Genomic DNA, 72,089 nt, shown 5'->3' with positions numbered 1-72,089 from the left:
CTGTTGCTATTGGTGCTGGGTCTTCCACTTGTTTAGATAATAGGCATCTGCTAAGCGCGTCTATGTGGCTTATGCTTGTGCCTGGGCAGTATATGAGCTTATATTGATAGGCTTCTAGGAATTCTGTCCACCGAATCATGTGTGGGGACAGGACTTGTGGTGTCTGACAGTCTCCTGCGAGGAGGCACAATAGTGGTTTGTGGCCTGTTATTAGTTCGAATTTTCACTCATAAACATGCTCATGGAATCTTTTTATCCCTGTGACAGCAGTTAACACCTCATCAAGCTGACTGTAATTCCTCTCTGCCCCGGATAGTGTTCTTGAAAAAAGTGTGACAGGTGCCTCTTTTCCATCTGGGAATTTGTGGCTCAGGACAGCTCCATATGGTGAGACATCACATGTCAGTGTTAACGGTATGGTCTCGTTGTACTAGACCAGTACACTATCTGAGGTGATTAAGTTTTTGAGTTGTTTGAAAGCCATTGCTTCCTTCTGACCTATGGTGTTTTCTTGTCCAGTAGCTTGTGTAATGGTTCTGTGATGGATGCTTTTTGTTTGAGTTTACAAGCCCCAGAAAAGCTTGGAGCTCCATTCTATTCATGGGCGTTGGGGCTGCTTTAATTGCCTGAGTCTTCTCCTTGTTAGGGTGTAGACTGGCTGCATCGATGAGGTATCCAAGGAATTCTACCTGGTCCATGGCTACCAGGCACTTTTCCTTTTTGACCTTGAGCCCTGCCTGTTGGAACTTCTTGAGTACTGCCCACAATTATTCATATAGTTCTGGTTTGTTTGCTGCTGAAATCAGGACATCATCGAAATACAGGATGACTCCCAGGATTCCATGCAGCATCCTCTCCATCAGACTCTAGAAAAGTCTGGGGGCAACACTCACCCCAAACTGCAGCTGTTTGCACTGGAAGGCTCCCCTGTGTGTGACAATCATCTGGGCCTCAGCTCTCTCATCATCCATGGGGAGTTGCTGGTAGGCCTGGGCGAGGTCAAGTTTTGCAAAGATTTTGCCACCTTCAATGAGTGTAGTAGGTGTTGTACCACCGGGACGGGGTACACGCTCTGTTGTAGTGCCTTATTTATTGTGCACTTGTAATCTGCACAAATTTGTATTGACCCGTTGGGTTTCACGGGCATGACAATTGGGGTCTCCCACTGAGAGTGATCAACGGTTCTAGGACCCCTTGCTGGACTAACTTGTCCAGTTGTTCATCAATCTTGGGCACCTGTCTAGGTTTCAGTCTGATGGGTGCCACTCATAGGTGTAGGCGGAAGGATATTGTTTGCCTTTGTATTCCCCCAATGCATCTGGGAACTCTTTACTCAAGTCCTTGGCCCTTTCTGTAATTGTTGCTTGGATACCCATGACTCCCAGCCCCAAGGATGCAAACTAGTCCAGTCCTAAGAGGCTAGGCAAGGATCCCTTGGTTATGTCTAATGGTAGGTTTACTGCAAACTGTCCATACTTTATGAATAATTGGCCATTTCCTGGGATGGGAATGTTGTTTCCCTGGTAGTACCGGAGCCTCACAAGGCTGAGCTTGAGCTTCTGCTGCTTCTTCTTGTCCATGATCTCCTCTAGTGTGGCTTGTGATATGATGGTTGTGGCTGACCCCATGCCTACCTCCATTCTGCATGGCGCCCCCTTGTTGTTAATGGTCATATGTATTTTCTTGTGTAGGAGGCTCCCGGATTGGTGGCTAACTATTTCCACGGGTTGCGGGTCTGTGCGAATGGTGAAACAGCCCTCTTCCTTGGTTTTCCATTTTGTTTGGCTCCACTTCCTGCTGTGTGGATGGCCCAAGCTGCCTTTTTCTGTGTAAGTGGGTGTGGCTTCGGGAAAGGCTGTACAGCAGACATGTGCTAGGTGTCCTTTTTCCCTGCACCACCTGCAGACTGTGCTTTTATGTCAGCACACTGCCCTCGGGTGGTTTCCCCCACACCCCATGCATTGGACTGCCTTAGGTTCTACTTCTCTGTCATGCCTTGGGGGGGGGGTTGCCACTCTCATTATGTACATGTCTTCTTCTGATGGTTGGTATGATCAGCGATCAGCTCTCCAAATCAGCAGGCTCTCCTGCCTCTCTCTCTATCAGTGAGCTCTCTTCCATCTCCTCATTGATTGGCGGCTGCTTCTGCGGTTCTGGTGCAGCTCCGAACATTTGCTTTCAGGTGCTGCAATCTGTAGCGATCCGAGGCTGGCTCTGTCCAGTGATTGCACCTTCGTCGCCAGTTGTTGAATTGCCGGAATGACAAGCGAGAGTCAGGGATCCGCAACAAAGCTTAATGGTTACTTTTGGAACACCAACAAAACAATAATGGTAACGGCTGGTGGGCAACCTTATATAGGGTTTACCTGCCATGCCGTTACCCAATCAGCTTATCATGTTTACCCGCGTTAGTCACAGTGGGCAATTACGTGTCTGCGTCTGTGCAGACACAACATAATCATATTATACTGATTTTGAATACCCATATATATGTGTGTGTGTGTGCACACCTTCAAGTCAGTCTTGATTTCTGGCAAATGCCTTCATCGGACCCTGCAGATTTCTTGACAAGATGTTCGGAAGTAGTTTGCCCCTTGCTTTTGTCTTATGAAGGGTAAAAAACAGTGGTGGGATTCTACCAGTTCGGCCTGGTTTGGGCAAACCGGTAGTAAAAAATGCTACGGTTCAGCCGAACTGATAGTTAAAAAAAAACAGCTACCGGTTCGGCTGAACTGGTATTTCTTTCTTTCGTTCCTCCTCCAATCAGCTGTTCTGATGATCAGCTGTACTGGGATCCCCCTCACTGTCTTACTGCTTCACCCAGGAGGCTTCCCTGAGGCCCAGGAGGCAAAAAGAAGCACGTGGAGAGGTCCCTGCGCTCCATTTTTTGCCTTTCTGGGCCTCAGGGGAGCCTTCTGGGAGCAAAAATGCGCCCCCCCCCCAGTGACTTTCCTAAAGCCCAGGAGGCAAAAAAAAATGGAGCACGTGTGTGTGTGTGTATGCTGTACCAAAAAGAAAGAAAGAAAAGAAGCCACACCCACCCAGTCACATGGCCATGCCCACCTAGCCATCCCGCCTAAACCAGTAGTAAAAATATTTGCATTCCACCCCTGGTAAGAAAATATGACCAGCCCAAAGTCACCGAGGTAGCTTCCATACTTGATGTGGGACTGGGAGTTTCCTGCTCTTGTTCTGGTCACATTGATTACACAAATAAAAAAAAAAGATCTGAACTATTTAAAGGTTTTACCACTCAAGATGATTTTACTATGTAGAATAGATTTCTGTTATGGTGTAAGTACAGTACTGCTATGTATGACAGGTCATTAAGAATTTGAGAATGGTTTTTAATGATCAAAGTATTATGGTATTACTCTGTGCAGTAGACTTCCCCGTTACAGCTCCATGGAGTCATCGTATTTCTTTCCGTTCACACATGCTCTGAGACGGTTCACGTGCAGAATGGCATGCTTTGTCGGCATGCAGGGCAAGAGGAAAGGAGAAGCACCAGTTGGGGTGCTGGTACCTCCACCCCAGGAGCCGTCTGTCTACATGGCTGCCGACATACCACAAAAGGAATAGTGCTAGCTGAAGTGACACGCTCCCACGTCTCCAACCAGTGTCAACTCCTGTGTTTAGCATTGTTCATTGTTTGGGTGGGGTAGAGAAATCCAAAAAGCAAAAGGAGGAGACTTCTCCTGCTTCAATGGGTCCTGTACCCAGATGTTTTATCTATGAGGATGAGGTGGCATTGCAGGTGCTTCATGGGTGGTAGGGTTTCTGAATAAAAACGGGTGGCAGAAAGCCTCACCTTTCTCCAGATGAGGTTTGGGTATGCTACGTGTGCAAGGAGACCAAAGCAAGGATTGCCTCAAGATTAATGGATGAGAATAGTGCATGCTTTTTTAAAATATTTTGACATTCTTTGTATCTAAAAAGGCCCCCAAGATGGCTTCTGAATGACTTCTAAGTCATTCTTTGCACAGGTAGTCCTTGGGTTGCAACCATAGTTAGGATTGTAGTCTCTAAGAGATGCAGTTGTAAAACACACTGTCACATGAATGTATGGCTTAGTGTTGTGGTTCGCCAGTAGCAGGTGCGGACGGCTGAGGTCTCTGAGAGCAAGGACTCAGATGAGGGGCCTGTGTGTATGATGCACGGATGGGGCCAGGATTATCAGAGAGTGGGGTGCTGCCTTCGGAGCTTGTGGAGTCTGGCAGCAATGATGCAGATGACCCCGAGGAGCCTGTGCCCAGTGCGAGTGCGTGCAGGGCTGCTCGAAGGAAAGAGCAGCTTCAGCTCGGGAGTAAGGCTGCAAGGTGATGGCCCCTCCCATAAGGGATAAAAGCCAGCCCTCAGGGGTTGGGTTCTTTGCAGGAAGCAAAGAAGTTCTTTCAACTCCAAGTTCTTGTGGAAGTCCTGTCTATTCTGGTTTGTTTGCAATTAATCTTGTGTTCTTCGTAGCCTTTCACAACCTTGAAAGGTCTTGCTCTGGGACAATTAGTTTTAATGACTCTTTGCTGTGAATGAACAGAATTCACAGAGACGCATTAAAAGGGTTGCTTTTATATATATTTTGTATTTATTTCATTTGAATGAGGCTTTGGTCAGAACACTTAGCGATGGCAATCCAGGGATTCCTTATTGTTACTGTAAACCCAAAATGCACAGGTTATTACGTAATCAGGAGTCTTGAGTAAGGAAAACATGGATACCACAGGGGGTGGAAGGGGAGACTCTGGGAGGCCCAATGCAGAGTGGGGTGCTGCAGTGTGCTACGAGTCCAGGGAGGCTGAGGAAAGGAGAGTGCTTAGGAATAGCAGTGATTGCAGCAATTATTCACATTGAAAAAATGGTGGAGCTTTTAGAAATGGTATTACCAGCATTCCTATGGCTTTTAGCGGCGCAGCTCTTAGAAATGGTATTATCAGCCCGTTACTTACTCATTCCATTTAATGCAGGGGTGTAAAAATCAGAAGCAACCAGGAAGCACCCTTTCCAACCAATAACTCTTTCTAATTTTTGGCTATTACAGATGAAAAAGGCAATATATTGTATACAGGGGTGAGCAGATTTGCAAAGTCAAGGATTTGTCCATTGAGTGGTGGGACAATTAACTGCATTTCATAATTAAAATAATTTACCTTTCAGACCGGGTATGTAGTCCTTTTCGTTTTCTTTCAATTTAAAAAGAACAGTTTTAATCTGTCTCCAGAAACAATAGAAGAAATGTGATGGAATGTAGCAAGGAGATGGATCCCTGGCAGGGGGCTGGCCAGGCATTCCAGAGGAATAAGATGCAACTCGGGTAGGATATTATATGTGAGAGAAAGGGGTGAAGACAGCCTTTCCCTAATTGTTCAGAGTAAATTGTAGATGCAGATAGTAGAGTCTTCAGTATGGAAAGATATTCCTCTTCCTCCTCCTCCCCCTCTTCTTCTTCCTCCTTTTCCTCCTTTTCCTCCTCCTCCTCCTCCTCCTCCTCCTCCTCCTCCTCCTCCTCCTCCTCCTCCTCCTCCTCCTCTTCTTCTTCTTCCTCCTTTTCCTCCTCCTCCTCCTCTTCTTCCTCTTCCTCCTCCTCTTCCTCCTCCTTCTCTCCTCCTCCTCTTCCTCCTTCCTCTCGTCTCCTTCCCCCTCCCCCTTCTCCTTCCTCCTCCTCCTCCTAGCGTATTCCCACAGGTGCAGGGTCTGCTTTTCAGATCATTGAATGCCACTTTGCATGGTCAGCTGCATCTCTAGGACACAGGCCCGCGGCTTGCATATCTTTGTTGATAGTGTCTTACAATCTCTGTTTTGGGTGGCTGCAAGGTCGCTGGCCATTGACTCCTAGTTGGTAGGCAGTCTTGGCCATGGCAGAAGTGCTGCTTTCTGGACGTGTCCATACCAGTGGAGTCAGCCTTCTTTCATCTTCTTTGTAATTGGTGTCACCCCAAAATGTTGTTGAATGGCGTCATTTATGATGTGGTCAAGAAGCTGCCCGATATCCAATGGATCATTCGCATTTCCATGGCATGGAGATAGCTTTTACCAGTGGTATTTTAACCATTAAGTAGACCAGGGGTCTGCAACCTGCGGCTCTGGAGCCACGTGTGACTCTTTTGGCCCTTTGCTGTCACTCCCTGTCAGCTGATCCCACCACTGGCTGGCCCCTCTCCTCCCCATCACTCCTTGTCTGGCCTGAGAAGGTAAGGATGATGGCGGGGGATGGAGACTCACTCCATATTTCAGAGCAGGAGGTGACTGAGTGGGAATGAGTGACATCAAGTTGGCCCTACTCACCCAGTCACACTGATTGTTAAATTATTGTCTCCCTGTGTTTTCTTTTCTGTGGGAAATGGGTCTAAATGGCTCTTTGAGTGTTTAAGGTTGCAGACCCCTGAAGTAGACTAAGCACATGCTTAGGGCACTAGGCCCAAAGGGGGCATCACAGAAACTTTTATGTAGCCTAAGCTTGGCTTCATTTGTACAGTATTGTACAGGAGGGGAGCACCAAGATTTGTCTGTGCTTAGGGCACCAGTGAGCCTTAATCCACCACTGGCTTTTGGTCCTTGTTGTTGCTGCCCAGCATTCAGTGCCATACAGTCAGGGTCAGCTGATTCGCTGCCCAGTGCTAGGTGGGTATGGCCATGTTGGGCGTGATCTACTGGAACTTCTGGGAGGGCCATTTTTCACTTTCCCAAGGGTCCAAAAGCTTCCCTTGGGCCTCTGGGAGGGTGAAAACATCCTCCCCTGGGCTCCAGAGGCCCTCCGGAAGCTGGAATCGGGCTTATCTCTGGACTTCCGGAAGGCCTGCTTTTCCCCCTCCCAGAGCCTCCACGTGGACCCTGCACTTACCTGCATTAAAAATGGGCCATGTGAAGACTCCTGGGAGGGGTGGGGTAGGGTGGGCGCGGCCAGCCGGTCAGTTCAAATCCTGGTTCCGTGAACCAGATGCAAATTTAACATCTGATTCACTTGTCCAGTAGAATCCCACCCCTCAACAATCCCAGATGGAAAGATTTTATCTAAAGTTGTGAAACTAAAGAACCCAGTTTGGAAGATTTATCATGTGTTTGGGACTTGACAGTAATGGAACAAAAAAAAAATCGATGAATGCCCTGCACTTCCACCGCTAAAATGATAGTCACCTCTCTTTATTTACATCAGCCTTCTTATTCACTGGCATTTCTCAATACCTTATTCACTGTCAGGATAGAAGGAATACCAAACCGTGGAGCCATGTGGTTAAGAGATGGTGAAGAATCCAGAGAGAGAAGAGTTAAGCTTTCAGGAGAAAATCTGGCTTTAATTTTGTAGAAAGTCAAATGTAAAAAATGAAGTGTGGCTGTGACCCTGATTGAAGGTCAGGCCTCAAGTAAATTTTTGAAAGGCAGCTGCAGCTATTTATTTTGTACCCATCCTTCAGAAAGTGGTGTTGGGGAAATTAAGTAAGGAAAAGCAAAACTGTCTACTGACTTAAAGCAAGCACAGCATGAATCATCCATACAATTGTTACCATTCAAAAGCCTGTCTCTTTTTAGCCCAAAGAAAGTGATTGCTTGTAAATTAGACCAGTTCAGGGAATTGGCATTGAAGAAGGAACATTAAAAGAAATGTGTGGGAAATCAGAGGTCTCACAGGAAGATTTGAGGTTAAGCTTACAACGCACAGAATAAGGACAGGTAGATTTTTTTTTAAAAGGGGGAACAGAACATCCTCAGGTAGAGTGCAAACTTGACCATGAATCTTTATATTTATGCTTCTAACACTGGTGGGATTCAAATATTTTTACTACCGGTTCGGTGGGTGTGGCTTGGTGGGCCCACTTGCACACACTTCGCATGCGTGCATGCCCCAAACACACACTTTGCGCAGTTCGCACCTATTCGCTAGAACCGGTTGTTAACATTCTAAGCAGTTCAGAGAACCGGTTGTTAGAAGAAATAACTGGCCTAATCCTGTAAGGAAGGCAGGAAGGAAACATTCTGGTGTTGCTTACAGAAACTGCCTCTCCGTTAACCCTTATTACGTTCTTGGCAGGACTAGATTTCCTGTCTCAGGAACATCTCTAGAGTTTTTTTCTCCTCCTTTGCTGGTACTTTGCTTGTGTGGAGTGACCATTCAAAGTTAGAATGGCACTGAAAAAAGCGACTTATGACCATTTTTCACATTTACAACTGTTGCAGCATCCCCAGTCATGAGAGACCAGGTGAGGAGATACGTGCCTCAATGTGAGTGATGTTGAGTTGGCCATGCCCAGCCAGTCACATGACCACCAAGCCATGCCTACTGTGTGTGTGTGTGTGTGTGTGTGTGTGTGTGTGCAGTTATGCGTGTCACATGACTGCCAAGCCATGCCCACAACTAAGCCATGACCACAGAACCGGTTGTTAAAAAAAATGAATACCACCCCTGCCTAAGGCCCCATCCACGCATAACAGGTACATCAATCTGGGATTACTATCATTTCCCTATGATGTTATGAGGCTTCTGGAGGGTTTCCCAAGCTGAGGCGGTCAACGTTGCTGCTGCTCCAATGGAAATATTTAAGAGATCCTGAAACGTTTTGACTCGGCAGCAATATCTACAGTTATAGAACTACAAATGACAGACTCCATAATTCCTCTGTAAAACTGTATCAATAGCTCCTGGGCGGTCTGAACTTCCAGAGTTGACCCAGGAAGGACATTCTTTGTTGTGCCTTTTATTTTAATGGTTCTAGGTTGAAGCTGTTGTTGCATGGATGAGGAGGGACAAAGCCAATTTCTGTCTGGAGATATCCTTCACCTTAAAAATCAGGATAATTGATGGAAGCTGAATGTGTGGCTGTTTGGGGCTAATAATGGGGAATGCTTTTGTATATAACATGAAAATCCACAAAATTGTCTTCGTCTGGCTATGGTTTCATGCCACGCTGGACTACAAAACCAACTGCTTCAATGCAGTCAGATAATACATGTGGTTAGGTGACAGCCCAATGTGCCTTGCAAACTCAGAAAATTGAGTTCATTGAGAAAACCATGGGCAAATTTGTGATGTGACATCACTTTTTACTAAAAAAAGATACAAAATAGCTATTATCCTCCCCCCCCCCCCAATCGCTTTTGGGTTCTTTGCAAAAATGGATCCTTTAGAGAAGAGGAGGAACGCCCACTTCCGTAAGGCGCTTGATTGTAATCCTTTGGCCAATTTTATTCTCAGTTTGAATCTGTTTTTGGAAGAAGACAAAATACTCAGATTTGTAAAGCACAGTGAGATAAAGTTGGAGAGGAAATTAGTTTTGGTCTTGCCACTGCACATCCTAGCAAGTTTAGAATTTTTCTCCCACTTCTATTTTGTGGGTGATTTCACCAATTGCTCTAAGGTCATGTTTTTCAAACTTGACAACAGTTAAGTTTTATTGACTTCAATTCCCAGAATTTGTATGGCCAGGTTTTGTGTTTTGTAACCCAAAGTTGACAGCTTAATATGGGGTAGGACTCACAATTTGTGGCAATCACAGTGTAAACTATTATAGTGTATTTAATAAACCATGGTTTAATAAACTATGGTTTATTAAATACATGGTTATGTAAACCATGGCTTTGCAAACAATGTAAAACCAGTGGGATTTGAATGGGTCACATGAATCTTCAAGATATACACAGTTCAGAGGTGATATTCAGCAGGTTCTGACCAGTTCTGGAGAATCAGTAGCAGAAATTTTGAATAGTTCAGAGAACCAGTGAATACCACCTCTGACTGGCCCCATCTATTCTCTACCTCCCAAGTCCCAGCTGATCAGCTAGGTCTTCTTTTGTTGCCCTGCACAGAACAGAGCTGGAAAGCTGGTTAGTGGGATGGGGAGAGAATGGGGATTTTACAATATCCTTCCCCTGGAGTGGGGTGGGAATGGGGATTTTATGGTATTCTTCCCCTGCCACACCCATCAAGCTATGCCCACCAAGCCACACCCACAGAACCGGTTGTAAAATTTTTTGAATCCCACCACTGACACAGTTGGCACACATCATCATGTTTGTTTAGAAATGCTGTTTGATTATAAACACATGTGAACAGAGAATGAACATAAGAATATTACCATCCAAGAGCTAAACCTAATTATCTCATGTGCCATTTATAAGCTCTTTTAATGGGATAACTCACAGAGGTCACCCAAACCATGCATCACACAAACACAAATAGTGAAATGTGATGCAGAGCAATCTTTGCTATGCCACAAGGGTCTGTATTTCTGTCAGCTAAGACAAGAGACTCATCTGCTTCCAGATTCCTTCAGCTTTCTATCTACCGACTCCAGTAGTGGAGTGTTAATCTTTAATTGCTTCTTGCCCAGTAGGTGTGTTCCCTTACATTTTGGTCTGCCTTATCTTTTAATAGACTACCATATAATATTCATGTAGGTTCAGCATTACATGAGAAGATTAAACCCCGGGAAAATATTAAAGAGAATGGAGGCACCAGTATCTTTTTTTACTCATAACCTCCAGCCTATTAATCAGTGTTGGAAGTTCTTCTGAAAACTAAGGTGGTGACAGTTTTGAATGTGTACAAACCTGCGCTTGACATAGATGTTATCTCTTGCTTTTGCAAGTCCAAAATGGAGGCTATCCACATGCCTTTTGGCTTAGCATGTTATGTGCATACAAGTTAAAGATTGCTTGGAACAAATGTAGTTATAAATGTAATTCTCGGGAATGGCTGAGAATGGTAGATCAACATTTCTGGAGGAGACTAGAATGGAAGAAAATACAGGTAATCCACAATTGAACCCAACATTTCTGCTGCTAAATGAGACATTTGTTAAGTAAATTTTGCCCCATTTTACAACCTTTCTTGCTTCTTGTCCAGTAGGTGTAAGTGAATTAGTTGTTAAGTTAGCAACACGGTTGTTGGATTCCCCATTGACTTTTATCAGAAGGTCACAAAAGATGCCCACATGACCCTAGGGCACTGCAACCATCATAAATATGAGTCAGTTGCCAAGCGGCTTAATTTTGATCATGTGACCATGGAGATATTGCAATAGTCGCAAGTGTGAAAAATGGATTTAAGTTTTTTCAGTGCTTCGAATGGTCGCTATACAAAGTTGTAAGTCAAAGACTATCTGTATTGTGTTGACACTTAGTGAGCACATAGCTAGCTTTTCTCCATGCAATCTCTCCCTAACTTGGTTTCACATGTCTTCTAACAACAATAAAAACTCTGTTCCATATTTTAACATCGGTAAGTTAATTGAACAATATCCTAGGGACTAATTACAATCACTAAAAACATGAAACTCCAATACTATGATATAGGTTTGATTTTTTCCTGGCTCTTCTGTTTTTCAGAGAAGGAATTCCTATGATTCTGTTTCCTTCCTTCAGATCCTTGCCTGTAAGCCAGTAAGATCTGGACTGCAGCAACCATCAGAGAAATTTAGTTTGATATATGAGAGGGGGAAAAGAAACAGTAGACTTCAGCAGTGCTGAGCATTGGAGTCTATGACCTGCCCTCACACGTGTCAGCTTTGAGGAGAAAGGCTTGGGATTTCATAATGAACTTGCCTTTCTGTTGATTCTGAGGCAGCAGTACAGTATACAAAATGCTGGAGGTATAACTAAGCATTCATTCATTTCATTGGGAAAATGTTAAGGTCATGTGTCTCTTTAATGTCTCCTTTATCTCTTCTTTCATTTTTGCCTAACAAGTCATTAGTATTGAATAGTCACTACTCTCACCCTAAATCAATATTGCTTGTTAAGTGTATCCCATAGTGTTAAAAATAGGAGGAGGATGGACTATTGTGTTTGTCTCTTTTGAGTTATTTATAAAAATAATAAAAGCAGAATATAAGTAAATAAACAGGGTGTTGAGGTTCAACATGGCTGGAATGGGCTGGTCCTGAACATTTTCAATGACTAAGATAGATGTATGCAGGGCATCAGTGCCACAGATGTTCCATTTTTATAAATCAATATTCTAACATAGATCTCAAGATTGCAACTGCTATAATTCCCAACCAATGTTATGCAATCATTAGCTGGCACTTTTCATCTCCAGAGGCTGACTGCGCTACGCTGGGACATCCCAGCTGCCAGATTCAGAATTTTCTTGATTGGAGCATCTTGCCTTCTGATCCTGCTATATATCTTCCTAGTCTCACTGCTTCCTTCTCCAGTTGAGGAAAAGATACACTGAAAGAACAACTTTGTCCTCTCCCTATATAGGCTATAGGGCCTGGATACATGTCCCATTAACATCGGAGAGCAAAGCAGGAGGTAGCCAAAGGCCTAGCATGCTGGCTGGGGAATTCTGGAAGTTGAAGTCCACACATCCAAAATTGCCAAGTTTGAAAAGCATTGCCTAGAAGATGCAAAGCCTTTTGGCTTTTTAAAAATAAGGGTCTCAATATCTAGTGATTTCAGGAAAATGGATAGGGGCTGGTTGGAATCTAAAGCAAAATATTTTATTACTGCCTTTTTTTGATAACTTCCCCATGTGGCTAAAATCGAGGGATTTCCTGATGGCGTCCTATCCAAGTACTAACCAATTTTTGTTTTTGGAAGATCAGCAAAGAACTGCCCTAACATACCTACATTTCATCATGACAGTTCTCTCCCACTGGGAATAAATTTAGGAGCTTCCATCTCTTCCTCTGCCAGGAGTATGTATTTGGTAAACACGTTTTCACTCTAAACAGGATTGCACCCACTTGATCTTTTTCTGTTTCATAACATAGACACAAACATTGAAACAATGTGGGGATATTAAAATCTGTACGACTGGGATTATTCATCCACAAAAATTCTTAATGATTCTGGATTTTTTCAGAAAATAGTTATTAGACAGAAAGATCATTTATTATCTTTCTGTTGGATACTCATTATTCAAGTTAACATCTGCTTCATGTTTCAAGGTCTTATACATTTCAGTACATTGTACTTCCCTGTTACATTTTCTTTTCATATCCTAACAAATTTTATAATGCAGAGGTTGAGGCTAGCATTTTTTTAAAAAGGCCTCTTTGAAGTTCCATAATCCACCACGTTAGTCCTGCATATGAGGAAGCAAAAAACAGAGCCTATTAATTCCTGAGCAAGAAAACTTTAGAAAAATTAATATATGGTAGTTGGGAAAATGTGATAACTTTAAAAGAATAGAGCCAATTTGTATCTTTCAAAAGATATCATATTAAAGTAGATTTTTATTTAAAAAAAATCACATGCTATGTGGAAATTTGCAGGAAAAACATATAAAACTTTAAGAACTACTTGGTTTTCTGGATATGAAAAATCGTGAAGCAATTAGATGCAACAATATATGGACATATAAGCAAATATGCAGAATTGTTTCCAGTGATCAGTGTGTATCCTAAAAGAACCTACTTTTGTAGAAAAAGCTTTTCTGCAAATACACCAAGATCTGCCTGGGAGGAAAGAGACTTATCCTGTATTATTCACCAGGTACCAGGAATGTACCAGGTCTGCATAAAACGTGGCGTTTTTGTAATCTGTGGGACTATGAAAGTACCTCTCTTTGGAGTATTAAAATACCTGCATCTTTTGCAGGATAAGCTACAGTAGCTATTTCCAAAGCTGATTCCAGCTGTCACTTACCATAATTGGGTTTTTTAAATTTTAAATTATTTATGCCAATGTTGTTTTAATTCTAAATTGCAATCTGTTCTTTTCACCACAAAGTGCACATAAATTTGTTCCAAACAAATTGTATGTACTTTCTTATGTACAAAGAAAAAGAGTGTGAAAGAAAAAATATTTACAATCCATGACTGCAATATAATCCCTTCCAATCTCAAAGTAGACACCATGAATACTATGTGGACATCACCCCAAGCAGTGAATAGCAGAACTGCCAATCATGTCTGCTGAAATGATCTTTCTTTTTTTGAATCTAGTATCTCTATTACCAATTAAACATATACAGACCAAAACATTTGAAAAGAGCTATGATGGGACATAGGCATTTATAACCTATTCTTTTCAAGAAGTGAGAAAACTGGAGTTGTATGCATTTTTCTCTCCAGATGTTCTAGGGATGTTTAACATCTGCCATAATAAAATGCAGCAACTTCTGCATAACCTTGTTTTGTTAATAAAATTGTTAACCCAATTTTTCAAAGTTCCAGGAGAGAATAACCAGAATACAGGTGAAACTCGAAAAATTAGAATATCATGCAAAAGTTCATTTATTTCAGTAATGAAACTTAAAAGGTAAAACTAATATATGAGATAGACTCATTACATACAAAGCAAGATAGTTCAAGCCGTGATTTGTCATAATTGAGATGATTATGCCTTACAGCTCATGAAAACCCCAAATCCACAATCTCAGAAAATTAGAATATTACATGCAATCAATAAAACAAGGATTGTACATAGAACAATATCGGACCTCTGAAAGTATAAGCATGTATATGTACTCAGTACTTGGTTTGGGCCCCTTTTGCATCAATTACTGCCTCAATGCAGTGTGGCATGGAAGCTATCAGCCTGTGGCACTGCTGAGGTGTTATGGAAGACCAGGATGCTTCAATAGCAGCCTTCAGCTCTTCTGCATTGTTCGGTCTCATGTGTCTCATCTTTCTCTTGGCAATGCCCCATAGATTCTCTATGGGGTTCAGGTCAGGCGAGTTTGCTGGCCAATCAAGCACAGTAATCCCACGGTCATTGAACCAGGTTTTGGTGCTTTGGGCAGTGTGGGCAGGTGCCAATGAAGGAAAATGAAGTCAGCATCCCCATAAAGCTTGTCTGCAGAAGGAAGCATGAAGTGCTCCAAAATCTCCTGGTAGACAGCTGCATTGACCCTGGACTTAATGAAGCATAGTGGACCAACACCAGCAGATGACATGGCTCCCCAAATCAACACAGACTGTGGAAACTTCACACTGGACTTCAAGCATCTTGCAGCATTCTTCCTCCAGACTCTGGGTCCTTGGTTTCCAAATGAGATGCAAAAGTTGCTCTCATCAGAAAAGAGGACTTTGGACCACTGAGCAACAGACCAGTTCTGTTTTTCTTTAGCCCAGGTAAGACGCTTCTGACATTGTTTGTTGTTCAGGAGCTGCTTGACAAGAGGAATACGACATTTGAAGCCCATGTCCAGGATCCGTCTGTGTGTGGTGGCTCTTGATGCACTGACTCCAGCCTCAGTCCACTCCTTGTGAAACTCCCCAACACTTTCTGGCCTTTACCTGACAATACTCTCAGGCTGCGGTCATCCCTGCTGCTTGTGCACCTTTTCTTCCACTTTTCCCTTCCACACTAACTTTCTATTAATGTGCTTTGATACAGCACTTTGGGAACATCCAATTTCTTTTGCAATTACCTTTTGAGGCTGTCCCTCTTTATGGAGGTGTCCATGATATTTTACTGCAAAACTGTCAGGCCAGCAGTCTTTCCCATGATTGTGCTTCCTACTGAACCAGACTGAGAGACCATTTAAAGGCTCAGGAACCCTTTGCAGGTGTTATAAAGCAATTAGCTGATTAGAGTGGGACACTTTGAGCCTAGAATATTGAACCTTTTCACAATATTCTAATTTTCTGACATTGTGGATTTGGGGTTTTCATGAGCTGTAAGGCATAATCATCTCAATTATGACACATCATGGCTTGAACTATCTTGCTTTGCATGTAATGACTATCTCATATATTAGTTTCATCTTTTAAGTTGCATTACTGAAATAAATGAACTTTTGCACAATATTCTAATTTTTTGAGTTTCACCTGTACTTACGAATAAGGACATTTTATTCCTACTCTTATTTATATAAACTGCGTATTCTGAGATTGTGTTTAGACAGCGAATAAATGACCAAATTTTTGTACCTTTTTTCAAATATCAGTGATTATCACATTAGTTTTATAAAACACAATGAGTGAAACTGACAAATTAAAACCTAAAGATTCAGTGCTTTCATTTTACCCTAAAAGCCAGTTCAACCAAGCATTTTCAGATTGGCATCTGGGGTTTTTCACTTATGTTACTAGCATTTTGTTAGCAGTTTTAGAAATTGAAAATAAAATAAAGTTATCCAATTGGTTCATTTTATCTACTGTATATAGCAAGTTGATGTTTTGAGAGCAAAAAGGTTGGTCTGGTGTGGGAGATCAAGATACTGAATTAGAAACAGTGATTTAGAGTTTTAGTCCTCCAGTAGACACAAAAGCAGGCTGAATAGGCCTTGCATAAAATAAAGATGAGATATACATGTAATGAATACTTTATTAAACTGTTGCACATCCAGGCATTGGCTATATTCCCATGTTACAGTAAACCGTTAACCATGGCTTACAAATTTTAATGTCACAGCTACTTTCGCAATCCTCTCACTTTGCTAAGCCTTCTTTAGCAAGCTAGTCAGCATTTGGGCATATCCTTCTTCACAGAACAAAAAGTCATCAGTGATCCACCACTTTACATTCTCAATTTACACCTCTGCATATTTACTGGGAACAGGGGTGTAAGTCTTAAAGGAAAATTAAGGAGTTAGTTAAATGCCTTGCCTCTTCTAGAGGAATAAGAGGAAAAATTCTGGCAGTGATATCCCTCAAAACCAATTCTACAAACATTCCTACATTACATGTTGCTTTCCCTTCCAAAACCTGGGTTGTTGCTTTCCCCTCCAAAACCTATTGCTGACTACAGTAATAAATTCCCCCCAAACTGCTTTTCTTTAATGAAGTAATCCATAGCATTATCATCTGAATTACATCTTATTTTAACATCTCATTTGAGCAAAACATTTGGTCCCCACCTTTTTATGTGACAAATAATTCTAGAACTTAGGCTTGAGTGATTTTTCATTTTCAGTAGTTCGTCAACTAGTTTTCAGATGCTTTATTTCTACTTATTTGAGAACTACTTTTCTTACCCATTAATAAGATCACTTAATAAAGTGAATAGAAAAACAAAAAATGTGGCATTTCTTAAACAATCCATTTGCCAGTGTTAACATTGGTTTAGTTTGAGTCTGATTCACAGTATTGCTTTTTCCATTCTATCATTTTGTCTACATTCTCAATTTCTGCTTTCAAAACATTTAGTAGCATTTTAGAACTCTCCAAAATCTTGTCATAGGTGAACTGTCCATCAACAAGAATGGCATCAAGCTCCTTTTGTACAGCCTTTTTCCAAGCTAAACTTTCACATATATTTTCCAGTTGTTGGGTTAACATCTCAATTTCATTCTGAACCTTAGCCTTGCTTTTTATTAACTTTTCAATTTGCTCGTCTACTTCACTTTTCTGAATGCACAACTCTATCATATAATCCACAAGTTCATTATTAGAGGACTGGAGATTTGCGCCCTGTTGAATCATCCTGCTGACTTTATCGACAGACAAGGGTCCTTTCTTCTACTGGCTATATCACCAATTTCCTAAATTCATTTAAGGAAGAAAGAAAAATGGCTATTTTAGTAATCCTACATTGTACACATGTGGTTTAATGTGAAGACAAACTGAATTAAAAGGTGATGGATGAAACCAGTTTTAGAAATTTCCAGGTATCCCATTTCTACTTTAAATATGACATCCAAGGTGTTTCCACATTAATTTAGCAATTCATATTGTCTGCAATCTGAATAGTTACTAAGTTTTTGCATGAGTGTAGAATTAAGTGCTTGTTGACATATAGTCAAAGCAATGAGAAGAAACATTTCTCCCCTTACTTGGCCTCCAGCCTCATAAAGCAGATGTTTTATGGAATCACCCATCTTTGCAAATTTATAAGAGTCACCAAGCTGTTCTGTAGCTTTATACTGGCTATTATATCCTCAAATCTCTGGAAAACAGATATTGTTTGAAACCTGTGTATGTGGTATGTATGTGTATCTGAGACTAGACCATGGATAGTCCTTGGGGGCTGGGGGATAAAATATCACATACTAGTAGATGTTAAGGGGAAGAGGTGAGATGCATACTATCTCATCCTACTTGAAACTGCCTGGACTTTTATTTCACCCAAACCCCCAAACAGTCTAAAGGTCAATCTGAAACTTTATGGCAGAATGTCCCCCAAAGTTATTTACTCTGGAATTAAACAATTTCCCTCAGTTTGTCCATACTTATACCTGAGGTATCAAACCGTTCAAAGTCACTCTTTCCCATCAAGTATTCTCTAGATGATATGGCTGACCAACATTCCTTCCTGAAAGCCAAATGGCCCACTAGTGTTTCATAGGCCTTTGGTGAGGGTGAATTAAACTTACTGTTTTTCCATCCAAGTTGGTTTCTTTGCCATCTTTGTTTGTTTTGTTTGCATAATTTCTTTTAAAAATGTGTTTTGTAAAAAGACTAAAAACCAATGTGTAGATGGGATGATGAAAGTGAAATCTTATACTAGTCTACTATCCACTTCCAAAATGAGAGACCCTCACCAGAGCCCCAAGCCAGCTGACAAAGTCAGGTTTTCACGCTTTTTTGGAAGGGCAGAGGGTGGGAGTGGATCTTACCTTGTGGGGCATGATATTCCAAAGGGCGGGAGCCATGGCAGAAGTCTCTTTTCCTGGAGCCTGCCAACTGCAATTCCTTAGGGGATGGGATGCTCCAGATCCAGTGACCATGGGGTGGTCCTCCCAAAATGTTTGTGTGATAGTTAATAAGCCACTCCCCTCCAGTGCTATTGTAACTTTAAACCACCATTCTGTTTGTTGTAAGTAGCTGACTACCTGTATGTTTTTCCCATGTCATTACTGAATCTTCCACCAGAGGAGACACTTTTAATTTCCCTATTTTTCTATTTTTGAGGCAAGGAGAAACAAACCAGTTTTGGTTTGGAAAGTGTAACCAATTTGGCAAGTTCAGGGCCGAGAGATGTTACCACCCACCCCCACCCCGCCCTTTTCTGGCCAGGAAGGGTCCACAGCTGCCGCCAAGACAGCAGAAAAGGCAAGAGGGCTTTTTCCGTCAGCTGCAAACCCCGACAAGGCCGAGCCTCCTTGCCCTTGGGTCCAGAACGCCCCGCATCCAGAATAGCTTCGTTTCCAGCCTCGGGCGCTGCAGAGGCTCCCTCGAAATGGCCACCGGGCACCTCGGGAGGAGCCGGGAGGAGCTCCGGCGCCAGACCCAACTTTCACCTCCGCGTCTGCGCACTGCTTAAAATGAAGGACGCCGAGCTTTTGCTTTTACCTAGCGGCGGATTAAGGCTCACCGGTGGCCCCCCTCCGTACCAACTGTACAAACTAAGATATATTCTCAACTTTGCGGTCTGGTGCCCTAAGAACGTGCTTAGTTTGCTTAATGGTTAATATACCACTGCCCCTCCCACCACCACCGCCCTTTCCCAAAGCAAACCAACAAGCGGTACCCAGCCAGGTGCACGTGAGCGTTCATCCTCTCCCCACGGCTTGTGTGCGGGGCTGCCGGCGTCCAGCGCCTTGTTGTGGGCGTCTCGTCAGTAACCCCGCTAAAAATTCAGACGCTCCGGTGCATGAAATATATCCCGTGCATGGGAAAAAAAAACTCCTTGGATTAAAACTCCTGCCTTGCAGGGGCATAAAGCGGCTCAGGACGACGAGAGTTGCAGTCCACATGCACGAAAAGCTCGCCAAGTTTTACGCCCGCTCCCCCCACAAAACAGGTTGCTGCAAATGCACAGCACTTACTTTTCGAACGGGGCTGCGCTGAATCTTTTCAGGCTCCGTTTAAATCTCGTTCCGCAGGCGATTTTCTCAGAGGCTGCAAACAGAGTTTAGTGAGAGTTTAGTACGGAAAGGTCCTGGGTTATAGTGAGAAAATAAAGTCAAGCTCTTACCAAACGCGTTACCGCTTCACGTCTCCAACCAAACTGCAACGAACTCCAAACTCGCAACATCTGCTTCCCGCAGGCAACGCATTTAAAGTCGAGGGAGCGAATGGGCGGAAAGGCCTCAGCCAATCAGTGGCCAGGGATGTTCGCAGCACCTGGGAGCGTTTTAGGGAGTAGCTTTTACAAGACTTACGTGCCGATCGGACACGTTCTCCGTCTCGTTTACAGAAACAACCGAAAGAGCAGCAGATATTTATTTATTTATTTATTTGATTTGCCAATTGTTTACAAGATAATAAGTATAAATGTATACATAGTTGTGAATACATGAAATGGGTACATATAAGAAAAATAAAAGAATAAGAGAAACAATAGGACAGGGACGGTAGGCACGTTGGTGCGCTTATGCACGCCCCCTCCCTATCTAGTTTAAGATAGGGAGACCAAGGGAGAAGAAACACCTATAAAACATCAATTTATAGAACGTGAAGGATGTGTGTTTGTTTATTTTCATAAGCATAATGTACACTGAAGATGGTATTTAATTGCGTTGTATGAGGTGCATTGACAATGAAGTAAACTAAACTAAACTAAACTAGCGCCGGGAAAACCCGAGATCTCATCCAAGGGCGTGCCATCGGCTTGACGGAAACCTCCGATGTTTCCCGAAGGTGAAATTGAGTCTTAAATTGAGAGCCGAGCGCTCAGGCTTTCCCTTCCACAGCAAGGGATTTCCGGCATTGAACGGAAACGGCCGATGGCTCTCGGAAGAGAGGCTCTCAGAACCTGTGAGGGGAGGTAGGAGGGGCTTAGGCCTAAGAAAGAGGAAGGTTGATATTAAAAAAACAAAAACCATAGTGTGTGTGTGTGGGGGGGAGAGTTTGGTCGGAAAGAGCCGACCGCAGCCGACGGTAAGCGAAGGCGGTGGCGTCCCAGTTTCCCGGATGTAATCGGACGGCGGTAGTGTTGGGAGCAGTGGCTGAGGAGGGGGAGGCGGCGGCGGCAGCGGCGGGCGAGCGAAGGCGGACCGCGGGGGCGGCGGGGACGTCGTCGTCTTCCGCGCTCCTCTCTGTGCGTGATTTGCGGCGCAGCCTCTCCTCTCACAGCCGGGTGTGGAGAGGAGATGGGCCCGTGAGCGCTGCTTCCTCTCACAGCCGAGCTGCCTGAGCCGCCTCTCCTCCCTCCCTTCCCCTCCTCTTCCCCGTCCCCGGTCGGAGCGCTGCTTCCCCTTCCCCCTCGGCGGCGCCCGTGGCCCGGCCGCGCCCTCCTGGTCCCCTCAGTCTCTCTCTCACAGGCCGGGCATTGATGGTAATGTATGCGAGGAAACAGCAAAGACTCAATGATGGGTAAATACCCCTTTCGCGTCCCGCCCTCCCCGACTGCGCCTATGTCGCTCTCCCCCCCCTCGATGCCAACCGCCAGTAACGGTCGCTCGCTAACGCTGCGTTTCTGTCCCTCTCTCTCTTTTTCTCTTCCAGCTGTCACGACCGCAAGGGGGACTCGCAGCCCTACCAGGTACCGACTTCTTCGCCCGCCGCAGTCCCCACATTGAGAGGCCCTGCGGCGGCAACAACTAAAGTGTGGGAGGGCGAGTTAAAGTACTCGAGCGCAGGCTTCGGCCGCCGCTGCAAGGCCGCACGCGAGCCGCCCCTTCCCTTCGCTCCGCGCGCGGCCGGCCGGCCGTGGGTGGGGGGGGAGGAGGAGGGGGCGGCTGCGGCTGGTTTCCTTCGCCAAGCACGGCGCGTCTGAGGGAGGCAGCGGCGAAGGCCTGGCGGGGCAAGGAAACGGAGCCTAGGCCCAATGCGGGGCGGGAGGAAGGCTTTGTTTTGTTTTTTTCTCTTCCTCCTCCGTAGGAAACCGGTGGGAGTCTAATTTGCAGGGCAGCTGTTTATAGGAACTCTTCCCTAAGACAATAAAGGACCCTGGGCCCCTGACCCTTAGCGCGGGGGGGGGGAGGGGTGATGGAAATAAGGCCGTGGGGAATTCTAGTTCTTCAATCCTATTCATAAAAGAGCTTGCAAATTGGGGGTGGGGTGTGTGGAAGTGGAGGAATTCGGGCAGATTGTTGGAGACTCGTGGGGGAGTGTGCCACAACTTTGGTTTGTACCTTTTTCTGGCCCACGGTTTTGCTCCACCAAAGAATAGGATGAAAATAATAATATGACCCTTCAAAGTATATCAGGTATCAAGGCAAGCTTAATATTTGGATGCTGTACTAAATAACAACCTAACCTGTGTAAACATCCACTAGGCAAAACAATTGCGATGAAGAGCTGTTAACTAAAGCTGCTTCTAGGTTGCATTCAATACAGCACAAAGTGATTTTGCTATGAAAGTACAGGTGTAGCAGTTGCTCTGTACCTATCTACACATAGTCTGAGAATTTATTAAATTCGTAGTCTCTGAATAACCTCTGTTTCTGCAAAATACCTAATTGCTGTCTTCATAAATGAGATTGATTAAAATTAAGCAAAAATACTTAAAATTAAATTCTTGGATAAATTATAAAAATAAGTTTTAGATAGAGACAAAGTATCATCATGAAATGCCTCATCACAGAATCATCTCGGAGTTATAAAATGAAGAGTTATTTGTTAAACTCTGGTTATGTATTAAGGGGAAGATCATGAATATATTACATCCATGTTTGAAAAAATTGCGGACTTAAGGTGTCACTGTCTTTTAACTAAGTCAGAATTTTAAATGCTTTATTTTTAATAGATTCCACTAATCAGTGATAGAATTCATTAATAGAAAATAAAAATAAAACATCCAGAATCTGTATTGGGTCACATTCTGGATAACTTAAGTAGATCTGCAGATTGCTTTGGACAGCTGCAACACAAACTATTTTTGAACTGTTTTGAATTGAGTTGTTTGAAAAACTGTTGGTGATATAGCATAGAGATTGTGTCCAAGAATAATAGTAATCTAGAATATGCCTACCTATATACTTTAAATGTCAGCTACTATCTTAAAAATCATTGTAAATTCTACGTATAATTCCACACTTAAACATTTTTTTACATTTCTTACAGGCTCTTAAGTACACATCAAAGAGTCACCCCAGTGGTGGTGATCATCGGCATGACAAGATGCGAGACGCCACAGACCCTTCACCGCCAAATAAAATGTTGCGGCGATCCGATAGTCCTGAAAACAAATACAGTGACAATAGTGGACACAATAAAGCTAAAACCATTCATACTCATAGAGTTAGAGAGAGGGATGGTGGTGAGTTTCCTTTAACCTTTGATTCAACTTCGATTTTAATATTTAAATAATTTTGTCTCATCATTATTTCAGCATGGCACAACACTACATAAAATACATATACACTGCATAACAATGAAATAGGTTTTTAATAGTTCTTTTCATGGTACTTTTATTTTCTCCTTTATCATAATCAGATTATTGGCTTTTTATATTTAAGAAACATGACCTCGCAAGTTGCAGTATTTTCTTTGAAATCTCCATCTTATTTTGTGTATATATGTTAAGTATGTTTAGGTTACTACTTTTATAGAATTCTTTTGACAATTAGCTAAATCCAGTAGCAAGCTATATTAGCACATTAAATCTAAAACTAGCCAATACATAAAAATACATTGGCTATCTGAAAAGCTTTTTACAAATGTAGACAGTTCAAAAAGCATACTAACCATTATTTGGGGACACATTTCTGATATTTTTTACTATCAATAGAAGAAAATATTTGTAGCACAGGGTTGAACTGTTGGGTTCTTGGTGTTTTCTGAGCTTGGCTATTTTCTTGCAGTTTGTTCATTACCAAACTAGATAATACCATCAGTACTAGCAAATGTCTACAAGAAAACAACCAAGCTCAGAGCACAAAGGATCTCATATTTTTTAATATGACAGTAGGCTACACAGTTGCTGACTGCTTTGTATATGAGATAAATGTGATAAATCCATTACATGGGCTGTTACCTTATTGGTTCGGCCTGCTGCTTTAACTGTTTGGAAGTAAAGAGAACTTTACAGAGCCCTTTTAATCTTTAGGCTTGCTTTAATGTGTAGGTACAGTACATGGCAGTATTCTATATTGTACACAGTGATCTAGATAGGGTTTTTTGTTCTTACTAGATTTTCTTGAATTTTTCAGTAGCACTTTAAACTACTATTTTTAAACCCTACTTATTGCTTTATTAAAGCATTTATGGTGTTTTATGCTTAAGCAATTTTTCAACTCGTTTATATGTATGTCAAAAAGGCAGTTCATTACTGTTAATCTGAAAATTGGACACATTGTACATATACTTCATTTTATTAATTCTTATTGGCAATCTAAGCTTTTGCTAATTTATTCTTAGAAATGGTTAAATCTAAAGTATTTTTAAATATATCTTAGTTTTTATTTAAGATTATTGTAAAATATCATGTAAAGCCCGCAATTCTGAGTTAATTAAGAGGGTAGACTTTGCTTGGGATTCTGTAAATTAGTGGACTTCCCAATAATAGTGGATCACTTAAGCTAAATTGAATTTACTCAAGTAACTTAGACGATTTTCCTTGTTTGTGTAAACAACTGTTTTTTTTTTCTCCCAGCGTAGAGATGTATGGGAGTATGTATGGAAAGAAAAAGAAAAGAGTGAAAAAAATAAACAGGAAAGGAGCATGAAGGCATGAATCTTAGAAATTTAAAAGATTTTAGGATTTAGAAACTTGAATATGGTTTCAGTGTCATAATGCTAGATATTTTGCTATTGCAGTCTTCCTTGAAAATATTAACTTTTTATTTAGGTTTACCTTAGAAGTATAAATAAAATCATAGTTGTGAAATATTCCTACCTGGAGATTTCATTTATTTATTTAAATTATGTGGCTGCCCATCTGGGCAGTTTACAAACATTGAAAACAGGTAAACGTTAACATGCTATTTCATAGCTTTCAGGAAACTATGTTTTCATATGGACCTGGACATTCAGTAGTCTAGTTGACTGAATATTGTAGCTTGTAAGCCTTGGCATCAAATCCTCCGTTCAATCCTGAAGGGTTTTTTCCTCATCTATATTCAAATATTTAGGGTTGTAGAAAAATTAAGAATAGGGTTATATTGTCACATACTATATAGTGGGTTTTTATAAATTGGATAAATTAGTGTTATATATTAAAACAATCTTACACATTGGATTGTTGGCATAGTTATTTGCTTTACAAATTCAAAAATATTTCCATAAACACTTAGTTTATATAAAGTTTTAGAAGTAATTTAATAGTAAGAGCTCTTTTACAATAGAGTTTGATGAATATATTCTACATGTATGCAGGTAAGGGATATTTCAGATTATTTGTATTGAAAATAATATGCAAAGATTGTAATCTGATTTAAAAATACATTTTGATTGAAGTTTATTGTATAAAATACAAGAGACAAGATCATAAAGGGGTAGGGAAAGATAAAGTGGGGAGGGAGGTGCAACGTAAAAGAAAGAAAAAACAGCATGTTCCAACTTTCTTTGGTGCGGTAGAATACAGAATACGGTTAACATCCTCAACTTTTTGCTTTAGGTATTTAATGATTATTAGCCATTTTTATAAAAAATGGTCAAAACCTAAAATCAGACTTTCCTTTTTCCTGTTTTAAGCATAAAGTCAATAAGTGGTTTCCATGTGGAAACAAACTGGATTAGTTCTTTCCTTTAATTACAGCAGTTTTGCTATCTCTGTCAACCTTATTACTTTTTCCATCCTAAAAATATATATTTTGAATGTACTCCTTAGAGCTTAAATACATCAATAGTTTGTTGTTATATGAGTTGGGTAAAAGCAACCTGACAAGTAATTTTGCCCACTTTTTTCTGAGGTCCCTGAAAATGGTTTATAACAACCACACTGGCTGTCTACAAAGAAAAAATTAAACAAATGTGTTGATACTGCCTTTAGACTACGAGTATCAAATATATGGTAAAGTGCTACAAGTGGAAACATTTTCATGATTTTTGTACAACTTTTCATGACTTAATCACTTTAATAAAAGCATTCCTTCCAGTGTTCTAAGTACTAAATATTTTTTCAGTGGACAGCGATTTTAATATATTAAATATAGTTGTTTGAATACAATAATGTTTTCATTGTCATGTCCTTTAGCTGGGTAGCAGTAACTTTGTAATGATTCTAAGTATAGTTATGAATTACAGTTGTAATCTTATGCTTTACAGTAAGCAACACTAGGATTTAGTCTAATGTATAATTGAATATTAAAAGAAATTTAAATTATCTAGGACTGAGTTTTTAATTAGCTTTTCATAGTTTAAATTCAGTTTCTAAGTTAATAATACATTTTGAATATTTATAATGCAGCTCAATTTAAAAACAATAATTAAACTGTACCCAAAATCTTGTGAAGGAGACTAAAATAAGCAAAATCAAATTATCTCCCTCTGAGCAGTATTTTGATTTATTTTTATTGATTCTCTGTAAATCTCTTGTATGAACCAATATACTTGGTCAGATACAAGTGTAGCTTAATTTCATTGTTAGGGGTCTTTTCATTTGCTCATCAGAGCCAGGATAAGATAGTTGGGTGGCTATAAATGTAGCAGCTGGGTTGCAGATAGCATTATAATGTAATATAATATATGTAATTATATTATCAAATTTAATGCTGTTAATAATTTTTAAAAATAAATTATATCTTTTAAAATGGCTTATTTAAAAATTGGGAACCTCCATATATGCTAAAATTAAATACTATATTAAAATGCTCTTAATTGCTGGGATATGTTCTAATGCATATCTTTCCAATACTAACTTTTGCTTGATCAAGTAATTGAGGATTTTAGAGGTCAATATTACAATTCTGCAAATGTATTTAGACAATAAGTAGTCCCTTACTTTAAGTGTCAGTCAATTTCCTATAATTTTGCTTTGGAAAAACATTCTAAACAAAGTATTCCAATTTTAGGCAGTAGTTTAAGAAATTGTTATTTTGAAACATTACAATTCACATTTTGATCTGGCTTCAGGTAATAAGTGCTTTGGAACATTGTAGTAGATGACTGAAATTGGAGAGGTGATTGTGGGAGTATAGTCCAATGGACATGTTGTGCTTTCAGGGCTTAAACTTAATAAAATAGAGAAAGGCAATGACAAATTCAGATACAATATGAAAAATGATATGAAAAATAATATGATATTCAATTACAAGGAAAAAAGTCAAAATAGTTTTCCTAGTAGTAATATACAGTTGTAAAAGCTGGATATTGAGAAAAGCAGACATGATATTCTTCCGATTAAAATCGGAATTCCGATTTTTTTGGGAATCGCCCCCCCTTCCCCCCCTCTTCTCCTCCTTCCCCACCCCTCGGAGGCCCGGAGTCAGGAGTTGCTACCGCTGGCGCGGCTCTGCGTGGCTCCAGTCCCGCGTTGCCTCAGGAAGGGAAGGCAAAAAGGAAGAGCTGCGGCGGCGCTTTGCAATGGCAGCAGCGGCTCCTGGTTTTGCCTTTCCCTTCCTGAGTAACGCGGACTGGAGCACATGGAGCCAGCGCTGCTCAGCAACTCCTGACAGCCCCAGCCGGATACCTGAGCGGAGGGCGGGCGGTGCGGCGGAGCGCTGAGCGGCAGGAAAAGGAGCTGGGCAGCGATTTCTTGGCACGCGGTGGGGGGTCTCTTGGCCGGCCCTGATTTTTTTTCCAGAGGGGAATATTATGCCTGGAAAAGTTAAAAAAAAATATACACCTTCAAAACGATCGACTGCTTTTTTGAGGTTGATCAGCAAGCAGAAACTCACATACTTACTGTTCTTGTACTGTTATTAGAGGAAGATTGGGATGGCAATCATTTATCTTTGAGTTGAACTCTGCTAGATTTCATTGAAATAATGTCATACAATTTCTAAGTCGTGTCCAACTCTTCGTGACCCCTAGACCCATAGCATGCCAGGCTCCCTTGTCCTCACTTGTCTCTTGGAGTTTGCCCAAATTCATGTTCATTGCATTGATGACACCACCCGACCATCTCATTCTCTACTGTCCTCTTCTTTTGCCTTCAGTTTTTCCTAATATCAGTCCCCTCTTCTCATTAGGTGGCCAAAGTATTTGAGTTTTAGCTTCAGTAGTTGTCCTTTCAAGAAACATTCAGGATTGATTTCTTTTAGGATCAACTGATTTGATCTTGCAGTCATGAATCTTTTCTAACACCACAATTTGAAAACATCAATTTTTTGATGCTCAGTTTTTCTTATGGTCCAGCTCTCATAACCATACATTACTACTGGGAAAAACATAGCTTTGCCTATATGGACCTTCGTTGGCAAGATGATATCTCTGCTTTTAAATATACTTTCTAAATCTTTCATATTGAGAAGCAAGTGTCTTTTAATTTCATAGCTGCAGTCACTGCAGTGATGTTGGTGCCCAAGAAAATTAAATTGTTACTGCTTCCATTTCTACCCCTTCTATTTACCAGGAAGTAATGATACCTGAACTAACTTTTCAAATTTTTAGCCAACTTTTGTACTTTCATTGAAATAATACAGAAGTGTAATTGTGGACTCCTGAATCAGGTATGGCTTGAAAGCCTTCTTAGTTCACAAGTGTTCATCATTTTTCATTTCACGTTTTGGTGTTTAAAAGATACTTCTTGGTATCAGTTTCTCTCCAATATTTTTTAGCAATTACTGAAAGCACTGGGGAAAGTTATGTGGAGATTTATACCACAGTGTTAACATAGTGAATGCCTCAGACCAGTGGTCTCCAACCTTTCTACCTTGGTGGCCAGGCATGTGGGGGTGGGGGTGGGCATGTGACTGACAGATGCATGTGCACACACAGTTCCATTGGTGTGAGTGGCAGGCGTGCATGCCCTCTGCTCATGTGACTGGAGATTTGCATATGAGTGGTGGGCCCTTGTGTTCATGTGCAAAACTCCATTTGCACAAATGAGGGCACTTGAGTGGAGGGCACTTGTGCTTGTGTGCGAAGCTCCATATGAGTGCAGGGTGTTTGTGCTCACAATGAAGCTTTATGTGCGAGTGTCTGGTTCACACAAGTGTAGCTTTGCACATAAGCACAAGCACCCTTTGCTCAAGCACCTTTTCCTTGCGCAAATGGAGATTCGTGCACAAGTAGAGCTTTGTTTACAAAAGCTTGCCCATTGCTCACACAGCCCAATTTCGAACAGGCCCTGGCCCAAGACTTTTGGGGACCCCTGCCCCAGACTATTCAAGTTTTGAATTTTTAAATAGGTGCCCAGAAGTGCTTTGGAAATGAATAAAAATTAAGATCATGCAACGATGCGTTGGACTATAAAATTAACTGATCAAGATGAATCCTTTGGTTCTCAGTAAAATTATATTTCTCTTGAAAGACTAGGTTTGTTTGGAGAGTTTCTCTAAAATGATCATTATCTGTTTTAGTGCTTAAGAATCTCTTCTTTTATCTTGGATTTTTTTTTGGAATTGATTAAATCATACAGTATTCTGGAAGGGGCCTTGGAAGTCTTCTAGTTTCAACTCCCATGTCTTAGATCTTAGTGCAGGGATATGGGAGTGGGACTGGAACAGAGACCATTATATAAATAGCAGAACTTGTGTTTTAAATGTGGCATTAAATAAATATTCTCTACTAGTTTTAGACTGTAAATGCATCATTTTTTATCTCTGACATATTAATTTTGGCTCATGACAGATGCAGATAAAAATTATGTAAAGAGAAAATACCTCTCAGACTCAGATTTCTTTTGCATTTCTGTAACACTGATTTAAGTTAGCCAGGATTTATAGTGGTAACTAGATTGAGAGATCTCCTATTATGTTTTAATAAGTGAGAAGAATAAATAGATTGCTCAGTTCTGATTGGCAGTAAAAAGATCCTTTAGGGCAATGTGAAAAAGAAATGGCATATATAAATGGTCAGCGGGGAAAAGGCCTACTGTGGATCCTGTTGGTTAAAGAATTCTAACTACTGGGATGCAGAAGAAGAGCCTTCTCTGCTGTAGTATTTAGAACATCCTACCCTCCAATGTGAGTTCTGCTTCCACCCTCATATCCTTATATAAAAAGCTGAACTCCTGCCTCTACCAACTGGCCTGGGGATCCAGTGGGGAGTATCACATTGGAGGTGCCTACTAGTTTGATAGCACCTTCTCCCTCCTTCCCTACCTACCCATCTTTTATTCTCATATTACTGTATTCCCGTTGTTTCCCTTTACCGTATTTATTCTATTTATTGTTTCATTGTTTATTATTATTCACTGTTAAGTTTACACTTCTTTTCATTTCTCCATTTTATTATTGTAAGCTACCTAGAGTATCCCCAGTGTGAGATAGAGGCAAATAACTTTAACAAATAAAATAGAGATTGAGCTATAATAAAATAGCAGAAAATGGAATTTTGATACATTTAATTGCAGAAATCATTGATCTGAAATATATTAAAACAACTATATTGCAACGTATATGTATGCTTCACAATTCCAACGCTTTGTCACATCGAATACAAGGAGCATAAAACTATATGAATATAGGTTTAGAAAACATGCTCCTTGGTTTCTCTTAATAAATGTGTTTCATATGGATGTGATTAAGTACTAATTAAAATTCAGACACAGAATGGAAAAACATTTGTTCAGGTTCAAATCTGAAGATTTAAGTAAATATATATTGGAAATCTGATCTACAGGAGATAAGGAAATGACTTTGACTCCATATGAGGGTTCTTGGGTATTTTTATATGATAGAATCTCTAAATTTTTGGAATTTGAAGTTGGAATGAGAAGGCTGGGAGCTGAAATGCAAAGGATGGAGAATTTAGAGTAGCTCCCCTCATAGCCTTGAACTTGTTGATAAGCTTATGACAGTAACAGTCAAAAGAGAGAGAGAAATCTATACAATCATTGCTGTCCTGCTTGCAAATAATACTGAGCTATGTTGTTTGGAGTTTCATGTGGTATAGGCATTTGGATGGTACCAGGTTGTATTATTACATTATAGTATAGCTCTTCCCACATTCGTTCATCACTCTGGTATCAGCTCTTTGGGACACATGATTAAGGGTGGGGGGATTGAAAAACCTGGACATTGAGGTATTAATAGCATTGCAAGAAGAAATAGTGCTCTTGTTACTGCATAAGTAATAAAAGTGCAGTTTGATTGATTATATGCTATCAAGTAATTGTTGACTCTTGACAGTCATAGATTTTCTACATTATTATCTATCCCTAACATCCTTCAGATCTTCAAATAGTGCACATATTAACATTGTAACTGAGTTCATCCACTTGCCTGCTGATCATCTTCTTCACCTTTCTTACTTTTTCTGAGGATTTACAGTCATCACATTCTGAGGTTGTATTTTGAGCATACAGTATAGATAGTCCTTGACTTACAATCATTTTAGTGACCATTCAAAGCTATAAGGGCATAAAAAATGACTTACCATTTTTCACACTAATGGCAGTAGCCCTTATGGCCACATGATCAAAATTCAGATGATTGCTAACTGGCTCATATTTACGACAGTTGCTTTACCCCGCTGGGGATATACGACATATGATCACTTTTTGCAACCTTTTGACAAGCAAAGTCAATAGGGAAACCAGATTCACTGTAGTGATTCACTTAACAACTGTGGCAAAAAGGTCGTAAAATGGGGCAACACTCATTTAACTCTCTCACTTAGCAACAGAAAGTTTCGGTTCAGTTGTGATCATAAGTCGAGAACTACCTGTATACTTTCAGGTAAAATTGTGGTAACTGTTTAGATAAAGGCTGTTCTTTTCTAAGATTTCGGCTACTAGATTTTATGCTTCAAAGAAGGTTAAATGGAAAATTTTGATACCTGATGAAATTTTGCAAAGCAAATTTAATGCACATGAAGCCTTATTCTGTAGGTAGTAGATTTTGAATATTTAAATCAGTGTTGGCAAACCTTTTTGACACCAAGTACTGAAACGGGAGGCACGTGCACCAGAAACTGAAAGACCAGCTCCCCAGCGTGCATGCGTGTGCCGGAAGCCAGAAGCTCGGCTTCCCGGCACATGCACGTGCACCAGGGAACTGCTCTTCTGGTTTCCAGTGCTCCCGTGCGCGAGAAGACCAGCGTGCCGGAACTCAGTAGAGCAACTGGCTGGTGTGTCCAGACAGATACTCTGCGTGCCACTTCCGGCACATGTGCCATAGGTTCACCATTATGGTTTTAAATGAACAGGACTAACAAAATTCTTAGTGCCTATAAGCTGCGAGGTTTGGGTGGGAGAGAATACGGTTCCTCTCAACCTTGCAAAACTAAGTGGTTGTGGGTTTTGAAACATTTATCCGCCCCTCCCCCCTCAATTAAAAAATAAAAAGATCTGAAGAATCTCTTTCACTGAGCATGGGGTTATGCTTCCCCAGACAGAGTCAGTGCACATTTTGAAGGTTCTCTGGATTCTCAGCTCCTGCTGAAAGAGCAAGCAGAGACCAGGGCTCTTTTGCATAGATTTGTCTTATGTAGCATGTGTGTCTATTCCTGGGCCAAGAAGCTTTTCTCATAGTGACTTATGCTTTAGTCACCCTCTGTCTGGATTACTGTAATGCATTTTATATGAGACTGCCCTTGAAGAACATTTGGAAGCTGCAGCTGATTTGGAACACAGTGACATGAATTCCAAGCTATGCTCATGTCACATTGAGCTGCTCTGTTGAATTGCCCTAGCTCCATTGGGCTTCTGGGTACAATTCAAGATGCTGGTTTTCACCTATAAAGCCCATATGTAGAATGGGGACAAGCTATTTTGAGGACTGCTTGCCTCTGCTTCCCCATTAGAACTAACAGGGAGGGGATTCTCTGGCCCTTTCTTTCAAGCAATGTCACTTGCCGGATTTAGGAGTTATGCCTTCTGTGTTGCAATCCCTGCTCTGGATCATAATAACTCTAAAAATTTGAATGGGCCTGTGTTAGTCTTTTGTAAGGCTTTAGCAATGCCATTGCTTCTCGAAGCATTTAGTCTCTGTTATTTAATTTCCTGTAGTTGCATTTTTTGTGCAACCTCAGATATTTGTTATTTGGATTATTGATTTTGGTTGTTGATTTTAATCCTTGTATGCCACCCAGGTTCATTGCCATGAGATGGGCAGCTACAAAAATTGTATCAATAAGTATATACATAAATAATAATAACGCTAGAGAACAATATACTTGATGGAGAGTAATGTCATTTTGAGGTTAAAATATTGGGGGCATAATTCACATTCACAAATTCAGTATAATTATTACTAAAATATATTGAATTATTTTCAACATGTTTAAATAGAGTGTTGCTGTTAAGCAGGATGTTAAGTCTTGCTTAAGATAGCTGTTCAAAAAAAGTTGATGCTTGTCCTTGAATCAATGATTTCAGAATTAATTGTTAAGAAGAGCTGTAAAATTGAGCATAGAATTATCTAGTGATAAGAAAGTTCATAATAATAAGATTTCTGAGGAAGAATGGAATCAGATCTAATCAAAATCAAATTTGATTAAGATTATATAAATAATTATTAAAATAATAAAATGTTGATCTCTGTAAGAGCAACTGTAAGTGAACCACACTTCTTAATTTGAAGAAATAAAACAGGATGAATTCTTATATATGCTATGCATGATATATAATAATATCAAGCAGCAGCATTGTAATATTAATAAAGTTTAAAACGATGAAAGATTCAGAAAACCATATTGTTGTTTGCTACTTCCAGTACATGTGTAATATTCTAGCTCTTTCTCAGTCCCTAGATAGGGTGGCTTAGAGTGTTGCTTGCTTTGATGAATGCCAGGTCAGTGAACAGCAATTAGCAGTTTTCCTGCCTGATATACTTGAGGCTGTCTTGGGACTGGCCATAGAGTGTCCCAGATTTATGGTTGTGAGACTTCAACCTGCCATTCCTGGGTTCAGTCTTAAAAGCACCTCAGGAGTTCATGACCACCATGGTGGACGTTGGTCCACCCCAAATCATCACAGGCCCAACTTGGGACAGAAGATTTCCAGGTTCTTATCATAGCAAAGGCAATGTGATCTGCTGATGAATTTAATATTATCCTTCCTGTCATGGTCAGATCATGCCCAGGTGTGCTTAAGACTCTTTTATGCCACCCTCACCCTTCTATCCAGTTGAGCTGTCTATCTCTGGTGACTGATGGACCCAGGTGGGTTCCAGAAGGAACTGGGGGATATCCTGGGGGTTTGCTGCATGATCCTTCTGAAGCCTCTTTAGCTCTGGATGGGGTAGCATTACCCCAGACAGACCTGGTCCATAACTTGGGGGTTCTTCTGGACTCGCACCTGCTCAAAGAGCAGGTAGCAGTCATAGCTAGGAGAGTTTGTGCACAACTTCAAGTTATACACCTCTTGTGGCTTTTCCTGGGTCAGGAGTCCCTGTGTTCAGTCATTGAAGCCCTGATCATTTTCCACTTGGGCTACTGCAATATGCTCTACAGAAGGCTAGCTTTGAAGAGCATTTGGGAACTTCAGCTGGTGCAGAGTACAGTGGTGTGAGCAGTCTTTGGGACCCCTTGAATGGCATATGTTAAACGGCTCTTCCATAAGCTGCACTGGCTGCTGGTTTGCTTTCCAGTGCAATTCAAGGTATTGGTTATTACCCATAAAGCTCCTGCATGACATGAGTCTAGGTTACTTGAGGAATGGCCACTTCCCTATGGAACAAATTTGTCTTAGCTCTGCTGGCAGAGGAGGCATGCAGCTTATGGAATATCCCTTCAGTCAAGGAATGGCAGCAGGGTTCAAGAGAATAGCCTTCTCTGTCATGGCCCTGGATTTTGCCCCCTGAAATGAGAAGGGCTCCCGCTCTCCTGACTTTCCATAAGACCTTAAGACCTGACTTAAGGTTAATCAACCATCTATGGTACTCCCCCAATTGGGTGTGTGTGTGTCAATGGGAGAGTACTATACTGGAGGTGGTTGATTAATTAGTAGCAGCTCCCATCCCCTCAGCCCCATTCTTCTCCCTTCTTCCCCATCTTTGAGTGTGTGTGAGTGTCTGTCTACCTACCCACTTGATGGGGATCTACCACCATCTAATCTAATCTTATCTATCTAGTTTTACTTGGATTGATATACTGCCCAGAGTCATCTTGCAATTACATAAGTGGCAAACAAATTTAAGTAATAACAAACAGAGCCAATTTGACCCACTTTCTTCCCATGAAAACTAAATAATAACAGATAGGAGAAAAACTCAAACAAAAGGCTGACTATATATAAATTGGTTATACTGGTTGAAGTGGAGGAATTCATACACAAATGCAAGAACCCAATCTCTTTGAATTATTATCAGCTTCATGTCATAATTCTTGCATTTATATCACTGAGAGATTTTCCTTCTACTTAATTAGTTTTGTAAAGAGAAATATCTGATGCCATCAAAAACAAATAGATGGTTGTAGACATTCTTTAACATGCCTTTGAACATTGGGAAGCATGAGCTCCTTTCTGTGGTTAATTTTAAGCCTTTATATAATGTTTCCTCCCTGTCCAGGTACCCGCTTCCTCTTGCTGGATAATAATTATTTATTAGACTCTTATATCATCTGTGCATTTATGTATTTAGTGTTTCTTAGTGGTTTATGTATGACAGTGATTTTGTTTTAAGATCCTGCATAATCTTTGTGTAAAACCACATTGGTAGATTTTGTCATTCTTTTTTCTTCTTTGGAATAGTCTAAATTGTGTGTTTTCTCTTTTTTAGGAATACCCTTCTATCTTGACATTAGCTTTTTTTCATTAGCTTTTCCTATCATGGAATGCTAGTAGTACTGAGTTCTCAAATCCCCCCCCCCCAATGGGACCCTTGACGCTTGATTGATCTTTTCTGATTTTTAAAACTTTTTCTGATGTGAAGCAGAGCAAAACATCTTCTGTGTTACTTCATTTTGATCATTTCATCTGTTGGTTACATTTACACATCATCTTATATTGTAGATCTCCTGTATCTGATTTGATAATTTTTCATCATTTCATTCAGTGTTGAAGTGTTTTTCTTTGCTGTTCTAGTTATTTCTTCAAGCACTGTTTTGGGCTTTCACTTACTACATACATACACATGCAAGGATGAATACCAATGCAGTACAAACATTGCAAACATAACTGAGTTATGTCTACGCTTTTCATTTCTGTTTCTTAAAGCACCAGCAATAGGATGGAATTTATTTCTCTAGTTAGCTGACTATACTTTATCTATTTACTAGAAATATTTAGTTGGGGCATCCCCCTTAACATTTCTGCCAAATGTTGCTGCCAAATGGCTATTTCTCAGTGACATTTGGGGATTTGTCCTACTTCTGCTTTTTATTCAGTTCTTAGCCAAGTTTCTAATGACTAAATTTTATCCATTTGAATAAGATGCAGAAACTGAAAACTACAGAGTCATATATGGCTCTCCAACCTTTTTTGAGGGGTGTGTTTGGGTTTTTTTGTTTCTTTTTAGTCTCCCCTTTTCTTTATCCTCCCTTTTAAAAAAATCAGTACTGCATCAGCCATGAATGAATAAGACTTCCATAATGACCTCTAACAACCTAAATAGCTATACATACTCAGGAAAAGAATGTAGATATTTCCTTTATGCTGCAAAAACAAAAGCAGCTTGCATTTTAAGGAAAAGTTTTAAAAATGACCAACTTATATTTATAGTATATCTAAATAAAAACAGTAAATATGCTTCTCTGTCCTAATAAATTCAGTATTGAATGTCCCAAAGCTAAATTGGGGCAGAATGAATGTGTAGAAAATTATATAATTCTTTCTATTATGAAATTGGACAAACAGATGTATGCAAAGATGTAACAAAAACAAAATTGGTGCTGCATTATAATTGAGCTTAAACTGATATCAACTGCTATTTTAAGATCTCTGATGAGGGGGGGGAAGAAATTTAAGGCAGGTTGAAAGCAGTTGAAACATGGAGGATGGCAGCATGGTTAGGGAAGTACTTGCCTTAAAGTTAAAAAACCAAACTGCTTGGTTTTGTATTATAAAAAACTAAACTTAAAAGTTCAGGATTTTTCTTCATTTAAGACCTAGATGTAGTTATAGCACTTTATAGATGGTTGGGAATCTCAGTAGAGCAAAAGAATAATATGTAATTTACCTATTTCCAATCTTCCTTTAGTCTAAAAAATCCTGGTGACCATTGTATAATTTTGTGGGTGTCTTGGTGGCTAAAACATTTTACATTTATCCTGGAAAGACTGCCAACTGGATAGAAACGAATGCAGTAAGCAAGACTTTTGAGGTTATTTTGCCTGAGGAAATGGACAGGATTCTCTGTAAAATAAGCTCTACAACTTTTGTCTTGAACCCATGTCCTTCCTGACACATTCAGGAGCCAGGCAGATTATGATTTTTTAGATCGATAAAATTGTTGCTGGTTTTCTGAAGGATAGAATAGTTTTAAAATATAGCTGTGTTCCCTCTAAAATAAACTTTCTCTGCCTCCATAATTTTTAATAACTTCTTTCTAGAACCTTTCCTTTCATAGGAGTACTGGTAATCCTTGAGTTATGACTGTAATGGAGCCTGATAATTGGGAGGACCATTAAGTAAACATTCTCCATCCCTGCTGTCCCCAACATATTCATTAAATGAACATGCATATCATTAAGTGGAGCATCAGGTGTCTTGAGTTGGGAGACACTGGTGAGTTAAGTGCAGGCACAAGCCTATCTGAATCAGGCCTCCCAAGGCTGCCTCAACCCTCTGAGATACCCCATGGTCTGCTTTCTCCCCATAGCCCCTTGAGCCTTCACCCTACCTCATCTGGTCACAATAGCACACTTTTCAAGGTCTTAAGAGCTCAGGAGGTGAAGGTAGGGAAGGAGGATGGATCGCTCCATTATGTCTAGCAAGAAAAGGAAAACTGAGAGCTTTGTTAATGCTGGTGAAGTTAAAACAAGTTTTTTCCTTCCTCACAAGACAGTCTGGAATCCTTACTGGATTCCTTGCCATCTAGCAATGAAAGGAAAACAGATATTCTGCAGTGTTACTTTTTGGTCAGAAAAAGACATCCACTGGTAGGAGTGTGCCATCTGGCCCAGTAATAGAGTGACTTGCCCTCCTTCCCTATTCCAAGCTGATCTCTGAAGATCTTCAAAACGTAAGTGAACTATCAGTGACCAAGGGTGAGGAGGAGTATGTGGAACAAAATTGGGTGATAAAGGAGGCCCCTTGCCTGTGGAGACCTGTGGGGAATAAGTGGGGAGGTGCTGCAGCATCTCTGTGGTTGATCATTAGGGCAAACCACCGCAACAATATTGCAGCAGACATAACAGGGTTGTAAGTACTTTTTGAGGTATCTGTTGTAACCTCAAATATTCATTAAGTGAACAGTTGTTGTAAATCAAGGACTACTTGTATTCTTGAGAAGGGGATTGTGATACAGCTTCAGAGAATGCTAGAGCACAGAGATTATCTAGATTTCTGCCAGTCAAGATTTAAATTAAAATCACATAGAATGAAATGGCATTGGTCACTCTAGTGGATTATTGTCATCAGGACTTGGCATGGGCAGAATAGTCCCCTAATCTTAGTTGATCCTCTGCAGTTATCAATACCGTTGAACATGGTACCTTCCTGGTCTGCCTTTGAGGGCTGGGGGTTGGAGGTATTGTTAACATGGACATATGGGTGGATAGATAGATGGATTGTAGGATGGTAGAAATTTTTGTTGTGAATTTAATGGCTGTTATACTTTAGCATACTTTTCAAGTAATCTTTTAGAATGCTTTTTTAACTCTGGTTGTCAAATTTTTGAATTCTATTCTGATTGAACTTTTTTCTGGGGCAGTATTATTAATGATTTTTACATACATAAAATTATATTGTTTATTTGATATTTCAATTCAAAAGTGTTTTTTTCTTTAGAAAATATCTATTTGTGCAGTGGCAAATTGGTATAGAATAAAGTGTATGTGTGTGTTGTGTGTGTAAGAGATATGATGATTGGCCTTTCTGCACCAAGGCAAATTAAAGTGTGTTGAATTTAAATAATTGAGAAATAACAATTCATTGTTTTCTAGGGACCAGTTATTCTCCACAAGAAAACTCTCATAACCACAGTGCTCTTCATAGTTCAAATTCACATTCTTCTAATCCTAGCAATAATCCAAGCAAAACGTCTGATGCAGTAAGTACTTATATTGAATTTGCCCAATCAAGTTGTTTTATTATATTTTGCACTCAGTTTGATTCCCTTTTCAAGAAATTCTGGATAATTACAGTTAATAGAAATCAAGCAAGCAAAATTGCATGTACTATGTTCTAAGCAATTTAAGTTCCAGATAAATTCAGTATTTCAGTTCAAAACAGATGCAAAGTTTAAAAATAGCAGTTTGGACATCATTGTACCAGCATTTAGTTTAATTCTCTTAAATGAAACTAAATTCTCTCTTACCATTTAAAAGCTGTTGAGTTATGTTGTTAAGCCAGTTATGGTTTCTAAACTAATCTGCTTATCCACCCATTTACCAAGTTTATATGGCTGCTCATCTCAATAAGTTAAAATAAAAAATTATAAACATTACAAAAATATACATAGCAGCCAAGCAGCATCAACTGAAGTTACTAGCCTAACCAAGAACCTAGTCCTTGCACATCTTCAGCACCTCTGGCCTGAGTACATAGCCAGGTCTTCAGGATCTAAGAAAGGCCAGAAGTGTCAGGGCTATCCTGATCTTCAGAGATAGGATGTTCCATAAGCTTGGTGCTAAAGCAGAAATGGCTTTTGGCCAGCCCCCCTTCCCCACCCCGACATTCTTTGGCCAATGAGATATGAAACATGCCCATCCTGCCTGATGGGATTGTACAGGTAGAATAAATTATGAAAGACAATTCCTCAAGTAACCAGCCCTAAGCCAGGCAGGGCTTTAAAGGTAACATCTAGCACCTTGAATTGCACCCAGAAACACTGAGATTGAATGGCAGAATGCACTGCAGATAACCTCTTTGAGAGGTAATGAAGGCCTGAGTGACAGTGAGAAATATCTTTCACTGCCCCCATCCAGGAATGAATGCAACTGACACATAAACTGCAGGTAGGCAAAGGCCCTCCTAGTTATAGTTGCTACCTGTTCTTTGACCATGAAATCATACACTGGATCTGTCTAAGGCAATGCCACTTCATTCAAGGCCAACAAATGGAAGATTACCCATACTGGACGATCCAAATACCCAAACCGACTCCATCTTGCTTGGGTTGAGCTATTAGAAATTATTGTATAAAATAGCAATAGCACTTAGACTTATATACCCTTTCACAGAGCTTTACAGCCCTCTCTAAGCAGTTTACAGAGTCAGCATATTGTTCCGAACAATCTGGGTCCTTATTTAACCGAGCTCAGAAGGATGGAAAGCTGAGTCAACCTTGCTGGTGAATCAAACTGTTGGCAGACGGCACAATTAATCTGCAATACTTCATTCTAACCACTGTGCCACCACGGTTTCTGCTTTGCTTTCTGAAAGGAATGTTTTCAATAAAATGTGTAATGTTCAAAACTGAAGAAGTTGTTATTTCTGAAATCCATCAGGTTGATTCCAATATTTTTTTTAAAGTCTTATGATTCTGCAGATGACTGGTCTGAGCACATTAGTTCTTCTGGCAAAAAATATTACTATAACTGCCGAACAGAAGTTTCACAGTGGGAAAAACCAAAAGAATGGCTTGAAAGGTAAATAATATAAACATAAATTGTATAATAGTAAACTTACCAAGCTTACCAAATTTAATTAATTAATTTTTTTTATACTAGAGAGCAGAGACAAAAAGAAGCAAGCAAAATGTCTGTCAACAGTTTTCCAAAAGATAGAGATTACAGAAGAGAGGTGATGCAAGCGACTGCTGCTAGTGGGTTTTCTAGTGGAAGTATGTCTATTTTACTCAATAATATTCCTGTGCATGTTCTTTTCAAAATTGTTTTTCTTCAGTTGACCACATTTTATAAGTATGTCATGCTTTAATTTATGCTTTTCTTTTGCCCTTAACATTTAGTTATCTAACATGGTCACTGAAAACTATACACTGTATATCAACAGAAGAAAATAAAGTTTTCCCCCCTTTTGTTTGTACTACTATGCTGTGATGGCAATGACAATACAAATTATATACAGGATACATATCCTTAAGGCCATTCATTCAGCAACTGTTTAAAATTACAATGGTGCTGAAAAAAATGGATCCTGAAGTTGCAGCCTTTGCACGGCCCTGCAGTCATTTAATCAAAATGCAGGTGTTTGGCAGCTTTCTTGCACTTTCAGCCACAGGGGTATTTCAAGTCCTCCTTGCTTATCTCTCTCCCTCCTCTCATCTCTGCCCTTTTGGTTGGCCTGGATTCTGCATTTCAAGGCGGCAAGCAGCCCTAACATACATGGCTCTGCACTGCTTACCATATCCCAGGAAGCCTCAGGAAGCACCAGCAAGCTTTCATATGCTCAGCTCTTCCCAACCCCACATGATATACACCCCAGCAAACAAGCCATCAATCATTCATTTATTCTCTGCAAGTGCCAACAAGCATTCATTTGCCCAGTTGCCTTCTTTCCCAGTTCCCTACATCAACCTTTTGCACCCAGAATTTCTCTGCTTTTGCTGTCTACTTTTTGGGCCCAGCTTCTCTGGAAAACATTTCCTACAGATGGCTAAGACTGAACTGTTTTCAGAAGGATGTGTAAAGAGCCCAGCTTTAGCCCCTTGGAAATGGAGGGTGGGGAAGGCCTTCAAAGAGAACACAGCTTTATGTCAGTTTGAATATTGCAGAGGGAGGCTTCTGTAGACAGCACAGCTTTCCAAAATGGATAAAACTGCTGTGTTCACAAACCTCCAAGGTGGCTAAAGTTGTGTTGCCTTTGAAAAGTTTGGAGTTGGGGATAGTCCCTTGGGACTGGGAAGGACTAAGCCCAAAATGGCTTAGATTGGGTTTGGAATTCACTTAACAACCTGCAGTTCTCAGTTACTAACCACAACTAGGAGACCAGGGATAACCATCATCAGTTGATGCAGTCACCTAACAACTAGCTGTATAACCGTTACAATGCACTGACTTAGTGACAGAAATTCTAGTCCCAATTGTGGTTGTGTGTTGAAGACTACCTGTAGATTTTTAAAAATCAACCTATTGAATTTCAAGTTCTCAGAAATATTCATCGATACCTGTTCTTCTGAAACATTCAACTATTTTTTGATAATGGGGATGTTGCAGAACTTCATTTTGGTTTAAGCAGTGTTTAAGTACTTTAAAAATTGTATACTAATATCTGTTGATGCTGGAATAGAAAAAAAATAGTAAATGCAATATGTCAATAAAGCACTAACTTGCTGTTTTCTATTTCTCATTTCAACTTCGTGAATGATAAAGTGGAAGAGAAGCATTCCAGTGATGCCGCAAACATGCTTCCACAGAATATTTTATCTCAGACAAGTAGACACAATGATAGAGACTACAGACTGCCACGGACAGAAACTCACAGTAGTTCTACCCCAGTACAACATCCCATCAAAACAGTGGTTCACCCATCTACTACTACAAGTTCTGTTCCTCCTAGTCCATTTTCTCTACAGTCAGATCATCAGCCAAAGAAATCATTTGATGCAAATGGGGCATCTTCTTTATCAAAACTGCCTACACCCACTTCTTCCATCCCTTCTCAAAAAACAGAGAGAAAAAATTTGTCAGGTGTGTATTAATCTATTTTGTATTGAATACTGGAACTGAAACATGTATCCTTAAAATTCTAAAATTATTAAAGTTCTATTTTAATAGGAAACCTGAAATTTTCTATTAACTACAAACTCTGTACTTCTATGTATGCATTTTAGTATAAAGTAGTAAATCTCATATGCCCTATTGTTGAATCCATTAATTTATAGGAATTTCAATATAGAAGTATTCTGTATGAGAAGAAAGATTTCTTGGCATTCCTCATTTCTTCAGTCTGATCATATGCATATGATGTGATGTGATACACTGATCATGTGATAAGTTTCAAAGGACATCTTCATTTTCAAGACACATTTTAAAATACGGAAGTTTTGTGGAAGGGTAGCTAGGAAAAATCCACATGAGTGGGTCTCTAGATAATGATATTTTGAGTTTGCTATTATGAATTTTATTTTCTCCATTGATTTACTGGTCAAGTTATTAGTTTTAATGTTACTAAAATAATGAAATAGGTTTAGGCTGGTATTGCACACATTACAGTTTCCAATTTTTTCCTTTTTCTTCATTCTCTTTGATTTAAACATTTTTGGACATTTATCCCTAGTTCTGAACCTTAAGCTTGTAGAAAAGTGCAATACCTTAGTAATAAGAGTATGTACTCTGCATATTTTGGAGCATATTTTGCATATTATTGTCACTAGTGTGGATGGCCATTAAGTGAGATAGCCTCACTTAACAACCCTCACTCTGTTCTCACAAATGCCCCTTTAAACAAACATGTTAAGAAAAGCATGGGGTTCCTCATGGGTGAGTGGGAGCTCTCTGAGGCCCAATATTCAGCTGGGACCATAAAGGGGGCAGACAAAAAGCAAAAAACTTTGCAAAGCCAATAGCAGCCTAGCAGAAAGGAAGAGCTCAGCTAGCTTAGGGCCTAGCATTATTTTCCAATGCCAGAGAGGCTTCCAAACAAGCCTCTGCTTGGCCGATGATGAAGCCATGCTTGTGGGCTAGGCCTCTGCCTTGATCTCTTTGGAGACTGCAAATGTCTCCTGGTTTTTGCTAGCTTTCGGGACGACAGCTTCAGGGCGATCTTCCCAAAACCATTTTCCTTGTTTAACCCCTCTTCAAGAAACCCACATTTCTTAATAGAGAAAACAGAAAAAATCTGGGGAGAACAAACTTGTTGATTTCTCCCCCCCCAAAAAATAAAAATAAAATAAAAAATTAGATACTGAAACTAAACTTTTCGTCTTTACCCACCAATGTTTATCCCTTTTAACCATCCTGGAAAGTGGATGACAAAATCTGTGTGCTACTTACCTTGATGAGTGACTGCCAGGCTGAAGAGTAGAGGAAAGGAAGCAAGGAATTTCTGGTCAGCTAGAGCACATTTGCAATAAATGCCAGCTGAGACAGAAGCTAGGTCCTTGGAAAGCTGGGTCCTTGAGAAGCTTTTTGCTGTTTGTCTGACTCCCTTTAGAGAAGTCCTAGCTGGGTCCTAAAGGGAGTCAGTCAGCAGTGAAAAGCTTTCCAAGGACTCAGTTTCTGCTGAAAAGTAATTAAAAAAAATTCAGCTAGTTAGAGAACAACACGTGCAGCAAATGGCCTACTGCAGCAGTTGAGTCCTTGAGACCCACCTTCTGTTCCTGCTGGCAGTTTAAAGGAAATGTGCTCAAGCTATCAGAGAAAATTTTTCCTTTGCTTGCTTCCTTCATTTCCTCTACTTTTCAGCCTGGCAGTCACTCATGGTAAGATGTGCAGTAAATTTAGCAAATGAGGTGGTTAAAATGGATCAAGATTGGAGAGCAGAGATGAAGAATTCAGTTCCAAGACTTAATGGGGGGGGGAGGGGCAGAAAGATCAACAAGTTTGTTCTCTCCAGCTTTCTTTTCTGTTTAGTCCAGAGCTAAATAGATTTAATAGTCTGAATTTGTGGAAATCGGTATATTCCTATCTTCAAAGCCAAAAATACTTTGCTTTTACTTTGTCCTTTATGTTCATAATTGAGAAATTTGTCTTATGGTATCATCTTTATTGCTCTTTGAAAACTTGTTTTTAAATATGTTACATGATTCTAGTTTATGGAAGATCTGTAAATTTCCAGCCATTTTTAATAATGATATTAGTACTTATACATTAGCATACAAATAGTAGGTTGTTTTCCAGTAGATAAAATCTGAGAACAAGGAGTTTAGATTTACTAGTTCTTGATTATATCAAGATACGAAGTAATTGTTAATGATTGGTTTTATATCTTACCTTGTTTAGAAACCACTAATCTTACTTTTATCTTTGTAGCAGGAAACTAGTTAACAAAGCCTTCATTGATAAATGAGTGGGTCTCATGTAGTGGAAATGAGGTGGCTAAATGCAGAGGGATGTTCATTCATATGTCATGTTTTTGTCTATACTTTTTTGTTATTAGTTTATAATGTCAAGTGTTTTGTAGTTAAAAATGTATACTAGTCAATTACTTAATGATCACTATTATTCTTTGAAGCTCAGTACTAGGTTGGCCCAAAATTGGATATAGTACTTAAAGTACTCAGACCAATGCAAAACAATATATAATTACATGAATTATTTGACTTAAAACAGTTTGTTAATGATTATTTGAAGTTATAACAACACTGAAAAAAGTAAAATGGCTATTTTTCACACTTATAACGGGTGCAGCAACCCTATGGTCACATGATCAAAATTGGGTACTTGGCAAACTTGATTCATATTTATGATGCTTGCAGTATCCTGAGTCAATGTGAAAGTCAGGTTCACTCAACAACCATGATACTAATTTAATAACTGCAGTGATTCACAGCAACTGTGGCAAGAAAGGTAGTAAAATGGGACAAAATTCAGTTAACAAATGTCTCACTTAGCAACATAAACTTTATGCTCAATTGTGGTCATAAAATAAGGAATACCTGTATTAGCTTTTGCGATTCGTGAACTATATTTCTATTGATGCAATTTAAAATTGCATTTTCTGTTTAAGGAACCATACTATTAGTAATCAATTTCTAAAATCCTTTTTAGAAATAATATTCTCAAGCCAGAGAGCCCCCCACCTGTGCATTGGATTTTGTTTCCTGAATGCATAATATTTCATTTATTTCTATAAGATTTTAATTTTGCTGCTTCACTAACCAATTGAGATAACTTTCAATTATATTTCTATAGTTTTATTGTACTCAATTATTTCAGTATTCCTGCACTCCATTTTTATGTTGTCCACATAATTATTAAGTGTTTGACTTAGCCATTAATAACATGTAAAAGAGTACAGGGCCCAGTAATGGAGTTTGTGAAGCCCTAATGGATCTCCCATTTTTATTTTGACAAGAAACCATTGGTGAGCATTCTTCTACATAGTTGCTACATTACCCAGCTCACACATAATTGTATATGATGAAGTGTGAACAGTCTGTGGTGGTAGTAATTTATTTATTCTGTGCTTAAATCAGTTGATACAACAGTATGTTACATCCAGTTATAGTCTTATATAATAAAATGCCTCTGTAATAAGAGGTCCGTGGCCTATAATATGAGTCCCAAACCTTTGGACTGCGGATTGGCACTCATCTACAGACCGCAAGGAACTGAGCTGCAGAAAGAAGGGAAGCCCCATCCACTTACATGCAGGATCAAGGCAGCGTGTGAAATCACCACCACCCGAGTCCGCAGGAAAACTGTCTTCCATGGAATCAGTCCATGGCATCCAAAAGTTTGGGGGCCGCTGCCCTATAATGACACTAACCTCTACACATTCAAAGTTATAGGTGAGAATCTATTTTGAAGCAAGCTCATACTCCCCCATGAAAAAGTAGCATTTTAATGGTTATTAAAATTTTGTAGTGCTTTGATTCCAAGTTAAATATCTGTTCCAAAGATCCAGAACTAAACTGTGATATAGTGATTCAAATATAAGTAAAACTAAATAACTGACTTTATAGTCAGGTTGCACACAGAAATTTATCAGACACCAGCAAATCCTTCAAATATTGGATATGCTCATAAGTAAAGCATGTTGTGTTAACAACATAAATTTATAACAGTGAAATCTGCATACATTGCTTAAATTGAAATAGCATATTTTAACCATTTAAAGGCAGTCGAACTGTTTTAGATTGGGGAGACCTGTAACTAACAGCCTTGAATTTAATGGGATGATCAGAGTTGAACTATGCTTTATCCATTGATCAGCTTAAAACGGGAAAAACAAGGGAATAATTTCATACCTAATCCGAAATTGTGCCTGGCCAATTAGAAATGACCTATACTGTGTCAAACAGAATAGGTAGAGACAGGTGAATAAATTTGAAAGATGTCAGTATATGCATGGTGGTTGAATTTACAATACAAAATCATCATAGAGAAAAATTACATAAACAAAATAAGGGACTCCACACTAAATCTGGAGGAACTCCTGTAATTTTTTTTTGTAAAAAGTTTTTTATTTTTTATATTTCAAAAACATCTCTTTTAGTGAACATGGTTTCAGGTTTTCACATTTCCATACAAATATAACCTTGGTTACATATTCATTTTTCACATTTGATTTCATATCATATCATATCATTACATTTCATATTTTTATACATTTTCTCAAAAAATCTTACATTCAGATTTATTTTATGTAAATAGTTGTCATATCTTCATATTCATAATACTTTATACTTTTATCTGTCACATTTGAAATTTCATCGCATATTCTTATTTAATTATTCCAAAAGTTCCATCTTAATTCTAATAATTCAACAGATTTCCCCTTTAATTATAATTTGAGTGTACCACCCCTTTATCTTATACATCATTTAGCTAACTCCTCTTTAATTCATAATAATAATTTATCACAATATAGTCATTTTTAATTATCACCTTAAGAGTCAATAAGAATAATCTAGCAATTACATAACACACATATATTTTAAACTAGATTCCACATGGTATTTTCCCCTACAATTATCTTAAATAATATATAATTTCAAATAATCTATTCAGTTAATCATATAAACTGATGTTACTCTTTTTATAACAATCATGATTCATTTTAATTATATTCTTAAATTTATTTAACATATTTAGCATACTTATCATGGTTTCTCTTTATCACATTTATTCCATTTATCTCTGTATGTAATTGAACAATAACAGGTAGTCTAATGACAAAAGGACATCAGTTCCAATCTTTTCATTTTAAAAATCAATATTTTTCTATCTTCTAAATAATTTTTACTTAAAATGCATTTATATTACACCACATTACCTTGCAGAATCCCCTTTCTTAATCCTTACCTACCCATTATCTCTTATCTCTCTTGACTAAACAATTTCTTTTCATTTTTGTACAATTTCCATATCTCCATATTTCCTTGTCCTTTCTCTTATTTCTTTTTTCTTTCATTTTTTCCCCTCCATTTCTTACTCCAATTTTTATCCCCCTCCCTCTTTAAATTTTTCTTCTGTAATTCCCTTTTCTGCTGTTTCCATTTTCTTTGTTTGGCTTTCAAAACATTTCCCTTTTTAATTGCCTCCCCAAATCTCCAATTTTTATTCCCATTCTTTTTCTTCTTTGCTTTAATGTTCGTTGCTCCATTTTTCCATTGAAGCTGGCTTCTTCTTCTTTGATTACCTCCTCCCCTTCTGGCACTCCTTGTTTTTCATACTCCAGAATTGCCATTTCTAATGATTGTAAGATGAAACAGCACGACTCACCTCTTTCATGTAATATTTCTTTTATGTTTCTTAATTCCATTTTTAGTTCCATAAAAAGTTCTGCCATTTTTAAACACTTCTTTTGTATTTTCTTTATCCTTTTCTTTAGTCTTTAAATCCAGAGCAATTGTCCAGTAATTTAATTCAACCAGCATCTTTGATGTTTATTTCCAATGATCATCTTCTATTAATTCCTCTTTAAGTTTTTTCCAAGTTCATCAAATAGTCCAATATCCCTAAATTTAAATTTATGCCAGAATCACCAAACAATCCCAAAGTAAATTCTTTACGCTTATTTCTTTTATTTTGATATTCTATGTTTTCATTTTTCACTTTCCAGGGTTTCTATTTTGTTGTAACTAAGTTTCCCTTATTTTGTATCAAATTCCACTTTTAAAAGAACCAAGCATTTTTTAAAGAGTCACTAAAATTTTCCTTTTACCATTAGGTGGCCCTCTCTTTTATATCCATGTCCTCTCCTTTTTCCCTCCACTTTTCTCTGTTTAGAGATTTTAAATTTCAAAAATCCAATGGATCCAAATATCAATTACTGTTCTTTTTTTTTTGTTGACACATTCAAGTTCAGCTTTTAATTATGCCTATTTAGTGCCAAAATCATATATTTGTCCAATTTAAAGAAGTATTTTCTTCTGGCTTCCTCCTTGAATTTAGCTCTTTTCAAAGTTCAAAGCCACTTTCAGCTGTCAATTCCCCCCCTCCCCCCTACTTTTTCTGGTTACCGCTTTTACTATCTTTCTTTAAAATTTCTTAATGTCTTAATTCCAGGGTATCTTTGTATCCAAATGTTGCACCTAGTTAGCCTAGTCTTTACACTGTCCTCTTCTTCACCGCTCCAGAACGATCTTTCTCCCAGTTAGCTCTCCTTCAGGGTGGCCATATTAACCACCGCTACAGCCTGTCTTCGGAGGGAGTATGCCTAGCCAGGGAGGGGAGATGCGGCTCCCCTCAACCCTGCTGGTGGTCTCTCCCTTCTTCACCAGGGTGGTTCTGGCTCTTCCTGTCGGAGCCCTCCGACGGGAAGAGCACGGATCAAAGCCTTGCATAATCGCGGTCTTCAGTCTGTCGGCGAAGGAAGCGCAACCAGAAGACTGTCTGGAGGAACTCCTATTGACAGTGGGAAAGCTCAGGAAATGAAACTCTTCTGCATGTTCTGTAAAATAGGTTCGTTTGAAACCACTGAAATTTACCTATTGGGCCAAAGAAACTTAACTAGTAATGTAGTAAGATTTGATGATCAGAATTGCAGCTTTAATAGCATTAATACTAATGATAAATTTGCCCTGGCCATTAATTAGATTTGATAGAGTATCCTACATAAAAGTGTGATTGAAATAATTTCATATGGTTATGGAGGAAATGAAGCAAGTACTTTGAAATATTTAATGAACCTTAGAAACATGGAAAATTGGTGGCAGATAAAACCTAATGGTCTATCAAGTCTGGCCCTTCAGTTTTTTTAATTTTTAATTCATTTTTTAAATTTTATTTTTAAATTTTTGTTGGATGATGGGCATGTGCTTATCCTAACCATGTTAGGATAGCTAATGATGATTGGTCCACTACCTACACTAGGAGTTGGTTCCATACTTCCAGTATTCTCTGTCTGTGAAGTAAAACAATCTAACTTTCATTCCTATCAGTTTGAAGTTGTGTCCCTGTGTTCCTGATTTTTATTTAATATTGAAAAGACACCCTTTTAGAATCTTATTCATATCCTATATATATTTAAAGGTTTGAATCATGTTCCCCTTTCCTTTCTGTCCTTCAGGCTGTACGTGTTCAGTTCCTCTAATTTTTCCTGATATATTTTGACTCTCAAACCTTGAAAGAAAGACCTTTCTTTCTGTCCTAGGAGAGAAACATTGGCCTCTTCCTAGAATTAGTTCATTTCTAGGAGAGAAACATTTGCCTCTTCCTAGAATTAGTTCATTTCTAGGAAGAGGCAGATGTTTCTCTCCTAGGGCAGAAAGAAACTTTCCAAGTGGGAGGCAAGTGTCTTTACCACTGGGCCTCCACACCACTCATCTTAGTGAAACGAAGAGATTTATAAACTTTCAAAAAGGCAAAAGAGCAAAATATTCAATAAAATAAGAATTTGCTCATATTTTATGTATTTAAAGCTTTGGTACTATCTGATCAAATGAGCTTCTGTTTTTATTCAGTCAATGATTTTATATAGATGTTGCTGTTCCTTGATGCTATATTCAGATTAGGTTGTTATTGCTTTCTGCTTGTATAAATTCATTGTCATGCAATGGGTGTTTTACGTTGAACGTTAATTCAATTACATTATTTTCTTTGGTTAACTACTTTAAGGAAATTAAAGTTCAGTCATGTGAAAATTTTAGAATAGTAATTGACAAATTGATAATGTGTCAAACTATTTTTTATACCCCTCCCTGGAGCACTTATAAGGTAGCAGAAGAGGCACAAATAGTGACAAGATGTCATATTTTGGGGAATGCAATTTTATTTCCTTAAAACCTAACTCATGGTGATACCTTATGAAGGGGTGGGGATCCAATTTTCTATAACTGATACATGGTAGGTGCTAGCAGGTTTTTTTTTTTTTTTTTTTTGAAAAAACAACTTTTCCCCTCTCATTTTCAGAATCTTTGGACAAGTCTCTATCCCACACCTGTACAACTCCTTCTACATCATCTGCTTCTGGATTAAATTTATCTTCTGCACCAGCTTCATCTGCTTCTACTGTCCCAGTTTCACCTGTCTCACAATCACCAATTCCTCCATTACTTCAGGATCCCAATCTGCTTCGACAATTACTGCCTGCTCTTCAAGCCACCTTGCAGCTTAATAATTCTAGCGTAGATATAGCCAAAATAAATGAAGGTAGGTTGTTTTTTTGTATTTTTTTAATTATCCAAAAGTATTGATTGGGGAATTCTACTTTTATATAGAAGATAACAGTATTACAATAAATTAGTATATAAATTAGTCTGGTTAATTATACTGTGTATTACTTAAGATAATGCTCTATAATACTTGGAAACAGATTTTGAATCCAATATTTCCAGAAGAATTGTATGAAAGGGATCAGAACTTAAAGTTGAATCCTACTTTTGATTATCTTACAAAAAACACTTCTTCGTATTTTTTCCCTCTTAAACACCTAGTGTCTATCTTAAAACATTAGAAATGGCCAAGGGTCTATATATAGACATTATTTTACTTCTCATTTTTGCTAACTATATCTTCAAGATAAATTAATAAGTCTGTTGTCCGTGTATTATCCAATATCTTTTTAAAGCCACCAAAGCTAATAACTACTATATATGTTGATGAATTCAGAAGATTAACAAATACATAGGCCACTTAATATCCTGCACATAAATTTTGCTTGCTTTTCATGTACTTCTGTCAGTGTCATTGGATGAATCTAGTTCTAGTTTTTTATGAGAAAAAAAAACTTCCTATCCCCTTTGAACCTATTTTAATCTACCGTATTTGCCGGCGTATAAGATGACTTTTTTGCCCTGAAAAACATGCCTCCAATTGGGGGTCGTCTTATATGCCGGGTCGCCTTATACGCCGGCAAATAGTAATTGGGAAGCACACTGCGGCTGCCCGCGGCTGAGGCACTTTGCGCACCGTGGAAGCAGAATCCCGTGAAGCCGAAAGGAGCAGCCAGCCTTCTCCCAGCTCCCAAGGAAGCGAGGCTTGCACCGCCTGAGCTCCGCTGAGGTATCCGGCTGGGGCTGTCAGGAGTTGTTACCGCTGGCGCGGCTCCGCGGCTCCAGTCCCGCGTTGCCTCGGGAAGGAAAGGCAAAACCAGGAGCCGCTGCTGCCATTGCAAAGCGCCGCTGCGGCTCTTCCTTTTGCCTTTCCCTTCCCGAGGCAACGCGGGACTGGAGCCACGGAGCCGCGCCAGCGGTAACAACTCCTGACAGCCCCAGCCGGATACCTCAGCGGAGCCCGGGCGGTGCGAGCCTGCTTTCCTTGGGAGCTGGGAGAAGGCTGGCTGTTCCTTTCGGCTTCACGGGATTCGTTTCCACGGTGCACAAAAGTGCCTCAAAAAAAAAAAAGTGCAAAAGTGGAAGGCGTACGGAAGAGGGAAGCGAGTATATAACAAACTATATTTTGAGTGGAAATGTTGGGGGTCGTCTTATACGCCGGGTCGTCTTATACGCCGGCATATACGGTAGTATGATTCTAATGAAGAAGAAAAATAAGAGAGCTCAGTGGAAGTTGGCATGGCTGCACAAAGAACTCACTGATAAATTGAGAGACAAAAAGACAAGTATAAAAAAATGGAAAGAGGGGCACATGACTAAGGTAGAATATCAGCAAATATCCCAAACCTTCAAATACGAAGTCAGGAAAGCTGAGGCTAAAAATGAACTAAGGCTTGCAACAAAAATCAAAACTAACAAATAAAGAAAACAAAACAATAACAAAAAGTACCCCCCCACCAACCACCTTCTTTCAACATATAAAAAAAAAGTCAAGGAAACAATTGGACTGTGAGAGAGAAGGTGATAGGGAGAAAGCAAAACTGCTTAACTCATTTTTTGTACCTGTCTTTACACAAAAAGGAAAAAAAGTCCAACACTTCAAAAAAAAAAACCTTTGCAAAATGCAGATTAAGAATGCAAGTCAAAATAACCAAGAAAATGGTAAGAGAACACCTATCCATCTAGATCAGGGCTGTTCAACTTGCGTCATCACTGCGTCATCATGTGACATATTGAGAGTATTTTCCCCTTTGCTAAACCGGACATGGGTGTGGCCAACACATGATGCATCTGCCCATGAGCTGCGAGTTAGACAGCCCTGATTTAGATGTTCAAATCACCAGGATTCTGAAGGAATTGGCAGACGTGATTTCAAAACCAGTGGACCATATTTTTCAAAAGATTGTGGAGTACTGGGGAGCTACCATATGACTGAAAAAGGGCTGATGTAGCTCTGATCTTGAAAAAAAATGGATCCAGGAAACTACAGACTTACAAGCCTGTGGCATCTGGCTCAATACTAGTAACTGGAAGCGGGATTTTGGAATCTTTGTGGACTATTATTTATTTACATATCAGCCAGCACTGTGCTGCAGCTGCCAAAAAACAATGCAATCTTAGGTTGCATTAATGGAGATAGAATCAAGATCACATGAAATGTTAATACCATTTTATAATGCCTTGTTACTTGGAATATGGCATTCCACACTTGGAATATGGCATCCAGTTTTGGTCGGCATAATATAAAAAAGATATTGAGACTCAAAAAAAATTGCAGAGAAAAACAATAAAGACGATTAGGGGACTGGAGGGGACGGGGTGATACAATAGCAGTGTTCCAATATCTAAGTGTTGCCACAAAGACGGGGTCAACCTATTCTCCAAAGTACCTGAAGACAGGACAAGAAGCAATAGATGGAAACTAAAGAAGGAGAGAATCAATCTAGAACCAAGGAAATTTTCCTGTCAGTTGAAACAATCAGTGAGATGACTTCCTCTAGAAGTTGTGGGTGTTCTTTTAAAGAAGAGATTGGACAACCATTTGTCTGAAAAGGTATAGGGTGTCCCGCTCAAGCAAAAGGTTGGACTAGAAGACCTCCAAGTCTGTTATTATTTTATTCTCTTAATCACCTTTCTTCCAAACTAAAAAGATCCCTAAATAGTTTTCCTCATTGGGAAGGTATTGGGATCATTTTGTTAATTGACTTTTTCATTCAGAGAGTGTCTGAGAGCATATGACTTTAAAATAGTTCAGAGAGAAGCATTTGCAACTGAGGATCAGGGAGTGTTGAAATATTACTATACATTATTATTACTATACATTATTTGCTCTCTTTACAAACATTCTATTTCTTCACTGATGTTGGGTAGAAATCTCGGGTCTCTGATGTGTATATCTGCTATCACTGCTAAAATCAGGTCAGGTTTTTGTAACATTTTCTTTGTATAGTAGATTGTTTGACATCAGTTTAATAGAAAACTAAGCATTTTAGATAAGGAATATTTTATTTCATATTTTCATTTTATCAGTTAAGAGATTGGAATTATTTACCTGGGAGTAATCACCATTGAATTCAGTAGGACTTATTTCTAAATATAGAAACAAATAGTCCTCAGCTTACAATCATAATTTGAACTGGGAATTGTGTTGCTAAGTAATGTGGTCAAAAAGCAAAAAAAAAAAAAAGACTGCTCTATATGAACAATGACAGTTCCAGTTATAGTATTTAAGTGAATCATGCACTGTTAAGCATGATGTCATGTGGTCACAACTTGCAACTTCCTGCCAGCTTCCCCATTTATTTTGCTTGTTGGAAACCGTCAGTGAAGGTCATAATTGGCAGTCACATGACTGTTACAGGCATTCATGCATCATGTGACTGTGGAATGCTGCAATCATCAAAATTGTATAACAGTTATCAAATACCTGAATCACAATCACATAACCACAGGGGTGCTGTGATGGCCACAACTTGGAGAACTGGTGATAAATATCACTTGTTCAGTGCTTTGGTATCTTTGAACAGTCGCTGAACAAGTTATCATTTACCAAAGACTACCTGTGTTTGCATCCTTCTGAAAATTAATGAATCCTAATAACAATTGAATGATCTTGATCTTTCTCAAATTTTGGGGAATAACAAAGGATAGTGAGATAGATGATACCATACTACAGTGAAGATAACAGGAGAGAGAACCAAAGCAAGTTTTTTTTACTGACTTGAGAGACCAATCAGATATTTTCAAGAAGAAACTACTAGTGACATGTATATTTAAGCTTTCAGAAGGAGAGGGAAAATCATTGTGTCTATTCAATTACTAAGTTTATCATAAATGTATAAAACAATTTAACATGCATTGGTTTAGAGAATAACACTTCCATAATCTTTATTTGTATATTAGTTCTTACAGCTGCTGTGACACAAGCTTCTCTACAGTCCATTCTTCATAAAATTCTCACTGCCGGACCATCTTTTAATATAAGTTCTCTGATTACTCAAGCAACACAGCTTTCTACACAAGGTAATCTGGATGCTTCTTGTTGCTATCTTTGTGAAGTTGTCTTGTATTTCATGTGAGCTTGACCGATGAACTATAATTGCCAAATTAATGAAATGTTACTTTCTAGTGAAGTACTGTTTGTATCTATGTATGTTTATCTGAGGTAAATTGTGGGAAATGATCAATCCTCTTATAGCATCCAGAATAATAAATATATTCAGTAATGGAAAGGATAACAGTGTATTATTTTATGCAATAATTTTATCCAACAATTGTCCTGCTGATTATCCACTGACAACTAAATTACCATTTTCCAAACTGTTTGGCTTGATTTGCATTTGTGATTATATTATTTATTACCCTTTGACGTTTTGTTTTGTTCCATATAATATTTTGACGGGGAATACTTAAAATTAATAATGAGCAGAGAGTCAGTTTGATGTAAAGGCCGAGGCTGGAAACTAGGTGGATTCTGGTTCTGCCTTATGCACAAAGCCAACTTGGTGATTTTGAGCTAGTCAAATGTTCTCAGCCTAGGAAGAAAGTAGCGGCAAATCACTCTTGATTTGGCAAGAAAACTTAATGAACTTTGTAAGCAATTAGCAAGAATCAAGACTCAAAGGCACGTAAAGTATATTTTTGCCTTGTACTAAAGTATTTTGAATTTCATGTGTCCTATTAATTTTGTTGAATAATTAACAATTAGGGATAAAATAAATTTAAAGAACAGAGCAGGCCACCAGAGGGCCCTAGTTTGTTATAAATGCATCATACTTTGTGCCCATGCAACCTTAAAGTTATTAGGTAGTTCAAATTAACGTTACCAAGTACAAAATAATTTCTAGAGAAGACGTGTTCTGTGTACTTTATTTACAAATAAGAAACACTTTTATAATTTAAAATAGGAATAAGAATATTAGACTTAAAAGTTTGACTTAGTACAACATGAAAACAAAATTAATCTTCATGCAATTTCCCAGTTATTTGTTATATACCCATTTCTACCAGAAATAGAATATAGTCTGGAAACAGAGATTTCCTTCGCTTCAGTTAACTGGACTATTCCAACTTCTTGGAAATTTCCAAATGTTAATTGGAGTCTGTGGACTACTGATGCTGCTTTTCTCAGCATCAATTCATAATTTCTGAAGTTCTTCTTGTTGTTTTAAAAGTATCAGATCTTTTCTAAGAAGGAGCAGTTGGGTAATCTCTGTGTGTCCAATGGCCACACCCTGCTTGTGAAGATGTATATCCTGTCTTGGATCTGTGACATATGTGTAATATAGGTCAATTCTTGGTTATCATTAGAAATCCTCTTTAACATTGAAATCAAAACTTGCTCTGTATGTGTAATGGGCTTTTTGAGTAACCTTGAGAGACAGCAGTCTAGACAATGGTCAGATAAGCAAAACCTGAGTCCAGTGGAAATGTAATTTGAGTAAGCACCTCAGAGTTGGCCCACATAAGTTCTCTGGAATGTAAAAAGAAAAAGGCTTGCAAAATTCTATTTCTCTAACATTGTAATACAAATGGTACTAATGTTCATAATTGTTGAATTTTGGTCCAAGTCTACCTCAAAGGGCTGATGATATATGAAAAATATATCTGTTCAGAGGTATATGCAACCTGGCTGGACCTGGGAAGGTCACAAATGGTGATGACGTGACCGTGGGATGTTGTGACCATTCTAAGTATAAACTGGTTGCCAAGTGCCTGGTTCATGAACAAGTGACTATGGGGGCACAGCAACAGTTAGAATATGGAGGACCAGTAATAGATACCACTTATTCAGCACAATCACAACTTTGAATGGTCACTGAATAAGAAGTTATTAACTGAGGATTACTTGAAAAGTATACACAACATTATTAACAATATAGCTTCAAGATGAATATTAAATATTAAAGAATAATGAGTCATGGAAAGTGATATTGTAAACAAAATAATTTGAAAATACTTTGACTATATTGTTGCAAGGTTTTCTCCTTGCCATTTTGGCAAAAAAAGCACATGCACGTTGCATACTATCCTGCCCCAAAAACTAATTTAAATGACTCAAACATGATCTATTGCTGCAAACCAGTTTAGATTTATCCTTCCAATTTTGTATACCATTATATCAGTCAATCTTTATGCCCTAAAAATCATATTTCTACATATTTTCATAAATTTAAAATACTAGGAATATAGCTATTCATAACACAGAAAAAATTGATTAAAAACCTTGTCTCCCCTATTTATTTCAATCCTAAATTGGCAGTTACAACTGGCTCAGACATGTGAATTACTGTTTCTATGTAGATGTCCATTTTTAGGCAATTACACCAGCATATATATCAGATTGTATCTGATTTATATTATGTTAAGAAATGTTCTTTGTATCAATCTCATTTTAAAATAATAGAGAAGTAATTATTAAAGTGATTTCTCCATAGGTTTACCAGAAAATTTAAGCTCATTATTCCACAGATTTTATAATTACTATCAGATTCATACATTTCCTTTAAAAGATTTCACTTTAGAAGTTCTTCAAAATTAAAGCTATTGTGAAAAGTAGAAATAACATATGTACCAATTCAACTAAATAATTAATACTTTAGCTCACCAAAATTGCAAGAAGCATTTGAGAAATATATCAGCTTTGTTTTATTGTTCAGTTTGAAAAGAATGTTAAAATAACTTCCATGGGGTTGAGTTGATGCCTAGCAATAATATAGGACAGTGATGGCTAACCTTTTCGTCGTCACATGCTGAAAGCGTGTGCATGCGCACGTGTGCCCGCACCCATAATGCAGATACCCAACAATCAGCTGGCTTGCAGGAAGGAGGCGCATGCTCAGCGGATCAAATCCAGGGCAATGGCTTGCGTGCCGGCAGAGATGGCTCTGCGTGCCACTTCCGGCACACGTGCCAAAGGTTTACTACCATGGATATAGGAAATCCTCTTAATGTTTCCATTAAAAGCATCCACTTTAATTAAACCAGGATTATCCAATATTGTTAATATTTTCATAAATAAATTTTACATACATACCTACCTGTAAATATACATACCTCGTATCATTAAGTACAGGAATCTCAGTACTTGTAGGATTTCAGTAGGCCAAATAATAGCTGAAGTCAAGCCAAGTCATGTTTATCTTACCTCACATATTCCATTGTAATGTTTTATTTGCAGCAAAACTAGAGAGAAATTCAAATTTACCAGTTGAAAAAGGTCTTATATCAAGATAAGCAGAGGAGACAGAAGATAATCTGAAGTCCTTATTATAACAATCCTCAATTTACAATTATTCATTTAGTGACAATTCAAAGTAAAGTGGCATTTAAAAAGTTACTTAAGATTGTTTTTCATATACTTTGCAGCATCCTCAAGGTCACATGATCAAAATTTGGACTCTGCAATTGGTTATTATTTATGATGGTTGTGGTGTCGTTGGTTCATGTGATCACCTTTTGTGACTTTCTGACAAGCAAAAGTCAATGGAAAAGCCAGATTTACTTAACTTATTAACTCATCTAACAACGGTGTTGCTTAATAACAGAAATTTTGGGCTCAATTGTCATAAATCAAGGACTACCTATACTTCAGGTTTGTGCCCAGATTTTCAATCTTGGTACATACTGCCTATGGCTCAGTGTTTTGAGTAGATAAGGTTTTGTCTATCTCTGTTTTCTAAATATGGTTAGTACAATATGCAAGAAGAAATTTGATATTTATATATTGTGTGCGGTCCTTAGTTTTTTAGGTTAAACTTAGGAGATAGCTCTCATAAAAAGCTAAGCATAGATCAGTGAATGTATTTGTCTGCTTATTTATTTGCTGCAATTTATGTACTTCTTGGTTCCCCAATGTCTGTTGAAAACTAATTACCTATATATTACTAAAACATTTATTGTCATAACTTTTAAACTGGTTGAAACAATGCATCATAGGATAATAATTTTTCAGCTGAGATATCCCAAATGGACTAACAACTTATAAAATCTGGGATACATGGCTTCTGAGGGAATGAAATTTGGAGGAGTTGTGGCTGCTTCAGTGCTATGAGCTGCTGATCATGTGATCTTCATTTTCAACATTCTGAGACAGTTTCCCATGTCTCTCAATCCTCATTTCTTCCTATCCAGTAGCAGCCTTAGGCTTGCAACTTCATTCTGGCTTCCCCCTATGACTTTTTCCCTGCAAGCTTTCTACAAGCAAAGTAAAAGGAGAAACCAGCAGGAATTCAAAGGAGAGGAGATAAGGAAGGAAAGGTTTCTGATGCTCCATACTAGCTTCCACACAAGGGAACTCAATAGGAAAGTTGATAGAAAATCTCTCCTGCTCCCATTGCTTTTTAGCCCTGAGCATTCTGTTTCTTTACTTAGTTAAGAAAATATTATTGAAACTGACTAAACAGGACATGAGTTATCTAGTTCTTTCTAAATCCCTCTTATTGTTGCGGCACAAATAGCTGTGTGTACCTTGTCAATGTCAAATTTTCATTCTTTGATGAAGTAAATTTGCTGCTTTGTGACCATAAAAAGGTTCACTGATTGATGCAGTAATACCTCCTTTGACCTTATTTTTGTTAATAAATATAAATTTATTTATAGGGTTGCCTGACTTAACTGTCATAAAAATACTGTTTCTTTACAAATACTCGTTCAAGAACAATAAATCACTGTTATGATTTTATTTACAGCTCAGCCATCTAATCAGTCCCCAATGTCTTTAACATCTGATGCTTCATCACCAAGATCATATGTATCTCCAAGAATAAGTACGCCTCAGACTAACACAGTTCCTTTGAAACCTTTGATTAGTACACCTCCTGTATCATCACAGCCAAAGGTAAGTTTTAATATTGTAAGAATATAACTCTATTATTGTTAGTTTCCAGTAGATTCATGGAATCATAAATCATCACATGCTGGTTTATACTTGTAGTTGACAAGGATACCCAAAACCTTTTTTTAAAAAGTTGCTAACTTGGTCTTCCACATTGTATGCATATAATTTAATTTTTCTTACCCCAGTGCAGGACTTTACATTTCCCTCTATTAAATTTTATTCTATTAATTTCAGCATATTATGTCTAGATCTTGAAATCTCTCTCTTAAAAGTTTCACCACAATGTCATCTGCATATTTTAAACATTCTCAACAACATTTAGTTGATAACCTTTGACAATGGTTAAAGCAAGGTTGTTATATAGACTCCAGCTGACTACTTTTTGTGTTCATGTAGCTTCTCTAGCTAACATTGAATCAGTAATTATTCAGACCAAATAGGTCTTAATTGGTGATTGAATGAATGTTCCTAAGGCTCTTGTATTCCCAGTATGCTGCCAAAGAGAGCTAAACAGATGACTTGCTACAGCAAACCAAGAAATCATGATGTTAAACAGCTCTTGCTGCATTTAGGTTGCTTATCAGAATGAGTCACATCATCTCAGGACAAGTTTTATTTTGTTATTGATTTAGCTAATAGTCCCAGTATTATATAACAGTAGGGTAATTTTATTCTGCCATAAATATTGATGAAGGACATTCTGTTGAACAAATGTGGATATCTAATAAAGTTTTGAACTTCAGGTTACTACTTCAGGTATTAAGCAAGGACCAGTTTTACAGTCAACGTCTCAGCAGCCTGTGGTTGCTGACAAACCACAAGGTCATGAACCTGCTTCTCCTCGAAGTCTTCAGCGTTCAAGGTAAATTTACATTAGTGAAGTATTGATTTCATCATGCATTGCACTAGAAATGTTGATTATATTATATACTCATTTTGATGGCATGCTTTCTCATCTACATATCTTACTCAGAGTTTTTAAATTAAAGTTTGGATTATGCACTGCAAAAATAATAATTGTAGATGTTATATTTTCTTATTGGAACATTCTGTTTCTTAGAAGAAATAGCTCTCCTGCAGACTACTAATCATATTGCTAAATTTACAATTTAACCACCAATATCTGTTAACCTTTTTCTTACATGGCACAAATTGGCTTGATGAACAGGGGATCATTAAGCTGGACCTAAAGAAAGGAATTTGTCTAAGTGCTTTGCGCAATCTTATATTAAACATTTGGATTCTATTGAATCAGAAACATTTTCAGCTTTGAGCCCAAATATTGCTAATGATAAAATGCAGAATGAAAATACACCGAATTATCAAATTTATAAGAACAATTTCATTTGTTTCCAAACAATATAATAAATGTTCAGGTTCCACTTTTATTTGGACAACTACATAGTTGAAAATATCTGAACTATGTAAGATTTTAAAAATATGATAGAGGAATATTTTCCTTGATTTTTATAAAAATAATTCCCATCACCTTCATTCTATAGTAAACTGGGTCTAAAGTAACTCATGAACACAAACTTTGTTGTACAACCTAAGAGACAATTTGACTTAAAAACATTTCAAAGAAACTACACATCTTATTAAGCCACATGTTTTACCTTCTCCCAACTCTTTCTCAGAGAAAGAAGGTGGATGCTGGAGTTAACAATAATAAATATGTATCCTTCAGACAAACAGCAATTTGATAGATGGTAATGTTTTTTTCTTATATGTAAGTCGAGATAGTTTTCTAAAACTGCTTTTTTGGCTGCTGTTTCTGTTTCTTTTAGTATCAATATTTCTATATAATGGTGGCGCAGTGATTAGAATGTAGTATTGCAGGCTAACCTCTGCTCACCACCAAGAGTTTGATCCTGACCGGCTCAAGGTTAACTCAGCCTTCCATCCTTCCAGAGTTGGTAAAATAAGGACCCAGATTGTTGGTGGCAATTTACTGACTCTGTAAAATGCTTAGAGAGGACCGTAAAGCACTATGGAGTCTAAGCACTATTATGATTGCTATTGCTATGGCACTCCAATTCAAAAAGCTCTAAATGGAATAAATAAAAAAAACACTATTCTTCAACTATTCACACTAAAGATGTATGTAAAGCAGGGTATACAATAAACATGTAGTTTAACAACTTTTATTCCTTTGGTGATTCTTTAAGGATAGTCAATGTTTAAAATCAACACTTTATTATTAAATTATGTCAGTGATTGTTGAAATAATTCAGTATAACCTGCATAAATTTGTGTGTATACATTTTAATATAAACCCATATCCATTAATGGCTGGCAGAGTAGTAGGAAAAAGAAATATATTACAGATAGAAGATTTGAAAATTATATGAATTAATGTGACAGTGACACACTTCTTTCTTTCTTTTACAGTAGTCCATCTCCTGGTCCAAATCATACCTCCAATACAAGTGCTTCAAATACAACAGCACCACAAAATGCATCTGGACGGCCTACGTGTTCATTAACTCCTACACTAGCAGGCCATTTCAATGAGAATCTTATAAAGCATGTCCAAGGATGGCCTGCAGATCATGCAGAAAAGCAGGTGAATATACATTCAGTGGTTTTCTTGTGTGTTATAGATCATTTCTGTTAGAATTTTTGTGTACAAGTAATCCTTGACTTATGACCACAATTGAGACCAAAATTTCTGTTACTAAGCAAAGCAATTGTTAAATGAGTTTTGCTTCATTTTAAGACCTTTCTTGCCATGGTTGTTAAGTGGATCACCAAAGTCAAGTTGCTAACATGGTTGTTGAGCGAATCTGGCTTCCCTATTGACTTAGGTTGTGAGAAGGTCACAGAAAATGATCATGTGACCCTGGGACACTGGAAATGTCATAAATATGAGTCAGTTGCCAAGCACCTGAATTTTGATCACATGACTCATGGGGATACTGCAATAGCCATAAGGACAAAAATGGTTGTACATTACTTTTTTCAATGCCATAGTAACTTTGGACGATCACTAAATGAACTCTGTCTATCTATCTATCTATCTATCTATCTATCTATCTATCTATCTATCTATCATTTTATCATCAGATAAAATCTGATGTGTGTGTGTGTATAATAAAATCTTTAAGCCCATACTAATAATAGGATCATATAATTGCTGTGTTTGTATGTAATGCTATATAATATAATTTAGTTAAGTAAGATTTATTAGATAATAATTGGCTGAACTTCCATGAGACAGAAACAAACTAATAACATGATGTTATCTAGTTTGGGTAATAAAATGTATGCAAGAAAAGTACTAAGCTCTGAGCACCAACAATCCCTCATTTTAACCCTAAGCTGTGATTATTGAAATAAATTTTGATTCAATGTAATATGAACCTAGTTAGTATATTTCATAGCTTAATATAAGTATTATTAGCTAAATCTTAACCATTTATTTTTAGCATTTCTCAAATACTGAGCAGGATTATGACATGTACCAACATTTGTACTAAAGGTCCCACTTTGAAATATTTGTCCTAAATTGGTCTGTCATTTCTTTGTGTGATAACTTTAATAGTTTTGCTTTCTCTTTCTTATCTCTGCATTTCGCATTCATCTTTATATATCAGCAATTAATATACTGATTCTTAATTTATTTCAAATGTACCTTAGGAAGTCTTTAATACTATTGTTAGCCAAGTTTTATTTCGTTTTAAGCTATAGGCAGATGCCATCTTTATAATTCTGGGTTATTTGCATGTGTTCTTTTTTGTTGACTTGGTTTAACTTCCTTTTCCTTATTGCATGAATATTGACTTGTTTTTAGATGTTTAGTAAGCTTTAGGTTTTTCAATAGGCACTGTCCTTTTTCTGTTTTTTTTTTCCTCTCAGCTAGAATGGTTTACAACTGTGCTTTTTACTTAAATGTATAAATCTCCCAGAATATTTCAGGAAACATTGATTTGGAAGTTTGGAAGTTTTGAGATTAATTTGTTATGCCATAGAACCAGAACATTCCTGAATCATAGCAAATTATTTACTATTCTGAAAAGTTTACTCTAGGAAATATGTGGACTACATCTGGAAGGCTCAAGAGGAAAACAGATTCTGGGGACATATGTGATTTTATCCAAACTTTTAGTTTCTCATTTCCTAAGGACTTTCTACCTAAGCTTTCTTTTTAAAGAGTATTTTAACAGTAGATCCAGTTACTCAGGAAGGAGGTAAGGTACTGAATGTACTGAGAGGATGGACAATGATCTGTTACTATTTATTTAATTTGAATTTGTTTGACTGATCAAGGGATTGGATTGAACGGGGTAAATTCTCTGTGACAATCCAAAAACTACAATAATTAAAAATTTTATGTCATGAGGGGATTGCTTGAATTCAGAAGGAGATGGGAAGAGAGATATCTATTCTTTCTGGTAGTACAGCTTGGCAGTTAGGAAGGTGGTTCACTTGGAAAAAGGCAAGGTAGGTTATTGGGCTTAAACCTTTGTTTGCAATATGTAGTTGCATTAGTCATAGGGGTTTGAGTAATAGAAATTGTGACATTTGCTAGGTTTCTGCTTATCTATATATCCTTGATTTCCAACTATAATACTTGACTTTTTGTGCATATTTTCTTTTCTTTTTTTGAATCTTTTATTTTGTACAGGTGAAGCTCTTTCCTTCTATTTTCCCCACAAGAGCCTAATGAGATTGGTTGGGCTGAGATAGAATGCCTGGCTCAAAATTACACAGCTGACTTCATTTCAATAATAATAATATGTTATCTTTTCAGAGTCTGGCTTTACAGTCTTCCTTACAGTATTTTGCCTTGGCTCTGCCTGTTCAGTTCAGAATTTGAGAATTTAAGATTTACTTCATATTAGCCAAGTAAATGTAATAAAACAAACAGTGATTGCAGCAGACTTACATTTTATTTATTAGCATTGGAGAACATATTGGGTGATAGGAGAATAATTACAATTGCTTTATGTTAGTAAATTAACATTATTTTTAATAGTCTAAGAGTCTACTGCAGTTGGCAGGTCAGAGTAGTATCACAATACAGTACCTTAACACAACAGTTTAGGGCTTTGTATGTTTTGTTTATTTTTAGGATTCTAGTTCTCATTCAGCATTGCAGACGTAATAAGTATGGAAAGAGAGTTTACATACTCAGTCTTTAAGGGAAGGATTCTTATTTTAATAAAAAAAAACTTATAATTGTTAGAATTATTAGATTTTCATTTTTTTCTTGTGAGAAATTCAGAATGCGAAATACTTTTAAGTAATGGTTCTCATTATTCTGAGAATTGTTCATAGATGTAATTACCCATAATGAATAAAAACATTGAAACAGTTTTCCCTTATTACAACCAATGATACTCCACTATAGTTTTGTATTGACTGAAAATTAAATGGTTTAGCTAGTAAAAAAGGTAAACTTCAAAAAAGATGTAAACCTTCATGAAAAATAGGCTGAAGTCTAGATTGTTGTCATATGGTAAAGTTGAAAATTGTTATTTTATGGATGCCAAGAAATTGTTTTTCCCCCCGCAACTGCATTTCATGTTGCTAAACATATAGACATTTTTTCACTAATACGGTAATCTTTTATAGGTATTTGTTTTTGTCTAAATTGTTTAATAAATGAAATACATTTTTGAATAGTTGCTTTTTATTCTTTAGGCATCAAGATTGCGTGAAGAAGCTCATAATACAGGAAGTGTCCATATGTCTGAAACTTGTACTGAATTAAAAAACTTAAGATCTTTAGTTCGAGTATGTGAAATTCAAGCAACTTTGCGTGAGCAAAGGTAAATTATTTGTTTTGGGTGCATTTTTCTGATTTGCTAAATTTTCGATTATGTTTGTTTGTACAACTTTTATATAAATGTAGGACAATTCCCTAGTGCAGTCAAGGGCTAGGAAGATTTAGAATTAGAATTTAACACCAGAATGATACTGACTGAAACAGGCATAATACCTCCCTCCACAGCCGTTGAACTACTGAAGGTACCCTTGTGTGCTCCGGATCTTGAACAATAATTTAGTCCATTATGTGTACCATTAAGGTAGGTCAACCATTTCCAGGCCCAAGAATTTTATCCTTTTTTTTTAAAAAAAAAAAAAGTTTTTTAAAAACATAAATTAGTTGTGTTTATCACAGTATAACATATTATTGAAGAATCAATTTGAATCTTAGATGCTAATTATATTATTTTCTTTTATAGGATACTCTTTTTGAGACAACAAATTAAAGAACTTGAAAAACTAAAGAATCAGAATTCCTTCATGGTGTGAAATATTCAATAATTGCACATGGGTTTTAAGTACAAGACTGTAAAACTAGTTGCCCAGGCTTAACTTTTTTCAGCTGCATTTGAGTAGACTTTGGACTGTTGAGTTGGGCAATACAAAATAACATGGGAAAGTGGAAAGGAAGGAAGTCATTGGGGGAAAATACAAGAATGATTTGTAAAACCCTTGAAATGTAGATTTCTTGTAGATGTATTCTTCACGTTGTAAATATGTTTTGTAGAGTGAAGCCATGGGAAGCCATGTGTATCAGAGCTTAGACATCCAAAACTAATCAATGCTGAGATGGCTAAATACCTAGCCTTTTACATGTAAACCTGTCTGCAAAATTAGCTCTCTCTTTTTTTAAGTTAATTTATGGTTCAGAAATCTTGCATTTCCTGAAATACAATGCAAGTGCCAGGTGATCTGTGTCTCAAAGCTGCAACAGTTTGAAGCAGTTAGGATAACGTACAAAATATCATGAAACAACTGTTTCCACACTTGCACCTAATAAACAGCAGTGCTTTTCCATTTCTGTTTTACAGAGCAGTGTTTTTAATTTCCTGTGTTCATTTTCCTTTTAAATTCTTAGATTGGATTTTATTAGTTTTTTTTAATTCTTCTAATTTCTTCCTTTCATAAGGCACTGTTGCTATGGCACTTTTCTATAATCTTTTCATTCCTGTGTACAGTAGCTTAAAATTGCAGTGATTGAGCATAACCCACTTGTTTGTATAAATTATTGAAATGTATTTCCATTTGCACCCTGAAAGAATGGACTGATACTACTACTGGGCATATGTATTTGAAAGTACATCCCTTTTTCAGATTATAAGGAAATAGCCCAATGAACATGTCAACATGGTTGTGGGAGGGAAAGAAGGAAAAAGCTAGTCAGATGTGAATTGTATCTGTTGTAATAAACACGTTTTCAAACAAAGAAACAAACAAAAAAAACCACTGGTTCTCTTTTCCTTTGTCAGTAACATATTACAATTTAGACTGTTTGGGGATTCTTCATCAAAGCTATTCTTGTTGAATACTTTTTTTTACTTAATTAAAAATAAGTCCTCATGGGAAGTTTTGTTTAAAAAAGTTGTAATTGTGTATAAAATATTTAATGACATTCAACAAGGATCAGTGACACCTCCCAACAGTTGTCTTATGTTAACTCCTGGTTTTTACCTGTCTTGCTATTATGACTTTTCATTTGAAAGGATGTTTGTGTTGTAGCTAACTGTTCAAGTCTGGTGCTGACTGCTGTTCTTAGCCATCACAAAACGCTGACTTTGTGTAATTGGAGTGTCTCACTGTTTGAAAATGGTGGGAAAGCTCAGCTTTGTATATTGTTTCCTAAAGTATATTAAAAATAAAAAAGAAACTATTGCTACTACAAAATAAATTTGGGTTTTTTTTCCAAAAAAGTTAATAACTGTTGTTTAAGTCTTCATACATTCCTAAAGTCTGTTTAGAAATTTAGGTCATGCTGAAATATGACCAACTTGCAAACCAGCTGTGCCACTGTTAATGTATTAACTTAAATTCATTCACAGATGCAACTGCCTCAGAAAAACAGAATCCTGCTTATTTATGTATACCTCCTCATTTGCTTGTAAATCTGTTCTTACCTTTTTGTCTTCTTTATAACACACTGTAAAATGAAAACACTCTATAAAATGATTTCTCTTGATAGAGACATCAAAGAAGATGTAATATTTCCAAAAGTTTTAAAGCCAGAAAAGAAAAAAGCTATTTTTGTAAAACAGACAAGCAAACAAACTTATTTTTAGCACTGTTTACTAATCTACAATCACTTTATTATTTTAAGTGCATAAAATGTATTATGTATAACCTGATCTCGTAAAATCATGTTTGCTTTATGAAAATTGAAATTGGTTGATTTATACAATTAAATGCATCTAGGTGGGTGATAATGCAACAGTATAACAGATTAGTAAGAAATAATTTATATAAGTTATGAAAATATATTCATGTAGTTAAAGTAGAGTTTAATACACTGATTTCTGGTGTTTCAATAAAGAAGTGTACAGTGTTTATGGGTCAGCTTCTTTGTGCTGTTCTGTTCTTTGTGGATCTCGAGTAGATTCACAGGGCAAAGAGGAGTTTTCCCATTATAAAGTTCTACTGATTTGTTCTGTTCTCTTGAAAAAGTAGGGCAATTAAATTTTCATGTAATTGATGTTAACTAGAAAAACGTTAATTAGTTTTTCATTCTGAAAAAAGCAGTCCACCAAGATGCAGAAATATCATGTTCAGGACGAACTGTTCTACTTAATTTTTCTTTTGAAAAGATACTAATATAAAATATTTGTAAGGGGGAAAATAGTAATTTTTTAAAAAAAACCTTTAGATCTCTACAACTACGCATTGCCTCTGTTAAGCACTCTATTTCCTTAAATTTTACTAGTTATTGTGATTGTGATTTTTGGCCAAAGAAAAACTAATGTAGATCTCAATCTCTGATTGAGATTGCATGTCTTGCATTATCTAGTAGTACAAATTACCTTTTTAATATTTAAAAAAGTTCAAAATCTCAGGGAATCACTTAATATCACCAATTTGTGTTTCTCTCCAAAATCTCTCATAATTTCAGGTGTTGGCAAAACTTCCTGACAATAGGATTATAATTATTTGGTTTTTTAAATTTAATGTTGGTTTTGTGGATACCATATTAGATTAGAAAATGTGTCTTTGTCAAGTTTGAAAAGTCGTTGATACTTGACAAATTCCTACGTAGCTACTAGCTGCAACCCAATATTTCTGCCCCCTAATTGTCCTTAAGATATCAAATTTGCCCAGTCAAGTTTGCCTTTCCATTATCTTATTATAATTATATATTTTGTAAATACCTAGCAGTGATCCATGTGTCTTGGCATATAGCCATGCTGGCCACATGACTATGGAAATTATCTTCGGATAACGTTGGTTCCCACAGCTAAGAAACGATCACCCACCCACCCTGACTTGAGCAGTCCTCCCCTCTGGACAGGGGAAAACCTGGCTCTAATGCTGGGAATGGAAAAAGATGACTAACTAACTAAAGAAAGGTGAATGGACTCAGTTAGTGTCAATGGATGCACCATTGGAAGGCCTGAAGAACCAGGCTAGGGACAGAGACTGTCGTGGAGAAAATCTATGTAGTCGCTAACAGTCAACAACTCAACAGCACATGATCATTTTATAAGCAGTAAATTGTCACGTGCTGAAGGCATTGATTTTGAAGGCAAGATAAAATTCTGTTTCAATTTTCTGAGCCCTCTGTACAGGCACGCTAAAGACAAAAGTATTGACAAGTTTCAGATAGCTTTTAAAAATGTAGAATTGAATTTTCGTCCCAACTGCTCTGTAAGCTAAAATTAGCTTCCCAGTTGCACCAGATTCTGTGGGATAACCTTTTTTCCTTTATTATGTAGTGCTTCACTCCATTTGTTCTCATTTTCTTTAATGTCAGCTTTGTAATCTAGATGAGCACACCCAAAATTACTAGCTCTATCCTTATTGTAAAATTAACAGAATCTTCAAAGACTAAAAGTGCATCTCTTTCCCCTTCTTTATAATCCAAGAAACCAGAGAGAGGTCCTGAGTCCTTGAAAAAGGGGTCCTTTCCAACTCTGTCTCTCTGTTATGCCCCCATTTTTTCTGCAGGCTCAGAAGCTGCTCTTTATCTAATAGCTGATTTCTCCTGACTCCCAAGGTCGTTTCTACCATTATGGACTCAGTGGCAGTACTGCAAACTACTACTACTGCAGCCAGCTGCCTGCAATTTGGCAGATTGAATCGCACCAGGCTCAAGGTTGACTCATTGTTCCAAGGTGGATATAATGAGGACCCAAATTGTTGGGGCAATATGCTGACTGTAAACTGCTTAGAGAGGGCTGTAAAGCACTGTGAAGCAGTATATGTCTAGGTGCTCTTATTGCTATTATAACTAAAATTGATGCCTTAGTGGAATCATGAGGAATCATGATCTGCCTTTCTAACATGAACTTCATTCCTGCCTAGCGTATCTATATTAGGTGTAGAATTATAACCTAGCAAAAGGAAGGCTGATATATGCAAATTCCAATCCCAGGAATTGCAGACTATTTTATTGGTCAAGCAGAAATTTCGAATTCAAACAACATAAAATCAAAATGTGACAGGGATGACAACATGCCAGCACACTTACACATGCCCCCTTCAATATGGAGTGAGATCCACAGAAGTTAAGTTGGAATTAAATCTGAAAATGAATAGCTGATACAATTGAAATCAGGTAGACTGACAATTCTGTTTCAAAAATCGAAGTTTAAAGTGGTTTGCATGTATTAACGATTAAAAGAAAGAAGTCATTTATAGGTAAAGTGTTAATTATGTACAATTTTGTACACAATCCCTAAGTTTGACTGCAAATGTCATAGTTCTACACTATCCAAACCAAGAATTTGAAGCCTCGTAGCATAAAGTATTTCATTATGGACAGAAGAATCCAAGACTTCTTGCAAAGTACTTCTGGACTCACTTGATGGTATTAAATGTCCGATATACAGTCAGGATTCCAGACATTTGAACATTGAATATTGGCCTAATGAATGTTTTGTAAGCTCTAGAGAGCAATACAATATTTGGGGGAGGGGGGAGGAGAACTTCATAGAATAAAGTGTAGACCTAGTTCTTAACAAAATAAGGGTTATCTACTGAATCAGTGGGCCCCACCTTTCTGGCTACACGGACTGGCGAGGGGAGGAGATGGTTTCATGCATGCAACCTAATCCTGCACATGTGGAAATGAAGGTTCTCATGCTCACCTGCCACTTGCTTGGCCTGGTTCCCAATGGGCTACGGACTGGTACCAGTCCATGGAGCAAGTGTTGGGGATCTCTGTACTAGATCAGTACCCCCTAACTTACCTTTTACATTCTGATACTGTTTTCCAATATGCAAAACTGAACATTTCTTAACCAAAATCTGGAGTTGCCAAATGGATGACCATTCGAAGACCTTGTCAATGTCATTTTTGCAGAGCAAGTGAATTTTCAGTAATATGATTTTACATATCAGCAAAGGACACAATTATGTTTGTTCATGCAGCCCAAATATTTTTACAATGCAAACATAAATTTGGATAACAAGTCATTTTGCTAGAAAAGGTGAATAATTGTTTGATTTATAACTGATTTTTACATGTAATGTAACATAGATGATGTTTTCAACCAGATCAAGATCACCATTTTTAGTGGTTCAAAAGATGGAGATTCCAAGGTATGGGCATTCATAACATAAAAGTACATGATTGTGGGAGAAAAAACAGAAGGAAGCACTATATGTATCACATTGAATTCCTGAATGAAGGATGAGCTAAAAACCTCATTCATTCATAAGTCCTATCAATGGTCACAATGAATCATTAATTCATTAGAAACGGTTTGTTAAAAGCATTGCTATCATTTAATATAGTTTTATTGACTATTCATTTGACTATGAAGAAACAATGGGCATCAGTGGCAATAAAGTGTCTATAACTACTGGGCTCTTGTTGGGACATAATTGGGAATTGAATCAGGTGTGTGTCTTCTATACCAATTGCCCTATATTCACACATTCTCTTAAGGTACGACACTTGATGAACCGTCCATATTTAACCATAAAACACAGCTACTCAAAATTGTGCTCTGGTAAAGGCTATCCAATGGTCCGAGTCATACCCGTTGTCAGGTATTTTTCTGTTTAAAAATATTCTTGCCCAGCCATTTCAACAACCATATGTTTGCAAGATATTCAATGTTGGTTTAGACATTAATGGCCCAAACTTTCTTTAAATACAAGTAGTCCTCAACTTATTACCACAACTGATATTATATCCACAATATCCAAAGTGGATATTGCTAAGTGAGAAATTTGTTAAGT

At 38.0% G+C, this 72,089-nt stretch overlaps 1 protein-coding gene and 1 pseudogene across 8 annotated transcripts; one reads left to right on the top strand and one right to left on the bottom strand.

The window, feature by feature from the left end:
- Nucleotides 1–16,191: 16,191 nt before the first annotated feature.
- Nucleotides 16,192–17,701, bottom strand: LOC148128778 (uncharacterized; annotated as a pseudogene). Its single transcript, XR_015745961.1, has 2 exons — nucleotides 17,657–17,701; nucleotides 16,192–17,349 (listed from the first exon to the last, which is right to left on the bottom strand). The product of XR_015745961.1 is annotated as an uncharacterized LOC148128778 (transcript).
- A 2,713-nt stretch (nucleotides 17,702–20,414) lies between these two features.
- WAC (WW domain containing adaptor with coiled-coil) lies at nucleotides 20,415–67,584 on the top strand. 7 transcript variants are annotated; one of them, XM_026672169.2, is made up of 14 exons: nucleotides 20,415–20,532; nucleotides 21,213–21,249; nucleotides 22,773–22,968; nucleotides 38,745–38,851; nucleotides 40,276–40,391; nucleotides 40,473–40,585; nucleotides 42,075–42,392; nucleotides 50,724–50,963; nucleotides 54,989–55,108; nucleotides 59,776–59,924; nucleotides 60,668–60,786; nucleotides 62,316–62,490; nucleotides 65,571–65,698; nucleotides 66,116–67,584. In XM_026672169.2, the coding sequence occupies exons 1-14, from the start codon at nucleotides 20,492–20,494 to the stop codon at nucleotides 66,183–66,185; spliced, it is 1,929 nt and encodes a 642-aa protein (XP_026527954.2). In that variant the 5' UTR covers nucleotides 20,415–20,491; the 3' UTR covers nucleotides 66,186–67,584. The 7 variants fall into 7 exon arrangements, with proteins under 7 accessions (XP_026527954.2, XP_026527956.1, XP_087802093.1 ...); XM_026672171.2 differs by having other exon boundaries at nucleotides 20,530–20,645; XM_087945967.1 differs by lacking the exon at nucleotides 20,415–20,532 and adding an exon at nucleotides 20,539–20,694.
- Nucleotides 67,585–72,089: the final 4,505 nt, after the last annotated feature.

The sequence above is a fragment of the Notechis scutatus genome, chromosome Z, assembly GCF_049901735.1.
Source record: "Notechis scutatus isolate UNSWTSFEM ecotype Mainland chromosome Z, rNotScu1.2, whole genome shotgun sequence".
Taxonomy (NCBI): domain Eukaryota; kingdom Metazoa; phylum Chordata; class Lepidosauria; order Squamata; family Elapidae; genus Notechis; species Notechis scutatus.
The sequence above is the reverse complement of the archived record's forward strand: the minus strand, read 5'-3'. Positions and strand labels throughout refer to the sequence as shown.

Coding starts and splice junctions, on each gene's coding strand:
- WAC (XM_026672169.2), top strand. CDS start 20,492: ATGGCTCTCGGAAGAGAGGCTCTCAGAACCTGTGAGGGGAG. Junction 55,109..59,775: donor AACACAGCTTTCTACACAAG/GTAATCTGGATG, acceptor TTTTATTTACAG/CTCAGCCATCTAATCAGTCC. Junction 60,787..62,315: donor CGAAGTCTTCAGCGTTCAAG/GTAAATTTACAT, acceptor TTTCTTTTACAG/TAGTCCATCTCCTGGTCCAA.